We start from the raw sequence: 72,089 nt of genomic DNA, 5'->3' as shown, positions 1-72,089 counted from the left end.
AAAAAACCTCTTTTTTGATTGCTTTATCTCTGATGAGGGTTAAGGGCTGTCTATATGAGATGAAGAATAAACTGATTAAATCATTATCTTATAATCAGGTTCACACAGCTCTTAAAAACTTATCCTAAGATTTCCTGTATCTGCACATAAGTGTTCAGGATGCAAAACATCAGCAGTTATATTAGCGCTGAAGAAATACTGGCAACGCTAGCACAAAAACCAATGCACATGTTTTAGGTTGGGAATCTAGACTTTTAAAGACCAAGAAAATGGTCCATAGCCAATAGGACTTTGGAATTGTGTTTCTGGAAAAGCTTCTCCCAATTATTATTATTATTATTATTATTATTATTATTATTATTATTATATCATATGGCAATCCATTATTGTAACTGAAGGCATTTTGAAAAGCAGGTTGTAATAGTGGGTAGAGGTCTGCTACCCAAGGAAAGATGGATCAATAATTTCACATGCCAAAAGGAGGGTTGGATAGCTTGGGGCCCACTGGGAGATGCATAATGGAAACTGAGGGGACTTAGGATCCTGTGGGTTCATGGCCTCCCCCAACACCCCACTGATGCCCCGCAATTGGCCCCAGCTGACAAAATGTGTAGGGACTCAGTTTTCCACTGGTGTAGCTTCTGGCAGTGTGAGTGTGATTCTCATTGGTAGGCCTCCCTCTCTGATAGCAACCTTATCTCATTTCCAGTGGCTTCTGCCCAATTTGCCAAATGGAACTTCAAGATTTTTAAGGATTTTTAATGTTGCTGGTTGGAATTATAAGCATATCTGAAGACTCCCTGGAAAAGACCCTGATGTTGGGAAAGATGGAGGGCACAAGGAGAAGGGGACGACAGAGGACGAGATGGTTGGACAGTGTTCTCAACATGAGTCTGACCAAACTGTGGGAGGCAGTGGAAGACAGGAGTGCCTGGCATGCTGTGGTCCATGGGGTCACAAAGAGTCGGAAACGACTAAACGACTAAACAACAACAGCAATGTTGCTGGTTAGAACCAAATTATATTCCAACTTGATAACAGCACTGAATCTGAAGGTAGTATTTGTAATTTACTGAAAATATCTAAGTTCATTCCTTTTTGTTTTTTTCCAGAGAGTTTTGACTCTACACTTGGCAAAAGTCCAAAAATATCATATGTCGACTGAACAAAAACAGTTGAAACTTGTAGCAATTCCCTTGATTGCAATGGCACTTTCCTCTACCATCGTGATAAGTGAAAGTGAAGCCAACTGGTATGTCTGAAAAACTTTCTCTTATGTGATATTATCTGCATCAAGGCATACTGTATGGTGGTTGTGAGTGGGAAAATGTACTGTAGCTTTTATTTAAAGCTAAATCTGAAAGCTATAGAAAGTTATACAGACATCAACACTGAGGTGTAAATATATAATAATTTATAGAGCTGTTTATAAACACATGCATTTCCGAAAATAGTAAAAATGAATGTGATAGCAATCACGAGTGCAATTGCACAAATTGAATGTTTACTCTGTCACAAGCCTGTGCTTAAGATCTTTAGGAATGAAAGAGTCAGGTTTTGTTCTGTCAAAAAAAGAGAGAAGATGTTAAATCAATTATGTTTCTTATAAATGCTTAATGCAGTTGTCTACATGAGTCTGATGTGCGTGACCACATTCCTTTCAGTTTTAAATTAGTGGTTGTTTTTATGAACTCATGTGCCTGATAGGAAGCCTTCTTCTCACCCTCCTTTTTCCTAAACCGAAACCAGTTCCATAAAGCCTCTCACACAATCAACTGAAATGGATCTGATCCTTAAAAATAACATTTGAGAAAGCAGGTGTCTTCCGGAGAGACTAGCGTTCCACAGATGGGAGAAACGATTAAGTCTAACAGGAAGTGCTATCTTGCCCTACCACAAAATGTAGTGACAGATTGATAATTGTGCTAGTCTCATGAGAAAAGCGAGGTCATTATTAAATGGATGGAAACTGTTGTTCATAAAAGGCATTTGTACAAGTGCTTTCTCACAGGCATGTTAAATTTATCACAAAGCAAAGAACTGATCGCTCCTCTGACTTTCTTCTCACTATACACACACCCTTGCGCACTTCACTACCCATTAAAAACAGTAGGTATTAACTGTGGCAGAGTTAGCTGAAAGCAATACATTTGGACACAACTCAGAAAAAGCAACTGCCCTCACTTCTGCTAAGCTCCACTCTCCTGGTTCCATCGGATTCTCCGCACAAGATTCTTGAAGCCGTAAAAGAGAAAATTGCAGGCATGGAAATGAAAAAGATCACCTTCTTTCACTTTGTTTTTTGTGTATGTCTGTGGTGTCTAGCTATTGCAAATGTGTATTATAGAACATTAAAGAAGGAATGGGGAACCTGTGGGCCTGTAGATGGTGTTAGACTCCAACTCCCATCAGCCTCAGCCAGCATGGCCAGCAGTCAGGTATGACGCGAGTTGCAGTACAACAACATCTGAAGCAACACTGGTTTTCCATTCCTATACTAAAGAGTGCCCTAGGTTGGGCACGGTATGTATTTGTATTGGTAGACTTGAACCTCCTTAAGAAATAGCCCAAAAACACCTCCCCCAAAGCCCCATTAACCTACCTACAGAGAAAGCTGTTTAGTGTCTCATCATGGCCTGCTTTTTAATTATAGGTAAACAATAATAAAGAGCCCAGTTCCTAAGTTCTCTTTGCAGTGAAGTGAGGGCAGTTCCTAAATCCTCTTGGCTGTGACAGCATCTTTGCTGACAAGTGTGGCTGAGGGCCATAGCTCTGTAATGGAGCATGTACTCTGCATGCAAAAGGTCACAGGTTAAACCCCTGGCCTCCCCAATTTATAGGATCAGATAGCAAATGATGAGAAAGACCTCTGCCTCACACCTGGAGAGCAGCTGCCAATCAGAGTAGGCAATATTGCGCAAAGTGGACAAATCGTCTAAACTGGAAGATGGTAGATCTGCCTCACCAGACCAGCTGCCACTGCATGGATTGATGTGGGGCTGGCTAATCCAGGTGGAATCCTAGATGTACCTATCCTTTCTTGGCTTCTATGGTTTTATGATTGATTCAGCGATGTGATGTGCTCACCAGATCGAAGACACACTTAAAGCAGATTCCTCGTCTGAATCTAAATGCATTTCAATATACAGTGCAGCTTTAACAAGTGTGAGAGAACCAAGATATCTAGCATTTATCAACAATGTTTTGCCACCTTGTCTCCTGTCCTGCATGTAATCTCCTTTAAAGAAATCGCTAATTCAGCCCACAGTCATGGGTGACTAAATCCCCTTGACCTGAGTGGTACATAAATATACAAAGGTATGGGTTGGGCTGCTGCCAGTATAGAGAAATTGTATTTAGCGTGTATTTTAAATAAATACTCATTGGCAGACAGCCTTTTGCTGAAAAAAAGATAATATATGATTACTATGGAAATGAGCCTGGCACTAGCTGAATTGTACAAATATTTTTCAGTGCAAACATGGCCACTTTTCCAAAGTTATTCCACCAGCAAAAAAAGATAAACAGAAACAAGCTGATGACCTTGGATTGTTAAAAGATAATATTCCATCAAATTCAGTCAAGAACAAATGATTTCAGAGGCACTTCCCTAATTTTACTGTAGATATAAAATCTTTGCTAATCTTTGAACAGTACCAACCCGGCAGCACTTTCTCCTAAAACGCAGTGCCCTCCTTTCTTCCCTTCAAAGAATTGCAGTTTATGAAAGGTGTTGGGAATTGTAGCACTCTGAGGGGTAAACAACAGTTCCCAGAATTCTTTTGAGGAAGGCGTGTACTTTAAATGTGCTTTAAATGTGTGGTGTGCATGCAACTGACTCAGAAAGGCATGTTTTTAGCATGCATGGCTAGTTCATCCCTCAGTTGCCATCATCCCATATACTTTCCTATGGGTTTGCACACTGCTGTTTTGTTTATTTGCCTTTGTTTACGTCTCCAGATCAGTCACTTGTATGGGCATCTGTAGGAGTCTTTCCAGGCTAGAGCAAAGTAAAACAATAAGAGAGGAGAGCAGACTCTTCTCACACAAAATATGAGAAAAGATGCCTGTTTATTGTTGCCTTATATCAAATGTTAAGTAAGTTGGTCTCCCTTTTTAAATGAAAACTAGGTATCTGGTTTCTCCTGCCAGCTCATTTCTGCTCCTGTTTCTATTTTCATTGGAATTCTCCAGCATCCCTAGGTTTGAGCGAACATCTAATTTTTAAAGAGGTGTTTAAAGGTCATTAATGTCTCTGCCTCACAAATAATGCGAGGGGAATCCAGAAGGGAACTCACAAAGAAGGTCAGCTTCCATCTTGTCACCAAGTGACAATCCAATAGTTTTGCAGTAACTTGCGGGGTCTCTTCAGACGATCTTAGAGAATCTAGAGATCTGTAACCAGGGGAGGCATGCTGTATAAATGCTGATAAAATAACTATTAGCCAAAGCTTATTTATAGCAACAAACAAGTAACATAAAATCTCTCTACATGGGAATAGGGGTGTGAGGAGAAATGGACAAGTTTTTCCTTATACCCTGAAGAACCAAGTTTGATCCTTTTTTTGTTTGAACAGATTGATCTGAGGTGTACAACTCCACATCCATCCATAGGCACATGCCTATATACTTGCATTTTAATAACAGAATGCCCTTTGTTATCCAGCTGCTGAAACACATGATTATCAAAGCCTTTTTTTAAAAAAAATCCAAGTTGCTTCTCATCAGGTGGACCATAGAAGATTGTAAACTACAAGCAAGCCCCTGAACATTCAAAGGCACAAAATGAATGGATGAAAAACACATAAATGTCACAAACTCACATCTTCTCTCCTTAACATACACGCGGGGATCAATGGAAGTTTTGCCCTTGACTGTAATGGGAAGAATGTCCAATCCATCAGTTTGTAGAGTGTCTGTTGTATCATAGCTTATGCTATATACTGCATTCCCTAGGCTGGCATTCTTGCTCTTGGTCCCTTTATAGCCACAATAGAAAGTACTATAGTGGAGTGACACCAATTCAAACTTTTCTCAGCAGGAATGATTTATTTGTATAAGAGAGCACATTCCCTTCTTGTAAATATCCGATAGTTCCTTAGCCAGCATGTGTGATTCTTGCCCATCTGTGTACATTATGGCATTTTCAATTGCATATTAATACTATGGAAGTATGTAAATAGGGCTAAAGATACTTAGCTTCCAAAGGCTCGTTAAATTGTGGCTTCTCAAAAGAGCCACCGATTTGAATGACTTTAAACAAGGATTAGGCAAGTTAATGGAGGATAAGGTATAGAAATGAGAGCTGAACCATAAAGAAGGCTGATCACTGAAGAATTGATGCTTTTGAATTATGGTGCTGGAGGAGACTCTTGGGAGTCCCATGGACTGCAAGAACATCGAACCTATCCATTCTGAAGGAAATCAGCCCTGAGTGGTCACTGGAAGGACAGATCATGAAGCTGAGGCTCCAATACTTTGGCCACCACATGAGAAGAGAAGACTCCCTGGAAAAGACCCTGATGTTGGGAAAGATGGAGGGCACAAGGAGAAGGGGACGACAGAGGACGAGATGGTTGGACAGTGTTCTTGAAGCTACGAACAAGTGTTTGACCAAGCTGTGGGAGGCGGTGGAAGACAGGAGTGCCTGGCGTGCTCTGGTCCATGAGGTCACGAAGAGTCGGACATGACTAAACAACAACAAGGCTATCAATGACTGCTAGCAACAATGGCTATGTTATACCTCCACTGCCAGAGGCCTTTTAGAAGACATTGGAAGGCAGCCATGTATAGGGAAGTTTGTAATATTTGATATTTTATTGTGCTTTTATATTTGTTGGAAGTGGCTGGGGCAACCCAGTCAGATGGGCAGATTATTATTATTATTATTATTATTTCTTTGAATACTACTTGCTATAAATCAGAGGTGGGCAGAGTATTGTGGCACTCATGTCCAGCTTGCAGGCTTCCCACAGGTATCTGGTCAGGATAAGAGCAGGATGCTAGACTAGATGGGATGTTGGCCTGATTTAGCAGGTTTGTCTTGTGTTCTTACATTCTTATGTTCTTGTTGGTAAAAGGTAAAGGTAAAGGTACCCCTGCCCGTACGGGCCAGTCTTGACAGACTCTGGGGTTGTGCGCCCATCTCACTTAAGAGGCCAGGGGCCAGCGCTGTCCGGAGACACTTCCGGGTCACGTGGCCAGCGTGACATCGCTGCTCTGGCCAGAGCCAGAGCCAGAGCCAGAGCCGCACACGGAAACGCCGTTTACCTTCCCGCTGGTAAGCGGTCCCTATTTATCTACTTGCACCCGGAGGTGCTTTTGAACTGCTAGGTTGGCAGGCGCTGGGACCGAGCAGCGGGAGCGCACCCCGCCGCAGGGATTCGAACCGCCGACCTTTCGATCGGCAAGCCCTAGGCGCTGAGGCTTTAACCCACAGCGCCACCTGCGTCCCAGTTCTTGTTGGTAGCCATGCTTTATTCTCATCCCTGTTGTCCCACTCTTAGGATGAATTTCAACTAGCCCAAGTGATCTGAGCCATGGCCTGTTCTCATTTACTCCCAGAAACCCATGAAAAAGGATTAAGAAGGGAGAATCTCACTACTTCGCAGGGATAACATTATCCCCCAATTATGCTCTAATCTTTTACAACCACTTGGCCAGCACCTTTGCCATTCCTTTCCTGATCTGACACTGGGTTTCCTGCCCAGACATAATTCTAAGCGGTTTCCACATATGACCTTGTCTCTGAAATTGTTGACCTTGGTTCACACATTTTTTGGGGAACATATTGCATAACATCATTCTCAGCTGCCCACATTCCAGAGTCTTCTATCTTGTCCTTTTTTTTTCAGATCTGATTTGTGGCTGTTTTTGAGCACCCCTTTGCCTTTAATTAAACACATCCTGTGTGCAGGTGTAACTCATTTTATTGTCTCTTGAGGACCCAGGCCTGCCTGCCATTGGCCACTCTTCAGGCAGAGTTGCAGTCTTCCCCAGCCGGCCTCCAGATGGCTGAGATGGGGCCTTGGCCAGGCCACCAATGCTGCCTGACCATTTAAGGTAAACAGACTTCTTGAATAGCCTCTCTTATTGCCCCAGCATCAGTTTGTGCCTAAAGGAATGGAGAATATCATTAGTGGCTTGCCCTCGTTACTGCTTTTTATCTTTTCATTTTTATAGCTAAATAGTTTTATTCTTCTATTTTAAAAAATGAAAAGAAGCAATAATAACAGTAAGGGGTAATCCATAAGCAATGCTTCTCTTATTCTCATGGGAACAGACATAACTGAAAGAGATGATTCAATGGTCAGTCCACCATCCACTCTCATCAGGAAGCAACAGAATGGACAAACGCTTCAAGCAAGAAACTTTTAATTAATTTTGCTAAGAATGAACATTGAGCTTTATAGGCCTTTGACTGTGGGAAGGGCCATTGCTGAATAATATAGAACCAAAGTAAAAGCTTCTGTGGAACCTCCATTTTAATTCCACATCCTGCTAACTGCAGAAAAGCAATGCCTCAGCTGCACTAAAGAACTGAAGCAACCCTGCTTAGCACCAATTCTGCAAAGATTCTGCATGCTGGTTCCCATGTTTTTGCTAACAACTTGGCCTTGCAGGCTTCATCTCAGTTTGCTTTTTTTGCTATTGCAAGAAAGAAAGAAAGAAAGAAAGAAAGAAAGAAAGAAAGAAAGAAAGAAAGAAAGAAAGGAATTAGCCTGCTGGTTAGTTTGCCCGCCACAGGATCAATAATTTCCTTTGGCACAGACTCCGCAGTTATGTCTCATTTTCTCAAACACAGACAATCATTATCTGCATGTGGGTGCTGAGGGAAATAAGGTGGGTGCTTGGAACTCAAGGTCAAGGAAAGAAGAAAAAACGAACTAATTTTTTGTCCTGTAGAGCAGTCATTTTATTCTGCAATAAGTTGGGGGTAACAAATAATGTAATAAAGATTGGCACGCTGCCAGGGTGGCTGAATTGATTCCTATGCTGCGCGGCACAAATCTCTTGATCTCAACATAAAGAATGGGAAATTATAGCCAGAGAGAATACCTCACAGGAAAAGCAAATAAAAATGAAATGAACATTTCTAGCAGTTTTTGACCTTGCTTTGAGGGATACTGCTTTAAATTTGATTGCCCTGCCCACTTATTATTTCACTAGAAGAACCCATCAAGTCACAAGGCTTCTGGTCTTTTAGTATTCTCTTACATGAGCTAGAAACATTCTGCACTTCTTTCTTGACCGTGTTTGTGTGTGAGCGAGAGTTTGCGTTTGTGTGTGTGCCCCAATACTCAACAGTGTGGATCTCCTCCAGGCTTTAATTTGATTTTCATGATTTCTGGTGAGAAAATCCTTAACAGCAGAACCGTTTGTTTCCAATGGTGCTTACAGAACTTTTTCATCTAATTATTTTTGGCATTTTTGTCCATCAAGTTGTGAGTTTCTTCAAAGAAATGAAAGATGGGAGAGCCTCCTTTCAAGCAAGCAATTGTTGGTGTTTGGATCTTGTTGTCTTGGAAACAAGCTAGTTCTTGTCATTGAATATATTCATAAAAATAATGGCTGGGGAAAACACATAGATAACCACACACTCACTTGTCAAAAAATGTTTGTGTTTGAGGAGCTTTGCATCAAGAAGTGCTATTGAAGTTTCAGCACATGCTGAAGTAAAAGTTTTGGCATTCTGGCTGAGTTGTCTTGCATCAGGAGCACCGGAAACATCCTTTTGAGCCCTCACTCTCATGGCTCACCCGGGTGCCAGGTTTGCAATTATACTACAGAGGAAGGCAACTCTGGGTGGCAATTTGGGGGGTAATCTCTTTTGTATTTTAAGGCTTCTCAAAGCAGAGGAAACACACAGGAAGAGTCCTTCAAAGAAGGAACCACCTTTTCACCTCTTCCAAAAACGGGCACAAACAGTTCTGTAGATCACAGAGGCTAATGCTGATTCTTCTGTCTCGTTGCCTTTTTCGGCAGTACTGCTTTATGGAAGAATGGGTTCTCTGGTTTACATCTAATTATAAGGAGATCTGTACTCAGAGTAGACCCATTTAAATCAGTGACATGCAGTGAATTTTTTTTTGTAGGGGTGCCAGCTTGTGAGGGTGATGGGGGGGAGTTGAACAAATGACATCACAATGTCCCGCCAGCACAAAATAAGAACATAAGAACATTGATAGCACAAAATAAGAATATAAGAGCCTGCAGGGTCATTTTAGAAGCTCACCTAATGCTGGTTATTTACTAGGGCTGGATCTACACTGACCTATTTAACATTATTAGAGTGATATTAGGTATATCGTTTTAAAACGTCACAGGCGTACTTGTAATTTAAAGTGTTTCTTACCTTCCCCCCCGCCCCCCGTCAAAATGCTGTTTCCCTACTGCCTGTTTCTGGTTGCTCTGCAGCACCCTCTGGTGTCACATTTTAATAATGCATTATGAACTTTAAATGTAGGACATCATGTGTCCAAGTACATTATGAAAACCATTCCTTAACTCTTCCTTAACATTAAAAACCATGAGTGTAGATCCATCTTAGGTAAGTAAGACTCATTGCCTTGTTCAAAGCTGACTCACAACTAGTTAACAACGATTTGTCACCTGTACAGGAAATGTAAAGTATTGTTAGTTAGTCCAGGCATGTCCCAAGTCTGTTTGGGGGGGCCTAATCTGGCCTGGGGTAAAATCCTAAAAAAAGCTCAACAACTTAAATCCTAAAAAAAGAAGGTCAACAACTTTGGGCAGCCCTTTGGTCGGCCCTCATGCATGTTCACTTCACCACATCTGGCCCTCTTTGAAAAAAAGATGGGGCACCCCTGGATTAGCCAGTGTTGAGGGCTGTTTTTGAATTCCCATCTGCCTTTGTGTTAATGAATGCTAAGAGAGAATGTCACCTGCTTTACTGCAGCCTCACCCAGTCATGTTGGCTGCGGCCGATGGGAGTTCAAAACATCTTGAGAACACCAGGTTGGCAGAAGACTACTTGACAAAGTATTATGGGGGCCTTGGCATGTGGTTTGGCATAGGCTCACCATGTCCTTGCGATCAGACCCAAACTTGAGCCATCCTTGTATAGACACGGTTATTCCACAGAATTGCCTTTGGAAGAAACCATCAGCCATGTACTAATGATTATTTGTGTACTTGGACCTAGAGAGCCTCAAAAGCCAGCTGCCAACCTCTTTGTAGCTGAGCCTTCAAGGTACGCGTTAGCACTGCTCTCTTTCTCCACATTTCTGCACCAGATGGCCCTGGATCATCAAAATGGCACCCAGCATGGATAATTCTGTTTGAACTGTGCCCATTAAGGGGAGGGTGTGTGTTTTAGTCTATATGCATTCCTAGTTCGTATGTAGGGGGGCATTCATAGTCTTTGCCAAGAGGGTCTCACCCGTTTCACAGCAGGTACCAAGCTTTTACAAGCAGATGGATATTTACTGACAAATGCAAGCCAGAAACTTAAGTACAGTATGAAGTATGACTTTCAGGAAAGCTGCTTGAAAGATCATTTCAGCTCATTTGGAGTTTCTTCTCCATGGGTCAATCCTTGGCCCTCTCTAAGCTGCCTGGTATTGACAGAACGCTGGCCCATCAAGCCTAAGGACCATCTATTCCAAGCCTCCTCAACTTAGTGCCCTCCAGATTTAGGACTACAGTTATTATCCCTGTTAATTGACTATGCTTGGTGGCAGCTGTGGCCTAAAACATCTGGAGGACAGAAGGCTGGGATAGGCTAGTCTATTCTAACATCACCTCTCCTAGGTCTCAGAGAAAGGACCTGAACCTTCTACCTGAAATCCTTTACTTACTGAGTTATTATGTGGCCTCTTCAATCACTACGCTTTAAGGTTCGTTTTCTGAAAATGAAGGCTCTGCTTAGCTTTTATAAATACAAAAGAGTATTGCGCCAAAACCAAGATGTACTTTCTGAATGATGCAAGTTAAATAACCCTGAGAACTGCAAAGATTGCGATCCATTCCTTCTCCTCACCGCTCCTTTCCCTTCCTGGCTCCTGCCAAAAGGCACCTGTGGGATAAGCCATAAAAAGTCTCCGCACTGCCAACTTTTGCAAGAGTCATTTAGCTGAGTATAGGGAGCCTGTGGGACAACTGAGGAAATTAAAACCCTAAATTATTGCTGCTGGGACTAGCCGTAATAGATCTGCTGTGAGTATCCTACCCAGTGGGGTTTAGAGGTTTTGTTCTTTTGCGCACCATTGCATGATGAGTCTCAGAAACCTCACAAGGCCCTTCCGCACAGCATGTGTATGAGGCTTTTTTCCCTGTGCAAGTTCATTCTTTAGCATGAAGGTTCCACAAATTACAAATAACTGTGGCTATATCTGCATGCTTTAATTGGGTTCCCTTGTAGAAGAAACCAGCAGACATTATAACTAAAAGGGCATACAGCTGAGATTCGTATGAATGGGATGACTTGTTCCATGTACTCAGTAGTACACTGGGCATGCTTCTTCTCAAACAGCAAGCCACCCATCCTATGGCAAACTGCTGTTGAAGCTTTCAAAAGTAAGCTGTGTTTTGTCACTGAAATGCGCTGTTCAATGAAGAGGGAGAGGAATAGATTTATTTTTTTTGAAAAATCCTGGTGGATGCAAGAGCTGGTGTGTGTGTACAAAATAGCTCTTTCAATCGAGGACCTTGAGGTGTTTTTGTTTTTGTTTTTGTTTGTTTTTTGGTAGCCCACAACATTTAGCTGCCTGAGGAAAATGATAAGATTCCCCCTCCCTTATCCAATTCCACATAGAGTGGTACCTCGGGTTGCATACGCTTCAGGTTACAGACTCCGCTAACCCAGAAATAGTACCTCGGGTTAAGAACTTTGCTTCAGGATGAGAACAGAAATCGTGCAGTGGCGGTGTGGCAGCAGCAGGAGGCCCCATTAGCTAAAGTGGTGCTTCAGGTTAAGAACAGTTTCAGGTTAAGTATGGACCTCCGGAACGAATTAAGTACTTAACCCGAGGTACCACTGTACAGAACCTTTTCAGGGAGGATGTACAAAGTGCAGGGAGCCAGGCCAGATGAACAGACTCTTGCACTGGGACATTGGTGCGGTTTGCTAAGGGAAGGTTGTTGCTGATATCGATACCAATTTTTGGTATCTTTTTCCCAGAACTTTTTAGATCTTATTACAATTTGTGTGAAATTTGTCAAATTTGGTTGTGTACTTTTTATGTGTTTTATTTATTGTTTATGACTACTTTTGTAATTGTGTTAGGTTTTTTCAAGTTGTAAGCCACCTTGAGCTTAGTTTCAGTTATGGAAATGCGGTATAAAAATAAAATGATCAATGAATCAATAAACGAATGACAGGCCTATAAATGGAAGGATCTGTAAGTCTCAGTTCTCTCAGTTTCTCATTTGTTATAATCTTAAATTCAGTTCCCCTACATTTTGCAGAAATTTGTGAAGTCCTTTTTTAACAAATTATCATGAAAATTATTCATTATTTTTGTGCAAGTTTCTCAAAATAAGCACATTTTTATACGCAGTATTGTCCAATGTATGCATTTCTGCAAGCGATTCCCTCTAATATAATGCATTTTGTCTTTTTCTTGCTCATATCTTCAGTTTTCGCCGCTTTCCCTTAATATATGCAATTTTGTGAACATTGTGAATGGAGTGATTTAACAATCAAAAGAAATTCTGGCAATTGTAGCTCTGTGGGGAGGGGTGTAAAAAGGTAAAGGTAAAGGTACCCCTGCCCGTACGGGCCAGTCTTGACAGACTCTGGGGTTGTGCGCCCATCTCACTTAAGAGGCCAGGGGCCAGCGCTGTCCGGAGACACTTCCGGGTCACGTGGCCAGCGTGACATCGCTGCTTTGGCGAGCCAGAGCCGCACACGGAAACGCCGTTTACCTTCCCGCTGGTAAGCGGTCCCTATTTATCTACTTGCACCCGGAGGTGCTTTCGAACTGCTAGGTTGGCAGGCGCTGGGACCGAGCAGCGGGAGCGCACCCCACCGCAGGGATTCGAACCGCCGATCTTTCGATCGGCAAGTCCTAGGCGCTGAGGCTTTAACCCACAGCGCCACCTGCGTCCCTGGGGAGGGGTGTAGGGGTCTCCTAACCACCCTCATCACACCCCTAACAAACCAGAGCTCCCGAATTCTTTGGGGGAGGCCATAACTGTTTAAAGTGGTAACATAATATATTGTGTGAATGTGCCCTAGATGTACGAGAATGAATTTCCATGTATATGCGTGTAATGTATACAGGGGGATCCCAGTTAGCTGCACCTATCATTGGTGGTACCAACAATTCTTTGATTATGAAATCACAATGAAATGATGAGGGAGTAGAACACTCTTTCCAATCTGTTCTTCATAAGCCAATGATTATGAATCAGTTATGTAATGAAGCAGTAATAGGAATGATAACTAAGTAAAGGAGCGAATAAAGCTGATTTATGCGAAGCGGAATTTTTTTAGCACTGTGCATTAACACAGACTTGATAGCTCAGGGTAGTGGAGATGATGAGGTTAGTCGTGCACACCAAGTGCTTTCAGCCTGAAGAAATGGTAATAGTATTAGGGGTGATGAGTCCACAGAATGCAAGATGGCAGGATCCCCAAGGATGTGATGTGTGGGGAGTTGGCTTCAGGGATGAGGCCTGTTGGCAGACAAACTTGGTGTGTTACAAAGATGTATGCAAACGTGACACGGAGGCTGGCAGCATTAACTCTGCCATATGGGAATCCCTCACAGACAACCATAGTAGACCCTATGTAACTCATATGGGGCGTAGTATAAAAAATTGTTGAAAAGTTATTTTGCGGAAATATCTGTGACAAAATGTGATAAAATACAAATGGTGTGAACCTAATATGAAGAATTCTTCATAACAACCCCTTTTGCAAGGTATATTTAGATAGTATGTGTCAGGGGTTCAGGAGCAGAGGCACAGGGAGGAGAGGAGATGGAGAGCGAGGGGGAGGGAGAGGAATCCGAGGGGAGCGTAGGAAAAGAGGACAGTGGACCGAGGGATTCCATGAGCCTCTCCAGCGAATCGGAAGATTCACAGAAGGGGGCGCCAGTGGCCAGGGGTAGGGGGTTCCCAAGGGGAACGCCCCAGGAGCAAGGGGGGAGCAGGGACTCCCAGAGCAGTAGTTGGAAATCAGGACCAGCTTCCCCACCAGAGCAGAGTGGGGGGGAAGAGTCCCAAGGATCGGGGCCAGTGCATTCCCCACCAGGGAGAGAAGATAAGGCAGGGCTGACCACACCTCCATCGGAGAGTCAGACAACGGAGGGGAGGTCAGATCCGGCCAGTATCCCGGAAGAGGGAAGCAGTGACAGAAGTAGTGTAACGGTCAGGAGGAAGGTCACTGGGTTGGCGCGAGAGGCAAGTTAAAATGTACAGGAGCGCGGGACAGCAGAGAGTGAGGATTGGGAACCGGGTCCTAAAGCCCGCCGGAGGGAGGGAGAGGAGCTAAGCGACTCAGTGTCGGAAGAGTCCAGAAAGGGCAATGCCCCAGCGGGCAGGAGGACCCAGAGGAGGAGAGAGCAGCGTAAAAGGTGGAGCAGGGCTAGGATCTTAAACTGGTGTCATAGGGGAGGAGACTCAGACGGTACTTCGCCGGTCTAGGCTTTAAGACGTAGAGCTGCGCGCTACGGCTTTGAAATGGAAACTAATCCTCAATAAAGACTTTTGTACATAACGACAGCCTAGCGTTGGTCCTCTGTGAGCTGGGACCTAGAGGCAGCTCTGACAGTATGTTTTCAGATTTTGTATATGGTCTTAAAGCCTTTGTTGTGCCTCTGGATCCTATCTAAGTTCTACTTTCCCATGAGACCTGGTTTCATCAGACCAGTCTCCCATCACCTCTCAGAGGCCCAGAGAGGCTGGAACCACTTCCAACTCTCGAGGCCCCTAGCTGTAATAAAAATAAAAAATGACAATACAGGAAAAAGAAATAAGGCACCAAAAAAAGAGAGCGAGACATAATTTGAATATTGTTTTATTATACAAATGCTTTTCTAGCTGAGAGACAGTATATCCATTTTGGTCCAAAGTGCATAAAAACAAACTGATCAAATGTCAATCAATTAACAAGTGTCTAAATGAGAGGCCTCTGTAACCCACCCCTCCTACTCCAGAACCCACCAGTCTGAAGAAGCCCATAATATGTAAAAGACACTGTACAAACCTAATACTAATACACTACAGCCGTTGGGATGTTTAAATTCCTTTTAAACTAGCTGTATTTTTAAACTTAACAGAATCGTATGCCTTTGATTGGGACGCAGGTGGCGCTGTGGGTTAAAGCCTCAGCGCCTAGGACTTGCCGATCGAAAGGTCGGCGGTTCGAATCCCCGCGGCGGGGTGCGCTCCCGCTGCTTGGTCCCAGCGCCTGCCAACCTAGCAGTTCGAAAGCACCTCCGGGTGCAAGTAGATAAATAGGGACCGCTTACCAGCGGGAAGGTAAACGGCGTTTCCGTGTGCAGCTCTGGCTCGCCAGAGCAGCGATGTCACGCTGGCCACGTGACCCGGAAGTGTCTCCGGACAGCGCTGGCCCCTGGCCTCTTAAGTGAGATGGGCGCACAACCCCAGAGTCTGTCAAGACTGGCCCGTACGGGCAGGGGTACCTTTACCTTTACCTTTTATGCCTTTGATATGTCCAATTTAGAATGAAAAAAGAATAATTTTTATATGCTGCTTAATGCAGAAGTAAATTTTGCACATTCAAAAGAGTGTGCTCTGAACCCTGAAGTTGCAGCTAGGCACAGCACAAAACTCTACATGTCTACTCAGAAGTAAGTTCTATTGAGTTCAATGTGACTTACTCCCAAGTGTGTATAGGATTGCACAGCCTGAGTCCCATTGTAGGCATTACTTTCAAATAAACATGCAACAGGATTGGGTTGTTTGGAGTATTGACAGTGCACAATAATTTTGTTCCCATGCAGTTCTTCACCGGTGTCTTTCTCATTCTCAGGAAGCCCAGCTGTGGTATCATATCATTCACACTGTTACTCAAATGATTACAAATCACTTTAATGCAATTTGTTCTCTCTCCCCCCTTCTTCCCGCCCCGCTTCTTTATTTCAGGGATTCGGAAAATTAATAGACACAAACAGGCTTGCCAGAAAGTTTGAAAGCAAAGACAAATTAAGGGCCTTGGAGCCAGAACACATGCTAGCGAGCTACCAACTGATTATGTGCTTCTGAGAGAGGAAATATAGAGTTTGATAGATTTGTTCTGTGTGACCAGCAGGAAGCTCTGCCAAAGTAGTCTTGGGAGTTTGGCCTCAGCTCAAGTTTTTCATCATGCACAAAGTCAAACCAAGCTGAGCGCCCAGCTCAAGCCAACTTCATGCTGTCATTGGCTTGACCACCGTTATATAGACAAGGACACTGTTTTGACAAATCATAAATATCAATTAGGGAGAAACCTACGCAATTCAGATTGGCAGGCAGAGGAGCGGAGTGGAGTTGGCAGGGCGACATCCCACTCCATCACACAAGTCAAACTATTCAGAATTTTTCCGAAAAAGGCAGGAATCCTAAAATAAAGCAGGGATAAGGAACCTCTCTCTGCCCAAGGGCCCCATTCCATTCTGGACAACCTTTCAGAGATGAAAGCGGGTGGAGCAATGAATGTAAATTCTATTGGTTGCATCCAATGCGGGGAAGCAGTCTTACAGAGGGAAGGGTTCATTTGCATCACCTGGTCCCAACCTGCTCTGCTCTCCCAGCCAGCAAGAATGCTTTGCCTAAATTAGTCTAAAAGTTTGTATCAGTGGGATTGCTCACTGGCTGGTTACAGTGTTTGGTATCACAGACCCTCCAAGTGTCCCTGTTTTCCAGGGACAGCCCCAGATTTACAGAAGCCATCATGGTTTCTGATTTGATCCTGGAATGTCCCTCTTTTCCTTAAAGGTAAAGGTACCCCTGACTGTTACGTCCAGTCGCAGATGACTCTGGGGTTGCGCACTCATCTCATTCTATAGACCAAGGGAGCTGGTGTTGTCCACAGACAGCGTCTGGGTCATGTGGCCAGCATGACTAAGCCGCTTCTGGAAAACCAGAGCAGCACACAGAGATGCCGTTTACCTTCCCACCAGAGTGGTACCTATTTATCTACTTGCACTTGATGTACTTTTGAGCTGCTAGGTGGGTAGAAGCTGGGACCGAACAACGGGAGCTCACCCCGTCGCAGGGATTCAAACTGCCAACCTTCCGATCGGCAAGCCCTAGGCTCTGTGTCCCTATTTTCACCGGAGAAATGTTGGAGGGTATGGAGTTATGTGATCCATGAGCCAAGGAGATAAGTAACTATACAATCTTTAGAAGACATCTGAGGGCAGCCCTGTATAGGGAAGTTTTTTTAAAGTTACATGTTTTACTATGTTTTTATATATGTTGGAAGCCACCCAGAGTGCCTGGGGCAACCCAGTCAGATAGGCGGGGTATTATTATTATTATTATTATTATTATTAGAATAGGATGGCCCTATTTTCATAGGAGGGTATGGTATTGTATGTTTGATGGCTAAGTGGATGCATCGGGTGAGGAGGTGTGGTTCAGGACCTACTTGGCTGCAAAAACAGGCTCTGCTATGGGTACATTCCCTCCAACATTTCTCTGATGAAAATAGGGACATCCTAAGGAAAAGTGGGGCATTCTGAGATCAAATCAGAAACCAGGACAGCTTCTCTAAATCAGGGACGCCCCTGAAAAATAGGGACACTTGGAAGGTCTGTGGATGGGGCCTTGGGATCCTTCCCAATTATGGGTTTTCTGAGTTCTCTTGTAGAAAGTCACTGGCTGGTGCTTTTGCAAAGGTGTCCTGACTCACCCTGAATGGAAAAAACAAGAAACATGGTTTAGAAACAGGGGGACAGGTTTGAGAAGCCAAGAGGAGCTGCTAGTTAGAGCTGGAGAAAAAAGGAGAAGCCAACTCCTTTTGGGGTTTGAGCATGTCAAGGAAGGGGAGTATGGAGCCAGCCTTCTGGACATATTCCAAAAAGTGAATGAACTGCAGGTGCACAAAGGGGTCTAGAGAATCAAACTTCACACACATCAGAGCTGGCGTCAAGGAACGGTATTGTTGAGCAACTGCCAGGAGCCCACTGCAGATGAGGGAGCCGACCTGCAACTGCTCTTACCTGCTGTCACTGCTCATCCACCTGACTTCTACAAATGTGTAAGCAGAGGTGAGAGGGAGTGAAGCAGAACCACCCCTTTCCACTGGATGGTGGTGCAACTTGGGACCAGAAAGAAAGGAGAAGCGAAAAGACAGTGGTGACAATGGCAATGAGCTGGTGTTGCATGCCATGACCAACGCAGCAATCTTCATCACAATAGGACTCACTTATATGTGAAAAGAAAGAAAGCCTGATCTATAACCTAATTAAGCCAGAGCTCTTAAATCTGTGTTAACTCACAGTTTTAGGGCTACCAGATCAATAAGACTCTGCTCAGTTAAATCCAAGATCTTTTTTTCACACAAATAACATATGAGGTAGTTAAACCATGCCTCCACTGTACCACTTCAGTCTGTGAGTGAGGATATCACTGGATTATCCATGTATGCATGTAAACCATTAAAAAAAAACCCACACATTTCTGCACATGGTAAAACACAAATGTCAGGAGCAACAATTTTATCCTCTACTTGCCTCTGTGAATATGCTAATTGTAGAGCGGCAGGAAATTTGTTTGTGAGAAAGCAATGAGCTGCAGAAAGGTTGGTCGTACTTGAAAAGGACCAGTGAGCCCTGGCAGCCCAGTACAAAATAAAAGAGGCAAATCTTTGTCCTCTTTTTTGATGATGCATGTCTTCTGATTGCCCAGTACCAGGAACACAAACTCTAGATCCCCACTCGCAACTGGACAGAGAGCCTGGAGAGAGAGATGCCATCTCTATAGATGACAGCAAACTCCCCCTCCCAGATGCTGCACTGAGTGCCCAGGTGGACACAGCTGGGTGAGACCAATTCTACCCTGCTCACCCACCCAGGTCTCAGAGCTACAGACCAGATTGGCCTCCTCGTCCACAATCAGATCAGGAACAAGGGAGGTCTTACTCGGAGCAACAGCAGTGGCAAACCCAAGGGCTGGCTGATAGAACAACCCCAATTCTCCAGGCTAGAGGAGGGGATGGCACACAGCACAGTCACTAACTGCCTGTGCCATGTGCCTCTTCCCCAGTCTGCCCCCACACCATACCTCCCTGTGCCCATAATCACTGCAGTTGGGGTCACCCCTGCTCTCCCCAGCTTTTCTCTTCCCATGCACATCCTACATCCCTTAATTAAAACAAAAAACCCAAACACACAAGTTAAAAGCAGTTAAATAATAATAATAATAATAATAATAATAATAATAATAATAATATTTTATTTATATCCCACCCTCCCCAGCCGAATCTGGGCTCAGAGCGGCTAACAAAAATAAAAGTAACACAGCAGTTTCAGTAAAAACAACTGAAAACATTTTAAACAGTTGGGGCAATAAAAAGAGCAATGGAAACCCCTAAACAAAACCCCCTAAATGATACTCCAGTCCCTGCCTAGCTCCTTTCTCAGAAATAGATGGCACACTTTTATGTCAATGGCTGGGGGCGGTGGGGTGCTTCAGGGCTAAACAGCATGCCTAAAACTTTTTTTTAAAAAAACCTACCAATGTTTAAACCAGGCATAGGCAAACTCGGCCCTCCAGAAGTTTTTTTAGGACTACAATTCCCATCATCCCTGACCACTGGTCCTGTCAGCTAGGGATCATGGGAGTTGCAGTCCCAAAACATCTGGAGGGCCGAGTTTGCCTATGCCTGGTTTAAACGAATAAACAGAGTCAAACAAATGACTTCTCCAACTGCAAAGCCCCCTTGGAGAGTGACAGCCTCCTTATTAGCAAGTAAATTTAATAAATATCTCACCACCCAGAATGATGTCACATTGATTAAGATCTGATCCGGAAGCAGAAATCAGATGCCAGAGGCACTTTGTGGCTAATATTTCTGAACACAGAGAGATGTTTTATCACTTACCATTTCTCCTAAGCCTTTCCCCCTGCTCCTACACACCTCCCCCCCCCCTTTTTTTTTTGTCTCCTGCTCGGTCGCAGAGTTTTCTCTCCATGAAATCGAAAGATATCTAGTAGTAATGCCTTTGTTGTATTGGGATACTATTGGAAATATGGATTACAGTATTCTGTGAAAAACATTTATTACTCTGAACTGTGACTCAGACATTGTTGCATTTCTAAGGTTATAGATTTTCTTTCAGCTAAACTAAGGCTGTAAGTCACTGTGACAGCTGTAATGTGTGTAGAACCATGGTACCAGATTCTATTACATACATATTTTTGCTAGAGGTTTATGATGTTAAAAACGTTTCTTCTCTCCCCTGCCCCCATACCTTTCTCTGCTGTTGTGTAAATATATATAGGAGCTTACAACACTGAAGTCAATTTCCAGATGAAATCTTCCCAGGAACACTAGTTTGTCCTTTTTAGGAGGAGGAGGAGTGGGGGGAAAGGGAACACTGCATACAAACTAATTATATTCAAGCACAATATTGAATTGTAATAAAAGATGAATGACAGAAAGTCTGTGTCATTGTGAGGAATGGGGAAGGTTACAGAAAGCTGAGGCTGAGAAAGGATTTATCATGAGCATTGGCTTCGGGCGTTGTGTCAAAAGATCTGCCGGCTTATTTGCAAGGGTGTTTGACGGAAAATAGAGCAGCCTCCACTAGAAAGAATGGTGATAGATTTTTATCCTTTATACATGGCAAAGATAGAAAGATGAATCGGGTTTTCTTTTTCAAAGAAAATCTATGGGAAATTGCAAGGCAGGGGAGAGAGAGCCTTCAAACTCAGCCCCAAAGCTCCCAGCGAATCCCTAAATTCAGAGAATATAGAGTTGCTAAAATTGCAACTGATCTGTAATTTTTCTACTTGTAAGCATAATAGGTTCTGTTGGGTTTTGCAGAACAGCAAACAGTAACAAAGACGATCCCAACAACCAACAACTGGGGACTACTGGGAAACTGTTGAGTTTCACATTAGAAGCTTCTGCGTCAAGGCAAACAAACCTTTTAGCGAGTCCTTAGAATTCAGATCCAGTACAATCATAATGCAGCTGTGGAAGCCAGGAGAAAATAATAGCTTTCTGGGTGTATTAGAATGCAAAACAGCATGTTGCCAACAGCCCTACTTTGTTTCCAGAATTTCTACAGCCAGCACAGATAGTGTTTCAATCCAAGCAAGCTTTAAGATCTATTAGGTCAAGAGCAGTCAACATGTTTTCTTCCATTATTGCTCCTTTGCGTAATGCAGTCAGTTGGATGCAAACGGATTTGTGGCTGCTTCCATATTAAAATCCCTGCTCTGGCACGAAGCTCACTAGGTGACCTTGGGCCAGACACTTTCAGCTTAGCCTACCTCAGAAGGTTGTTGTGAGGATGAAATAGGACAATCCCCATGTTTGCTCATTGGATATAAATAAGTGTGATAACGGGAGACAGGGATTCAAAATATATCCTACAGGGTAGGGAATGTGTGACTCTCCAAATGTTGTTAGACTACAACTCCTATTGTCTCTGACCACTGACTATGCTGGCTTGGGCCATAGCTGTCAACTTTCAGATTTGAAAATAAGGAATCAGCAGCCTCGAAAATAAGGGATCAGCAGCCTCATAGAATCATAGAATCATAGAGTTGGAAGAGACCACAAGGGCCATCGAGTCCAACCCCCTGCCAAGCAGGAAACACCATCAGAGCACTCCTGACATATGGTTGTCAAGCCTCTGCTTAAAGACCTCCAAAGAAGGAGACTCCACCACACTCCTTGGCAGCAAATTCCACTGTCGAACAGCTCTTACTGTCAGGAAGTTCTTCCTAATGTTTAGGTGGAATCTTCTTTCTTGTAGTTTGGAACCATTGCTCCGTGTCCGCTTCTCTGGAGCAGCAGAAAACAACCTTTTCCCTCCTCTATGTGACATCCTTTTATATATTTGAACATGCCTATCATATCACCCCTTTGTTGATTTGCAGTGTCCCGTGCACAGCGGAATGATGAGGAATACATGCACATACTCTATATTGCTTTATTTACATTTCAAAGCTGGTAGATTACAGAAAAAGATCTTGCCTCTGCCGGAGCAGAAAAAGCATCCTCTCTCCTCTAAAGCACGGAGAGAACACACTGAGAGAACAGTGAAAAACAGGAAACCAGTGTACGTCACATCCAGTCTCCCTTTCCCGTGAGAAAACCCAACAGTACAGACTGTGGAATGTAAACATTGCCTCGTGACAAGCACTTCGCTGCACAGTGAAGAGAGCAGAAACCAACATCCTCCCCCTTTCTGTGAACATCACTGGGCAGCGTGTTCGTACAATATCAGTACAAACCCAACTTCTGCACATAGGTACAGTGTTGATCCCTTGATACAATCTTGGATAATACATCAGCAGGAATTTCATTACCTGGCATATAGGACACCGTTACGAGTCCCTTCTGAATACGTTCCCTAGCATGTTGCAACTTCAATTGCAAGTGCTTCGTGCTTTGCTTACAACCTTCAGAATTCAGCAAAGCCAAACATGCTTTGTTGTCCTGGTAAACCTGGATTGGACATTTGACAGGAATTTTCATGTCTTTGCACAATTGTAACAACCATTCACAATCCTTAAGTGAATAAGACAGTGCATTCAGTTCAGCTTCACAAGTACTTAAGCTAACTGTTGTTTGCTTCTTGCATGACCAATCAAATAGACCCTGATTGTACATATAGCAAACTCCAGACGTGCTTTTCCTGTCTGTAGTGTCACTTCCAAAACTTGCATCTGCAAATATCTCAAGACCACCAGACTTCTGATTGTTAAATCTCAGTCTGTAATGCATAGTGCCTTTCAAATAGCGCACTATGCGTTTCAGAGCTTTCCAATCCTTAACAGTAGGATTGTTGCCTTGTCTGCTTAGCAAATTACAGCTAACAGCAATGTCTGGTCTTGAACATCTGGCAATGAAGTTTAGCTTGCCTAGCACACTTCTGTACAGTGTAGTGTCAGAAAATGCTTCTTCAGTGTCATCTACCTGATAACCTGTTGTCATTGGTGTGTCTACAGGGTTAGCATCCATCAGGTTTAGTTTGCTTAACACATCAGCAATTTTCCGTGACTGGTGTACTAGAATGTTACCATCTTGATCTCTCTCTATTTCCAGAGATAGGTAGTTGTTTACCTCACCAAGATCTTTCATGTCAAAGTGTTCTTTCAGTTGAGCTAGGGCGTTATTGTACATTGTGACATCTTTCCAAAAGAATAATAAATCATCAACATAAAACAAACAATACAGTTTCTTTTGCCCCTCCTCTTTGACAAATACACATGGATCAGCTTTCCCTTGCTTAAAACCTAGAGAAAACAATACCTCAGTGAGTTTTGTGTGCCAACACCGTGCACTTTGTTTGAGACCATAAAGGGACTTTTTCAGAGCACAAACAAATCCCTGTTTTACCTGTACGCCATCAGGTGGAAGCATATAAAGTGATTCATTTAGAGATCCGTACAGAAAAGCTGTATTTACATCATGGTGACTAATGTGTAGATTCTCCTCTGCAGCTAGCTTGAGCATAAGCCTAATGCTCTCATACCTCACTGTGGGTGAGTAGGTCTCGTGATAGTCTTCACCTGGTACCTGTGCAAAACCTCTGGCTACCAATCTGGCTTTGTGTCTGACTACCTTGCCATTTTGATCAGTCTTCGCTTTGAAGACCCATTTGCTTCCAAGCAGTTTCATTCCTGGAACTACTGGAACAAGCTCCCATGTTTTGTTCCTTTCTAAGGAATCAAGCTCAGCCTTCATGGCATTTAACCATGGCTCAGCTTCCTTTGAATCCAAATCCTGGATTTCTTGGAAACTTGAAGGTTCAAATACCTTCTTGGAGCTTTTAACAGCTGTTACTGCTATCTTGGCAAACTCATCAGCAAATCTCTTTGGAGGTCTACCTTTTGTGGCTCTTTGTGACCTGCGAATTAGCCTTAAGTCTTCAACACTCTCCTCTTCCTTCTTGGGAGAAAAGTGACCTATTGTGAACAATGGTTCTTCCAATTCTTGATCAGAGCTTTCAGAGGGTCGCATAGAGGCTTTCGCACTCTTGAAATCCTCTGAATCACCTGATTCAGTTTCAGACTCAGAATCAGTGGGTGTGGGTTGTTGCGGTTGCTTTTGACTATCCTCAGTCTCATCACTGTCATCAGGGTAACATTGGAAAATTCCCACATTCTCCCCCCACTTGGCATTGTACTCAACACTTCTTGTGAGCTTAATGGTCTTAGAGTCAGTCATCCTTATTCTGTAAGAACCTTTCTCATAACCTAGAAAGATACCATGCAAACCACGCTTGTCTAACTTGGAGTTTTGTGGTGAGTGAACCCACATGTCAGAACCAAAAATTCTCATGTGTTTGATGTATGGTTTCTTGCCAAACATCTTCTCATAGGGGGTACAACCAATCGCTGAAGATAACCTGTGATTATAACTGTAAGTGAAACATGAGAGAGCTTCGGCCCAATAACTCTCTGGAAGATTTGCATCATGTAGCAAGGTTTTTAACCCTTGAAGCAATGTCTGATTTGCTCGTTCCGCAAGTCCATTCTGCCATGGCGAGCGAGGACTAGACAAATCGTGTTGAATTCCTTTCTCAGACAGAAAAGCTTCAAACTGCTGAGAAGTGAATTCCCCTCCGCGATCACTGAAAAGAGTCTTTACCTTCTTACCATGCACATTTTCCAACCAAGCACAGAATTCCTTGAACCTAGGAAAAGCCTCTGATTTCTGCTTGAGATTGTACACATAAATATACCTGGAAAATGCATCAATGAGAACCATGAAGTACCTATTTCCACCCAAAGAGGGCGCTAGGGGTCCAACCAAATCAGCATGAATAATTTGGTACGGTTCTGTAGCTTGCCTACTAGACACCTTACCTTTCGCAGCCATTTTCACCTTGTTTGCTGCGCATGCCTTGCACTTCATGTGGTACCTGCAGGGTTTAATAGTCATACCTTCAACCAAGGCAGGCATTTTAGATACTGCCTCAAAATGCAAATGACCAAATTTTCGATGAAAATCATGAATACAATCTGCATGCAAACTTTTGTTAGAACCTGCAATGCAACAAGTGTCATCCTGCACAACATCATCATAATACAAAACATATAAACGATCAACATATTCAGCATACAATACATATCATTTTTCTTTGTGATGATGCACCTTTTGTTCTTAAAGGAAACGTCAATTTTCCGCTCGTTCATCTGTCCAACGCTGAGCAGATTATGTTTGGCATCTGGCACATAAAGTACATTCTGTATCGATAAGTCCAAACTGTGAAGAACAACAGTTCCGTAGCCTTTACTGGGGATTGTGTGGTCATCCGCCTGGTGAATCGCACCTTCCTGCAGTGTAAAAGACACGAACAGTCGCTTATCGTTGCACATGTGGTGCGTAGCCACTGAATCAACAACGAAGAAAGATCTAGACGTCTTCTGGACCTCTGCAACTTTTGGAGTGAAGCGTGAGACCATTGCTTTGTGCTGCGTTGTCCTGGACACCGGACCTTTGCCTTTGCTCTGGCCTTTTCCACGCGATGAGCTTTCGCTGCGCTGCTCTGTTTTGGCCCTGGGATATTTGCATTCCCTCTTCATATGGCCTAGACGTCCACACGAGTAGCATTTCACTGCCTTCAAAGCTTTGGCGCCATCTGGTGGTTCCACTGCACTCTGGGATGACGTCTGTGAAGACTCCCCCTTTCCCATGCAGCCATCACCCTGGCGATCTGCTCCATTCTGAATCATGGCAGTATCACAGGCTACTCTGAGCTGAGCATGTGGCTGATTGGCTTCAGATTCCTGACTTGCCTCAGCCAGCCTTCTGCAGCTAGCCATCATGACTCTGGCATTAGCCTTCTGCATCATCTCTGCTGCTTTAAATCAAGCTGCTTTATACAAGCTGCGTCTCTGCTGCTTCAAGCCTCATTCCAAAGGCAAGTTCAAAACAGCCTCTGCCTGTGAGCCTGTGCCACTCTGCTTTACTGCAGCTGCCTCAAACATCATGCCAAAGGCAAGTTCAAAAGTGCTTTCCCTCTGCTGCCTTAAATAGTGCTGTGTCACTATTCACTGCAGCTGCTTCAGCCCAAAAGCACTTTTAAAAGTTACTTTCGATTTCCCCAGCATAGGAATCCGATCCTTTTATCCTTTGCCTGTGCCCGGCAAACAGACATAAAAGTTCAAAGTCCAGCCATAAAGCCATTAATTAGATGCTGGCAGGCTGCCCGGAGCAGTAGCACATACCTCATCAATCATCTTGACGCGCAGAGATAGCGTCCGATCCGTCCTTCTGCATTCCGATCCTTTTGCCGGCATTCAGATGACTGCGTCTTTCTGGGCCCGATAACCAATAATGTTGATTTGCAGTGTCCCGTGCACAGCGGAATGATGAGGAATACATGCACATACTCTATATTGCTTTATTTACATTTCAAAGCTGGTAGATTACAGAAAAAGATCTTGCCTCTGCCGGAGCAGAAAAAGCATCCTCTCTCCTCTAAAGCACGGAGAGAACACACTGAGAGAACAGTGAAAAACAGGAAACCAGTGTACGTCACATCCAGTCTCCCTTTCCCGTGAGAAAACCCAACAGTACAGACTGTAGAATGTAAACATTGCCTCGTGACAAGCACTTCGCTGCACAATGAAGAGAGCAGAAACCAACACCCTTAACCTCCTCTTCTCCAGGCTAACCTGTCCCGGGGACAGTCTATGGGATATCTAACAATCCGGGATAGCAGCGGGAAGCAGCAGGAAACAGCGCTGGAATAAGGGAATTTCCCACCAAAAAAGGGAAGGTTGACAGCTATGGCTTGGGCTAATGGAAATTGTAGTTCAACAACATCAGGAGGGCCACAGGCTTCCCATCCCAGTTTTAGAGTGTGATATATTTTATAATTTTATAAATGTTAGCTTGTTTTTATTTTTATTGGGCAGGATTCAACCAATGAATCCTATCAGTGGAAACCCTGTACAAGGACTTCTCTTTGTTCAATGGGGTTTTCTCCCTTCTCCTCCCACCATGTGCCCCCTGGAATTGGTTCTGGAGGGGTCAGGAGAACCCCAGAACAGCACGCAGGGGAAAGATAGGAGGGGTCATTCCATCTCGCAAGTCAAAATGCTCGCCCTGACAGAATATTTCCGGGAATTGTAGTTTGTTAGCGTCTCCTAACTACTCCCATTTGCCTTAACAAACTTCAGTTCTTGGGATTCTTGGGGTGTGGGGAGGAGTCATGACTTTAAAGTGGAAGAAGAGTGCTTTAAATATACAGTTGTGACCACTATTATATATTTTATATTGTTGTTGGGAATGTTTATTTTGTTTTAATTTTCTTTGTTGGTTTTTAAAAAAACATTTTATTACTTTTAAAGTATGCTGTTCACCACCCAAAGAATGTTAGTTATTGGGCGCTCTATGAAATTAATGGACAAATTAAAATATATCACTATGATTCAAGTATTTGCCTTTGCAAGCCCCCAAGTGTCTCTTGAGAGGTCAGCCAGTAAATGTCCTGGCAGTTCTCTGAGCCAGCCATAGTCTTTGAAATGATTCCAAATAAGGGCATCTCTCATGTTTCACTTTTATCACTGGAATCAGTTCAGTAAAGTGTGGTTCAACAAGATAGTCCTCTGTGTAAGTGCTTCTTGCAACCAAGACTGCCAGAGCAGTTTCGGAAACTTAGTAGTCTGTATCACCGAGCTGACGTTTGTGAGGACATTAGGCACCAACAATGGAAGAAGTTTCTTCTGCTTTGCTTTATCCTCTTGGAAAGGTTTGTCCTCATTGTTGATTTATGTTGGCTACATACAGAAGCTTTGCCAGCTCTGATCTGAATGCTGCCGCATGCCAAAAAAACTTAGGGATATAGATGGAACGGTGATAACTGCGGGCACAACACACTTTCTCGCCATCTCTTAGAGAATTAACGATCAGATCTAGTTGGTGCCAGTTAACATATTGAGGATATGTCTGTGGCACTTTGTGACTAACAGGGTCATTCAAGCTAGCACTTGTGACGCCCAAAACTGATGTAAAAACCGTTTTCAGCAAATCTTTTGTCCATTTATGTTCATACTTCTGGTATCTTGCTGACCTAGGCTAAATGGCCAAGAGCCACAGTGTGCGCCAACAAATAAATTTCCACGCAAATAAAACAGTCCTCAGCAGGACTACTTGCAACAAGATGGTTAAACCGTAGATAAAAAGTGCCCTTATCCACAAGGGGCACCAGCACCCTTGTGATAGTTAAGCATCCTTTAGTCAAGCTTAGTTGAAGAAATATTGTGTGGCTGGGCCTAGCTGTTGTGTCACCTATATTTACAAAATAAACATGTTCTGTCAACAGCATAACTGGCTGTGCACGTGTCTCTGTGAAAGTCTGCCATGCCACAGCTATGGCTTCAGGCCTAGTCAGCATTATATCACTTTCAGCAGTCATCGTTTCCCCTAAATAATCCTGTGAACTATAGTTTAAGGATGCTGACAGTTGTTAGGAGACCCCTATCCTCCTCACAGAGCTACCATTCCCAGAGTTCCCAGGGAAGAGGGGTTAAGCCGTTTTGGAAACTGTAGCTCTTTGAGTGCAGATGGGGCCACAATAAGAGCTCAAAGGCCTGTCTAGTCAAGCATCCTGTTCTCACAGTGGCAAACTATATGCCTATGAGAATCCCACTAGCAGAACATGAGGGCAATAGCACTCTCCTGCTCCTGAGTAACTGATATTCAGAGGCATGATGCAGCTGATTCTGAAGGTAACATTAAAAACATCATGGCGAGCGGCCATTGGTAGCCTTATTCTCCATTATCTAGATCCCTTTTAAGGCCGTCCAAGCAGGCGACCATCAACACAACTTGTGATAGCAAATTCTATAATTTAGCTATATGCTGTGTAAATGAGAAGTTCACTTACTAGGGACTAAGCACCACTTAGTTTATGCATAAACACAATGATTGTCATACCACACAGAGATTGGGGTGGCATGCAACAATAGAATAATGCTCCAAAGAAAGAATGATATCTACACAGAACAGAAGATTGCCCTGGAAAATTACCAGTTAGGTCTCCACACTAGTGTTTGTGTTTCCAGTGGGTTCCAATGACTAACCAAAAGCAATCGGGATATGGATTTACTCTGACAGTGTGAACTCATCATGACAAAGCAGCAATGTTTTCACACCTTGGACAGTTTCCTGTTTTATCAAGTCCTTGTATGTTTTGTTGACTCCTTGTGGGACATAATCTGGATGCTGCAGCTGAAACCATGGAGGGGTTTGGCTATGTCGTCTCATTTCTTTTACACAACCTTCAGATGCCTTTGAAGCCCAGCAAGTCTATGGAAATGCTTGAAGAAATTCCATAGTATCCGACAAGAGCATGATTGTTAAGAGACCCTGATCTCACGAGGTGTCTGCTATTGCCAGAACTGCTACTGTTCAGTTCCAACTCACTTTCCATGAATAGCGACATTATTCGTTAGAGTTTTCAGCAGGGAGTGATCGCCAGACACCTTATTACAAACTTCTGCAGAGGGAAAATATGCGTTGAAAAGATTTTCCATTTCTACCACCTTCCTGCCTCTCTTGTTCTTACACATCATTTTCTTTTAGCAGAGAGAGGATGGCGATATTGAAATTGAAAGGAAGCAGATGGCATTAAAATAACATACCTGGGAGGTTTTTTTTTTTTTTTTAATGGCTCAGTTGCTTTGATGCTAAAACCGGGACGGAATAATAAGCAACAGTGTGTAGTACAACTAAGCTCATCACAGATGTACACATTTTGCATCGCTTCAGAAAACAGTATTTTCCTTTCAGCAGGAGTGGGGAACCTCAGAACCAGTGGCTGAATGTCCAGAACTTTCCATATGGCTCTTGAGATTCTCCCCAGACACATCCCCTCTTCCCAAGCCACGCTCATCCTGCTCCATGCCCTCTTCAAGTGCTTTTGTCTGACTAGAATGTATTCTTGAACTATGATAATGCCTTTGACTTTCCTGTATTGAAGATGGAGAGGTGTCAGTAGAAACCTCTGATGTTTGCAGGGCTCAGATGCAGCCCCCAGTACAAAGGCAAGCATCCCATCTGTTGTAAAGGTAAAGGTAAAGGGACCCCAACCATTAGATACAGTCGTGACGGACTCTGGGGTTGCAGTGCTCATCTCGCTTTATTGGCCGAGGGAGCCGGCGTACAACTTCCGGGTCATGTGGCCAGCATGACTAAGCCGCTTCTGGCAAACCAGAGAAGCACATGGAAACGCCGTTTACCTTCCCGCCGGAGCGGTACCTATTTATCTACTTGCACTTTGAGGTGCTTTCGAACTGCTAGGTTGGCAGGATCAGGGACCGAGCAACGGGAGCTCACCCCATCACGGGGATTCGAACCGCCGACCTTCTGATCAGCAAGTCCTAGGCTCTGTGTTTTAACCCACAGCGCCACCCACGTCCCTTCCATCCATTGTACCACTTACGTTTTGCCTGCACACCACTAGCAGGTGGCCCCTGGAAGGTTGCCCGAGTGAAAACATGGCCCTTGGGCTGGAAAGGTTCCCCATTCCTGCCTTCCTGGCACTAGAAGTGGGCAGTCTGAAGTTCAAAGGCATCAATATCTCCCAGCAGGCACCTTGAGACTTTGACATTGCAACTGCTTCCTAAGGACTGAAGCTTAAGCTACCTCACTGTGGTCAAAGTAGCCACATGTATGCAGTATAAATCAAGATTTCTTTTAGTTTATATTTCAAAAAGTGGCTGGGTTTTAAAAGTCTCCAGGCATACACAGCACTGCTAATAAATAGATGTCTTGTCTACTTCATTCTATGCCTTGCATTCTGCCCTTGTCAACTTCCAGGCATTCTGCCCATTGCAAAAAAAGAGAGAGCCTTAAATCTTGCAGGAAGCAACTGGTGGGTACATTTATCCTTCCTAGGGTCATTTTACAGCATTCAGCATCTTAGTTCCATAAAGACAGCTGAACGAAAAGAGTGCCAGTGCAATAACAGGGCCCCCCAAATAGCTCTTGTTGTGGACCCTAAATTGGAAATGTAAATAACTTAAGTTCAAGACAATGGAAATAATTATCTAGCTTAGCAAACGTCTGTTAGTGAATCACGTACATACATAAATACCTTTGCATCCCAACTGGGGGCTTTTTAAGGTTAGCAAAAACATTTTTCATATTTTAATAGAAGTGTCATGTAAACAATATATAATGCTTTGAAATTAAACATTACTTAAATTAAATATGACTTAAATTTATCTGGATCAAATCACTAGTGCTCAACTTCAGGGATTTCTCATATGGTGAGGGCTCTGAAACACAAGCAGTTCTCCAGCAAAGGATGCCCCATTTCACTGAGAGGAGCATGTGTAGAAGTCGTCTCTTTCTCCTGACTTGAATGAGGAGCACATGCATTAGCTTCTTGTTATACAGGCAGTCCCCCAGGTACCGCACATATCGGTGAAATCGTGTATAATTGAAAACCATTGAAAAAGCTTGCAAACACCCCACTCCACCCCACTCTCATTCTTCCCTTTTAGTGACATTTCAGTAACATCTTTATGACCTGGTTGCGCACATCTTGAACGCATATAAACAGAGGGCTGCCTGTACATCACAGCTCATGAGGGCTCTGGGCGGAAAGAATGCTTTGCCTTAGACTGAGTCCACACCCTGTTGCATACCTTGTGAAAATCCCTTCAAAGGACTGTGGAGAGGGAACCTGAGATAGATTTTTCTGCATTCACTAGATTCCCCTCATGATATTACTAAATCACAGATACCTAGTGGTTTGGTGGTTGGCTGTCTTGGTGTGGTATATGAATTTATGTGTGTCAAACCAATGCAGAAATGTGGGGAACTAAACTTAAGATTGGATAAATGAGAAAGTGATGAAACTTAAAATTGACAAATTTGCCCATCCCTACTGCTGTTCTGTGTCCCCCTGGTAATGTCACAGAAGTGCGTTCAGCCTTGTCACCCTGCCAGTTCACTGGGCTGCCACTTGCTGGTGATGGATTGCAAGAATATCACATGCTTCTGTTACTAGAGGTTACCAGTACTGTTAGTGAGAGCCGCATATACAAACAAACACACACACACACACACACACACACACACACACACAAAATAAAAATTAGTTAGACCCTCACTTAAGTAACTGGCAGGCTTCCACAACCCTGATGGTTGAGAGAGGATTTTTAGCACAATATTTAACCATGAGACAAAAGAAAACTGCTCCTCACTCTATGGTCTCTGTCCTGAAGAAGAAGATTGAATTGGGGCCTTTGTTGTGAGAGATGTCTGGTTCTAGTCTAAGGCGCTAAGAAATCTGTTCGCATTGTGTTGTACTGCCCTCTAGAGTTAAAACCTGGGATTCTTCTGATTGCTTCCCTGTGGCTTTTATTAAAAAGCAACACACTGACCGACTGATCCTAACAAAGGATGTTGTGATCATATAATGACGCTGTTCTTTCACACAGTAACTAGGGAAAGCCTATTAGTTGGTTTCCAAATCCCACGTTTTGATCGAGCTGTCAGAGTGAATGAAAAATGGTCTGTATTTTCAGAATTTATAGATACAAGCATATATATATATATATATATATAACACACACATTAGTGTTTGTCAGTTACCTAAAATATTTCTCTAGAGATTGTTTCTCTCTTCATGAAAATCAAACTTGGGGGAAAACAGGCCATGAAATATTTGTGCAAATGGAAACAGCATTACAAAGTAGCTGTCGAAAGAATGGCAGTTCCCCGACTCACTTCAAAGATGCTGCCTCACAGTAAGATAACACATGCAGGGTCAGAGGACAGACAAAAAGGTAGAAAGAATGGACACCACACACAGCAGGTTCAGCAAACACAGCTTCCATTTTGTGTAACGGCAGAACGGCTACAAGCTGATCCACGTGAACGTTAAGAATGATGATTTTTCAAATGATTGGAGGAAACTCCAGAAAAATCATTTGAGCGGTAAAGGCGAAGCAAAGATGGGAAAACAAGAAATTTTATGTATAATGTAAAAGGGGGTGGGGGTGTTCCTAATATTTATATGCAGGATGACTTTTAAGAAGGCAGTGTGGAAGGTTCAATTGCATGGATAATGAGTGACGTTTTGAAGTTAGAGGTACTCCTGATACCTGGGTTATGTAGGCAAAGTTCACTTCTGGCAATAGGATGAAATATGTATATATTAGGAGTGTGCATTGGCTTTGGCTGTGTGTGTGAATCAGGTGATTTGGGTCATGGTCTCATTTCCGGGTCAGATTGTGCTGTTAACAAGGCATCTCAAGTCAGATAGGGACCCTCTAAGCTTCCAGTGACTCTATAGTTTCCCCACCCCCACCCCCCAAAAAAGTTAAATGCACTAGCTTCCCTTCCCCCCTTTCTTTCCCAAAAAGTAAAAAAAATGGGCAAGATACATTGGTGGAATTCAGTGGACTGTCCAGAAAGATAAAGGGTGACAGCTGATGTTAGTCATACTCAGAGGAGACTCAATTATTTCTATGGGCCTCATCTGATTTTGGTATCACCCAGTGTCTACGTGAATCAAAGTTCTGCTGGTGATACATAACAAACATGCAGTTGTATTTGCGCTTTCAGTGCAATGCAGATAGGGCTGCAGGAATTTTGTCATGGTATGAGCACATTTGGTACACCTGTTTTATGAGCAATTTATATACGAGGATTTATATACTCACAGTACAACCCATCACACGTCAGTTCATAAACATCACATTATCCCTTGCAATGAAAACACTGATATTGCTTGTGAAGAGATCTGTTGTTTTCAATAAAGACCACAGAAGACTCTTAATAACAGTTGTAGTTACACAGAAATTGAAATATGCCTCACCTCATCCGCTTATTGAAATGTAATAGACAGGTGACAGTATAAATATGAGAGTGTTGCTGAGAGCTCTATCTTTCCATGAACATTGAAGCTTTATATATTAGGAGTCCTCAGGGTTTTTTGTCACAATATTTATCTGTTGTATGTTATAACTTATTAGCAATAGGGTCAGCAGCATGTCTGGCTCAGGCCTCTTGCTATCACCTGCCTTATGCACTAACTTTATCCCTAAAGCAGAACTATGCCCTTCAAAGCTAATTACTATTGCAATTATTATTCGTAAGTGCCATGCATATGTGAATCAGCCTTCCCCAAACTGTTGCCCTCTAAATTTTTGCACTTGCTATCTGGAGCTAGAGGAGCTGTAATCCAAAACACCTGGTATCTGGAAGGTACCAGGTTGAAGAGGGTATATGATGATGATGATGGTGATGGTGATATTGTCTTATATTACTGGCATTATTGTTGTTATCATTGTTTATTGAAATATTTATAGACTGCACTTTCATAGATATATAGCAATACAGTATATGCTGTGTACAGTGTACAAAATTAGGATAGGGTCAATTAAAAAGATCAGCAAAACATAAATAAATAGCGATTGGTAAAAAGAAATTACTAACAACAACAAAAGGAAGAATATGCTTGGCAGGTGCTATGCTAGTTGTTTTGCCAAAGACATTCCATTTTTCAGTGCTTAGAGCAATTGTTCCTCTGATGAAATTTTAAAAAGCTTATATCTCAGTGGGAACATCCTTTCTCCTGTAGCTCAGGGGCTCATTAGCTTTTGTTACTGAAGGCTTTATTTTCAAGAATGAGTTAGGCTGCTGCCTTTAGCCTTTTCCACTCATGGCACTTTTGCAAATATTGCCTGGTTGTTTCCCTTAGGTTTCACCTAGTAGTAGGAGTAGTAGTAATTATTATTATTATTATTATTATTATTATTATTATTATTATTTATACCCCACACATCTGGCTGGGTTTCCAAGTAACAATGTGGCTCCCCTAGAGGAGCATCTTCTTAACTCCTATTTAAAACATACTTCCTCTTTTTTATGTAAAATGACTGGCTGGTTTGAGTAGGAGAGACTCATTTTCCAGCAGCCCATCCTATCACCCCAGCAATGGCTGGAATCCCAAATGCCATGCATGATATTCTGTACATGCATTGGGGCTTTTCTCCTCTCCCCTCTTCCCCATTTCAGCTGTTTCGGTTCCCTGAAGAGCTGTTTATGAAGAATATTGGGACAGTTCCACAGTGAAATACAGGATGCTTCTGGACCATGGCCATAGGCAAAGGTCAGCTGCCCCCCATCAAGTAAAACAATAGAAATACTTAACTAACTGACCTGCCCCCACTAACAAAAATCCTGGCCACGCCCATGTTCTGGACTCCTCGCTATTTTCATGTGGGATTCAATCACATACAAGCAAGTTCAGGGTGCAGGGTTAAAGTCAATTTGGAGTTTTTGCGCAGCAAACCTGTTTTCCCAAAATATCCTTTTGCACTAAACAAAGTGATGGGAGAAATGCAGTGGGAAAGTATGAACACAACTTCGCCTAGGCTCTCCACAAGCAAATCAGCGATTGCTTGTTAAATACCACCTAATCCCTTTGATGATGCCTAAGTGTCTCCGGACAGCGCTGGCCCCTGGCCTCTTAAGTGAGATGGGCGCACAACCCCAGAGTCTGTCAAGACTGGCCCGTATGGGCAGGGGTACCTTTACCTTTACCTTTAAAGGAAACCTTTCTGTATTTCTGAACTGCATTTGGAAGGTTCTAAGGGTGGCGCTGTGGTCTGAACCACAGAGCCTAGGGCTTGCCGATCAGAAGGTCGGTGGTTCGAATCCCCGCGACAGAGTGAGCTCCCGTTGCTTGGTCCCTGCTCCTGCCAACCTAGCACTTCGAAAACACGTCAAAGTGCAAGTAGATAAACAGGAACCGCTCTGGCCGGAAGGTAAATGGCATTTCCATGCGCTGCTCTGGTTTGCCAGAAGCGGCTTAGTCAGGCTGGCCACATGACAATAAAGCGAGATGAGTACCACAAACCCAGAGTCGTCCGCAACTGGACCTAATGGTCAGGGGTCCCTATACGTTTTAAGGAACCAAGAATGGAATCAGGCTTTGGCACAGGGGCTTCCTATGAAGATTTGTCTACCTTTGGTCAACCCATCACAACCTGGGCCTGCTGGGTATACCCTGTTAGAAGGCAATCTCTGCAAGACAGGTGGAAACTCCACCCATTTTTCAAGCTTTTGCCAGTAAGCCCAGACCCAGCTATGACCATGTACCCGCAGACCTCATTCCCAAAAGGAAACACAAATCCTGGGTAAGCACATGGAACCCTTGGAATCTCACACTGCTCAGAGGTTGTGGTGGTGGGCAACAATACGTTTCTGATTCAATTATCTCCCTGTAACTAGCTTTACCTAGAAACAATAGATTTTTTTCCTGCCATATATACACATCTTCTTATGAAGAGGAAATTCCCCCCAAAAGCTGCAGGCATTCTTAAGAAACAGAAATAACCAAATACCTCTGAATATTTAATTATCTATGCTGGAAATGAGAAACAGGTGTAATTAAACTAACACTTTTTAAATTAAGTGACCCCTCTTGACCAGCCATCTGTGAATAATTCAGATCCCCCCTCCATTATTACTGTAAAATTAAAACGAGGGCATATAAATGGCTAGATCCTCTTTAACTATCTTTAAGCACCAGGAATATATATTTTCCACCAGTTAAAATCCTTAATGATACCAAAAAATCTGTCAAGCATAACTCCCCCAATTCATTTGCCTGAAACCATCAATATTTTATCATGCACTTGCAGTTGGCTTTAATTTAACAGTCCAGGTTACTAATCAAACAAAACACCCAAGTCATTAAAAGTTAGCGTGCCATTTAGAAAGTGCATTTCACGTTTATTAAAATATCTTTCATGGAGCCATTAGAAGGCTAAAGTTTTAATTACAATCAGATATTTAGTTCTACTTCAGTTATGCTTTTGGCACTCTCTTGCAACTGCCTTGATTAATCTTCCGGACAGAGCTCATCCATTACCTCATGAAATTATTTTCCCCTTTACTTCTTCATAATTCATCCCTTTTGCCCCCCCCCCTTTTCTCCTACTCATCTCCAAACATGTGAATTGCATTAAAGAGGTGTGTGATGTGTCCCATTGTTACCTGGAAAACAAGTCACTAGTGGGGAAAACCATTTTCACTGCTATTTACTATGCAATCTTATACATGGGACTTACACCCAGGTCACTGGGTAAAGTACCATTCAACTCAGCGGAACTTACTTCTAAGTAGACATGCATAGAATTGTAGTTAGTCCCCAAAATACTAAATATAATTCAGAAAAGACGCAGAAACTGAAATATAGGCTGTGTATGTGGGCATTAGAAGCTTTAAAACACAGCAAGATCTCCCCGCCCCCTCAATTCAGATTGACGCTGGCTTGAGGCGGGAAATACATCGAAACACAGCATTTCATAAGAAACAACAGCGCAGATACAGATTTTGGCTAATGTGTGCACACCGCTTCCCAAACCAGTGGTGGGATCAAACTGGATGCAAAGTCAACAGGAGTATGTACACAGCCGCGTGGCTTCAAGTTCTCTTCTTGTTGTCATTGCAATTTTGCAAACATTTCCCTAGAGGTGAAAAACTAACAGCAGCCTCCTGTTATCTCTTGTTATTTTTCCCTCCTGATTTGTCTGGTTCATTTGGAGAACACATTGGATTCCACCATGCCTCTCAACTCCACTTTCCTCCTGAATATAGCCATAATACCTTTAAGCACTATTTAACTATTTGGGCTATTTTATTCCCAGCAAAACAAATAACCCATCACATATATGATGTAAGCTAATTGGTCTAAGTGGCCTGGGCAAAGCAGGGAAAGGTCCAATTAAATCCAAAGTCATGTTTGAATAAATCCAGTCATATTTATTTTCAGAGAATGGCATTAATTAAGAACAGGAAGATTAGTTAAAAATAAGAGAGGTAATATTGGGAGGGTCAAACTCCTTTAGATGACTATTTTAAACCACTTTAATAGAAGCCCTAATAAAATATATACCATACATTAGAAAGGGACACAAAAGGGTGCCAGAATAGTCAAAACATACTGTCTGTGGCAGGCGTGGGAGGGAATTAAAGTCTTGCCTAAAGACTGTGAATTTTAAAAGTGCACTAACTCTGGCACATCATAAACTCTTTGATTGCAAAATATGTTGGACAGAAACCCGCAGGTGAATATTTGTTTCAAACAATGCTCCTGATGAACCATGCTATACAGAAGTGATCGAGGGCGAGGGTTGTTGGTTTTTTTAAATAAAATATGATGGTGATGATAACTTAAAGGAAAATCAGGTTCTGCCTAAGGGGTTCCCGTGAGCATCTGGTTGGTCGCTGTGAGAACAGAATGATGGACTAGATGGGCTCTTGGCCTGATCCAGCTTCAGGTCCCTTATGTTCTTACATGCAACTGAATGTTAAACGATGCAAAGAGAAAGTATTATGCATAGAGTGTGATTTGCTGATATAACTGACAATATAGTGTCATCTAGTGTTGTCTGCAAGAATAACATCACATATGTAAGCAGCAAGCAGCATCTCTCCATTCTATTAAAGGTTCCAAAATTATACAGCATAGAAGACGTGAAACCATAAGGTTTCCTTTGAGAGCCTATGGTGTTTCAATCAATAAAAGTTGTTATGGAACTTGGAAGAGCTCTCAAGTTCTCCTTGGCACTCAGTTGCCCAGTCTCTGTGGAATTTCAGGGCTGTTAAGTCCATGGCAGCAAGAAATACACATCTGCCTACAAAACCCTACTGCTCTGATATCACAGCAGATAACCCAACGGCAAAACAACAGGCAAAGGGGTCAGAAGCTGATAAAGAGAGGACCGATTGCATCTCAGAGGTTTCATATGTGTCCACATAGGTGTTGTCTTCTACCATTTATCATAGAAATCATGTGTATCTCTGAAATGAACACTAACAAAATTCACAGCCTGTTGGCTTTGAACATGCACTAAGTAATCACATGGGCCGATCCTAGTCTTCATACAATGTCCATAATGCAAGTGCTACCCTGTAGCTGCTATTGGGGACTGTCTAGGAAGAGCCGAGGGGCCAAGGGCCCCCAAATATTCCTGCCCCCCTAAATATTCCTGTGGTGGGCCTCCCTGGGCCTACCCACAGCTGGACCCAAATGATGTTGTACATACAGTGGTACCTCGGGTTAAGTACTTAATTCGTTCTGCAGGTCTGTTCTTAACCTGAAACTGTTCTTAACCTGAAGCACCACTTTAGCTAATGGGGCCTCCTGCTGCCGCCGCGCTGCCACCGCACGATTTCTGTTCTCATCCTGAAGCAAAGTTCTTAACCCGAGGTACTATTTCTGGGTTAGCGGAGTCTGTAACCTGAAGCGTATGTAACCCGAGGTACCACTGTATAAATGATACACATTTACACAGCATATGAAGAACTGTGGGGGTATTTTCTAATGCAAAGTGACCACCCTATCATTAGATTAGGACTCAAGACATCCAGCTTCAAATTCCCATTTAGCCACAGAGCTGCATAGGTGACCTTGGGCCTGTCACTGTCACAGTTTAGCTGCTGAGGTAAAATTAGGGAAGAGAGACCTATGGATACCACCTTGAGCTCCTTGGAGGTGGGATGAGAAATTATAATGTTTTGTGAATAGCTTGGCTAGCCACATCATGGAATAGATTTAACCACTCCTGCCTTTCATAGCCTGGCCTTGTCTTAGCAGTTGTTGTTTTGTTTTTAAAGGTGGGGGAGAGTGCGCAGCCAGGAGCAGCAAGGGAGAAAGTGCCGCTGGGAAAGTCTACAGGGGAGAATGGTTGTCAGATGCTTCTGGCGAAGTCTGAATGAGCCTCAGACCTCAGCAGGTGGTGGTATTTGTTCTTCCAGCACAGCTTCGCTCTGAGAGCCCAAGTTGTGGTGCTAGACCCAGACTAGAAATGTTCCTGTTGATTAATGAGTACCTGCATTCTGCAACAGTTGGTGTTTTGTAAGCAGTTTATTATTCAGCAGGCAGGCATATATTATTACTGTATGTGATATGTTATTATTGTTCCGTCACCTCCGGATTAATAAAGTGATTTGTGTGCAGTGTTCTTGTTTTTAAGGGCTGAAGTGGCAATGCTGTAAAGCACCAAACCCATCTACACAGGGAGGGTAGGTGAGCTATGCCTCCGGTCCTGAAACAGCCTTGTTCTTCTGAAGGCTTCCTCAGATTTCTCTGCCTCCCAGCTATTAGAGCAGCCTGCTGTGGAGGAGGATGTTGTCTGGAAAAGCCTGAGCTGTCGCACAAGGGCAAAAATTCAGGCTTTGATCTAAGAAGAAATGATGTTTAGAAGAAGTGAAGTGAGGAGGAGGAGGAACATCCGTGAAATGTTGTGGGTCAGGACAGATTGTGCTCAAGACAAAGACATATGTTGCATTAGGACAAAATTATTTGGGCATTCAGTGGGAGCAGATACTGATCATAATGTGTGAGCTCCTTTATATCTGTTTAAAAAAAAGTGCACAGCAAACTTTACACACAACGTATAGGTTATACACAATGTAGACCCACTCAGATTAATGGACCTTAAATAGTGTCCACTATTTTATTATGTTTTTATATTCTGCTGGAAGCCGCCCAGAGTGGCTGAGGAAACCTAGCAAGATGAGTGGGGTATAAATAATAAAATTATTATTATTATTATTATTATTATTATTATTATTATTATTATTATTATTTTCACTCGGTTTACTCTGAGGAGGACTAACATTGCAGTCCTGATATTTCAACAGTTGATGCTTTTCATCAATGTCAAAGGTAAAACTCATACCTTAGGCTATGTACATATTAGGGACTTAAAATGCAGCAAGTTCATTTCTGCCCATTGTGTTTCAAGTCCCTGTTGTGATATCCAGTGTGGTGTAGGGGTTAGAGTTGCTGGACTACAATCTAGCGGGCCAGGGTTCAAACCCTGATGTGTACAAGTTGTATAAGTGACAATAAAGTATTTCAATTCCAAAAAAATATAGTCTGGCTCCCCACAAGGTCTGAAGGACAGTGGACTGGCCCCCTGCTGAAAAGGTTTGCTGACCCCTGGTGTACACAGTCCAAAATGGCCACACAGAAAAACCCTAATGGCTAAAAGTACCCTGTGAAAACTTCCTTATGAATGTGATCAAGTTAAGCTCCCTGGAACATGTGGATGGGAAATGAAGGCCTAGATGGCTGATTTGGGGTGGCAATTGATTTATCAATAATGGCAAGAGAGTAACACAGCCCACAACCATCCTCAGCCTTTCATAAGTCAGGCAATGACTGTTCTTGATGTTTTTCTAGTTCCAAATCAAACTGCAGTCCTAATTAAGATTCATATGCTTAGCTGCACCCACATGTTACCTGGCCTTCTTCAGCCACTGTCACTCAACAAGCCCTGGAAGTCAACCAGAACTTAATGAGGAGGTACCGCAGGGAGAAGATACTAATCTTGCCAGCAGGGGTTGAATGAGCATTCCATTTTTCATTCAAAAAAGGTGCAGGGTTAACTATGCTTCACTGTACTAGAGGCAGCTTACCCTTACCTGACCTTACAACAGGGTTTTCCAAATGAGGACTCTGTATAATGGCTCTAATTCAGAGATACATATCTGCAGCAGCAGGCTTTGTGTACAGTGCTGCAGGTGAGATGCTAACTGCCAAACAGATTATTAGTGCTGCTGATCACCTCTTAGGGAAGAAGAGGCGGTGCCTGGAATTAACCTCTCCTTTCATACAGCCTTTTTATACAGCTGATTGGTGCTTTCAAATCAAATAATGCTATTTGTTAGGGCATATGCTGTGCAGGATCATTACTCTTCAATGTGAGAACTTTCTCCCAGGCAACATCCATTTGCATGTCAGTTGTAGGGATGGCAATCTGTCAATTTCACTTTCTCTGTTCCTCCTTTTTCCCATTTTATGTTCAGTTCTCCACATTGCCACATCAGTTTGCATTTTAAAAAGTTCTAAAAAGATAAATCAGCAGCATTTTAGTGCAAATTTATCGTAATAGGCACATTTTTGTATGCAACTTTGACTTACACACACTTTTGCAAATTCCTCATGTTCGGATAAGTGGATTTTCGCATAATGAGCAGATAGTAGAACCTGCATATAATGTGTATGTGCAACTAGATTCTAGGAATGGGGGGAGGGAGATCTGCAACTATTTACAGGTCTCCATTTGTAATGTACAAGCAGCAGATAAAATTCCAAAAGGGAGTATCTAATTCTAAAAGGTGACAGCAAAGCAGTCTTGATTGAACAAACTCTGCGGCCTGTAAATTGGTTTAGCTGCTTGTGTGACATAACACACAATGGAAATGTTGGTGCAAGGACTGTCACAGGTGACTTGTCTTTTGGAGAATGTACACATATCTGATCATTTACCATTTGATTGGACTAGATACCGAAAAGCACGTTTTAGGAATAATTCTAATTACCTGACATGAGGCAGTGGATATAGGACACAATGTTGTTCTCAACTCTAATGAATTAGATTCCAGCAATGACAGAATGATAGAGCTGCCCACTGCTGAATGATTAGAAGAATATGACAGCAGTGCTTCCAGAATTCAGACAACATGTGGGTAAAAGGTATATTTGAAGGAAAGAGGTGATAGGATACCAGCAGGCAGCCCTACAAATTGGATCGTTTAATCCCAGCAAATACTTCCCCCCTGAGGACTCCTATTTTGGGGTTTCTGAGCTGCAGGGGATTTGGCCAAAGTATTTGATTTAAACTAAAGGAAGTCAAAGATTGAGTGCTGAGCATCAAAGGAGATGTTATTTTGAAAGGTCAGAAAGGTTACAGACAACTTGCAGGGGAGCTGGATGAGGCAAGAGGAGGAGATGCAAGAAGAATGTCATCCAGAAGCAAAGGTGAGAGAAGGAACTTGATGCCAGAAAGACACTTGCAATGAAGGAAGTCCTGGCTGCTCTGTCCCAGTTGGGGAAGGCAGGTGTGGGAGCAAAAAGAGAACCTGGTTCAGTGATGGAACACACCCTCACAACAGTAATAGTAATAGTAGTAAAAGTAACAATACCCTGCCCATCTGGCAGGGTCGCCCCAGCCACTCTGAGCGGCTTCCAACACAGAGAAAAACAGAACATGACACCAAATATTAAACGCTTCCTGATACAGGGCTGCCTCCATAATACCGTTGGTTCAGTCCTTAACATTTCCACTTTCAAGGATTCTCAGGAAGCAAGGCTAGAAAACCCCCCTCTGAGAACAGTTGTCATTCACAGTAGGCAATATTGGGCTAGATCAGGCATGGCCAAAATTGTCCCTCCAGCTCTTTTGGGACTACAACTCCCATCATCCCTAGCTAGCAGGACGAGTGGTCAAGGATGATGGGAATTGTAGTCCCAAAACAGCTGGAGGGCCAAGGTTGGCCATGCCAGGGCTAGGTGGACTGAACTTACCAAAGCAGACGCACAACCACCACGTTTTTCTTCAGTTGGAGTTCAACAACATCTGGAGGGCCCACAGGTCCACCATCCCTGTTCCAGGCTTTTTACCAACATGGGATTCCATTAGCCTCAGCAGTACTCTACACATGTGGATGAAGAAAATCTCAGGTCATATATTGTTCTGCTAGTGCAGCACTTATAGAATAGAATCATAGAATCATAGAGTTGGAAGAGACCACAAGGGCCATCGAGTCCAACCCCCTGCCAAGTAGGAAACACCATCAGAGCACTCCTGACATATGGTTGTCAAGCCTCTGCTTAAAGACCTCCAAAGAAGGAGACTCCACCACACTCCTTGGCAGCAAATTCCGCTGTCGAACAGCTCTTACTGTCAGGAAGTTCTTCCTTATGTTTAGGTGGAATCTTCTTTCCATTGCTCCGTGTCCGCTTCTCTGGAGCAGCAGAAAACAACCTTTCTCCCTCCTCTATGTGGCATCCTTTTATATATTTGAACATGTTTATCATATCACCCCTTATCCTCCTCTTCTCCAGGCTAAACATGCCCAGCTCCCTTAGCCGTTCCTCATAAGGCATCGTTTCCAGGCCTTTGACCATTTTGGTTGCCATCCTCTGGACACGTTCCAGTTTGTCAGTGTCCTTCTTGAACTGTGGTGCCCAGAACTGGACACAGTACTCCAGGTGAGGTCTGACCAGAGCAGAATACAGTGGCACTATTACTTCCCTTGATCTAGGTGCTATACTCCTATTGATGCAGCCCAGAATTGCATTGGCTTTTTTAGCTGCCGCGTCACACTGTTGGCTCATGTCAAGTTTGTGGTCAACCAAGACTCCTAGATCCTTTTCACATGTACTGCTCTCAAGCCAGGTGTCACCCATCTTGTATTTGTGCCTCTCATTTTTTTTGCCAAAGTGCAATACTTTACATTTCTCCCTGTTAAAATTCATCTTGTTTGTTTTCGCCCAGTTCTCTAATCTGTCAGGGTCATTTTGAAGTGTGATCCTGTCCTCTGGAGTGTTAGCCATCCCTCCCAGTTTGGTGTCATCAGCAAATTTGATCAGGATGCCCTTGAGTCCATCATCCAAGTCGTTGATAAAGATGTTGAATAAGACCGGGCCCAAGACAGAACCCTGTGGCACCCCACTAGTCACTCTTCTCCAGGATGAAGAGGAACCATTGATGAGCACCCTTTGGGTTCGGTCAGTCAGCCAGTTACAAATCCACTGAGTGGTAGCATAGTCAAGACCGCATTTTACCAGCTTCTTTACAAGAATATCATGGGGCACCTTGTCAAATGCCTTGCTGTAATCAAGGTAGGCTACATCCACTGCGTTCCCTTCATCTACCAGGCTTGTAATTCTGTCAAAAAACGAGATCAGGTTAGTCTGACATGACTTATTTTTCAGAAATCCATGCTGACTACTGGTGATCACAGTATTCCTTTCTAGGTGCTCACAGACTGTTTGCTTAATGATCTGCTCCAGAATCTTCCCTGGTATTGATGTCAGACTGACTGGGCGGTAATTATTTGGGTCCTCTCTTTTCCTCTTTTTTCAAAATAGGGACATTTGCCCTCCTCCAGTCTGCCGGGACTTCGCCTGTTCTCCAGGAATTCTCAAAGATGACTGCCAGTGGTTCTGAGATCACATCTGCCAGTTCTTTTAATACTCTTGGATGCAGTTCATCTGGCCCTGGAGACCTGAATACATCTAAACTAGCCAAGTATTCTTGTACTATCTCCTTAGTTATTCTGGGCTGTGTTTCCTCTGCTGAATCATTTGCTTGCGCCTGCACAAGCACCTCTGCGTCTCCCCTGAGCACCCTCAAAATCTGCTCCAGGGGGTTGGAAGACCCTCTAGAGTAGATGTTGAGGGTGTGCTGCAGGGAGAGAGGAAGGGGAAGCCCTGGTGCAGGAAGGGAAATCTGCACATGCAGAATTGGATGCAGCCCCTTGTCTCTTTCTGCTGTTAGCACTGCACCACAAGCTCTGTATTCTCTCTTGTGCTTCTTAAGTTTTGAATTGCTGTGATCCATCCTGCAATCTCATACAATGAGAGGATAGAAATCTTCAAAACAAGCAAAACTAGTGCCATGGGCAGCAAGTGCTGAAGTAAGGTACTAGGGCCAGCATAAAACCATCAGTTAGACCCTTTTGTTATAAAACTGTGGCTGTCCAGGTATCATTGGACCACTTTGATCAGCCCTGACCGTTTGCTCTGCTGTTTGGACCTGAGAGGGTTGTTGGGAGTTGAAGCACCAAAGCATCTGGAAGACGCCATATTTCTCATCTGAAGGCAGCTCTGTATAGGGAAGCCTTTTAATGTGCAATATTTTATTTTGCTTTTATATGTTGGAAGCCAACCAGTGTGGCTGGGGCAACCCAGTCGGGTGGGGTACTAATATACTAATACGAATATTTATTAGATTTATATACCACCCTTCATCTGAAGATCTCAGGGTTGTTCAGAGCTATCGCTGAGATAAGAGCGCTAAATGGGTTGCTTGTTACATTCTTTTTTTAGTTTTTTAATCCATTGTCTTTAGTCTTTTAACCCACTCAGCTGTTTTGATTATATTATTTTTTCATTGCATGCAATTGTGTTTACGTCTGATTTTAAGTCTCTTTTGATGTTTTCTTTTTGTCAGGTTATACATGTTTAAAATGCATTAAAATGAGAGCTTCACATTTGTACATTGTGCTTACCCAAACCAACCTGTCTGAGCACCATAAAGTTTTTGTGTGGGAAGAAAGCAGATACACCTTGGCTACTTGACCACCTCTTTCAATCACCGGAACTAGTTTGAGAGCATTCCTCTTCCCTCAGTCCCCAAGTGTTCTAACATAGCTTCCTCAACAGAGGTTACTTTTGAGCTGGAGGCAAAAGGGGGTTATCTTGTGTGCCTTGTCATTTCCTATTAGCAATTTTCCAATAGCCCTGAGACACTTCTATCCACCTCATTTCAATTGCTCAATAGGGGTAAGAAAGATTAAAAATTAGTGGTAGTGCTGTTTTAAGTGTGGTGCTTTCCTGACCTTTCCTCAAATCTGCATGTCTGAGACTTTCTACATAGTAAATACTCTTTGTCCCCCACACCTAGCATTATATATGCCCATGCTTGAGATCTCTTATCGCACCCCCACACACAACTCAATATGGACATGCTGTGGACCAACTTCATGGTCCCCAAGATTTCCAGTTGGTTGCAGCTCTCATACAGAAATCCATCTTTAAGATATAAAACCATAGAGCCTTGAAGTGGTGATGTATCTCTGAACTCCCTGCTCAGTTGCAGATCTGCAATGCAGGACGCCTCCAGCCTCTACTAAAATACCTCCAGTGAACGAGAACCCACCAATTCATGACACGGTTGTTTATTCCACTGTAAAACCAGTCTGATATTTAGGAGGTTTTGCCATTTCCACATATTTTTCTAGACCTTCCTTCTGGAGACTAGAGCAACAGAGCACAAGACTTCACAATGGAAATTTTAAGCCCACTATCATGTCTCCCCTTAATCATCTCTTCAGCCTAAAACAGTGACTGCTGCACATACAGGCTTCAGGCAGGAAATCAGATAGTTTCAATGATAAGAGTCACTTCCAATGATAAGATTCACTTCTAAACTTGGAAGTAAGCCTCCCTAGGTTCAATAGGATTTAGTCCCACGTAGGTTGAGCATAGGACTTTGGTCTTAAAATAGCATGAGCCTTCATTTCACAAATAATTCAAGACTTTACACCTATAGCAGCTAAAGTGGAGGACAGACTTTCCTATTTTTGTATTTCACAAAGGATACCATTTCCTCATCCAGCAGCTAGGAGGGGGGCTTTGGAAATTGTCCGTTTGATGTCTTAACTTAATCAAGATGTTTAAAACATGACTGGTACAGCAGGGGAAAGATGGGCTACAAAACCAGTTTTGATTAGAATAGTGAACATTCAGAGGACACTTTGAAGCTTCATTATGAGAGAAATTGAAGACTGTGTTGAAGGGCGATAGGGTCTTGTAGGATGTAAAGCTCTTTGAAGTTACTCTTCATGGGAAACTCTGCATTCTCCAGTCACTGCACTGAATTCCTCAAGATTGCAATGTAGGGCCAATAGACTTTGCTTAAACTTCTGAAAGCTCCCTTGCTTAATATTATATGAATTCACTTCAACACTTCCACCCCCCACCTTGAGTTTAATGGTAGGCAGAGCCGGCCCACCTATGAAATGGGCCTCAGGTAGTGGAAATGCAGAGGCGACACCCCCGGACACCCCACCACTTCTGCTACCACTGGAGAAGCAACCCAGGCAAGGGAGACTTTGGCAGCAGCTCAGCATTCCCCTGCACAGCTGCTGGTCTTTCTCCTTTCTAGAACATTGTTGAAGGAGCATTATCCAGTACAGCAATACAGCGCAGATGGGGAGCCTCTGTCCCCCCAGACGTTACTGGATTAAAACTCTCACCATCACCACCACCCCCGACCATGCTGGCTAAGGCTGGTAGAAGCTGGAGATCAGCCACATGTAAACACCCAAAGGTTCTGCATCCTGCAATACAGCCCCCTAAAATTAAAGTACCACCACATTAGGCATCAACTCTGCTTTCAGCTTTTATTTTGGAAAAAAAAAGAACCCACACCTTAAAAACTGCCATCTTACATTTCAGAATAGAAATCTGAAAAAAGCTATAAAAACTAAGACAAGACTTCAGCCTAGTAGACAGCTCCTTATTGCTGTGGTTTTTAACTCAAGTCTACATCAAACATTATATTTTGGTCATTTGGTCTAAGTATTCAAGGGTGTTTGAACAACAGTTACAATACAGGGTTCACAATACAGACATGATTATATTATAGCCAACTGCCATAGACATAGTCTTTGAACTCAGAATATATTAAAATATGCTCCTTGGGAAATAAACAAACAAAAGTATAGTACAGTTAGAAGCTATAATAGCAGCTTTAAGATGTTATCACAAAACTCCAGATGACATGCATAAAATGAAATTAAGGTTTTATGTTCAGACAGGAGTTGGGTCCCGCACTTTCCCCTTACAAAGTAGTGTTCCATACATGCAGTGCCAAGTGGTCTTATTCTTCTCCAAATGGAACAAAACATTTCCATTTATTCCTAAAGCAAAATAGAATGATACCTAAGTATTCTGTTGAACAGTCCAGATAGCAGTTAAAGCACCTGAGTTAGGTCTTACAAACAAGGTTTTGTAGGATTCCATGAATATATCCACATCTCCATATGAATCTAAACATTTTTTTCTTACAAAATGTTAGCTAGAAATATACCCAGTTGCACATATAACCCATACAATAGCAAAAGCTCTAAGCCCCATTTAATAAGATGATTTTTGATTAAAAATAGAAGGCAAAATGCACTCAAAGTTACAGTAAGAAAAGCTTTCACAGTGTAATACTGGGACTGTCACAAAGTTAAGAAAATACTGATATCAAAGGTACAAACAATCACAATGTTAATAGACAAATTGCTATACAAGGAATTTTTTGTTACGAAGAAAACGCCACCAAAACTTAGGGCATACTGCATCCCTTGGTGGTGACTATCAGCTGTGTACACAATCACGTCTTGCTTGTCTCGTCATCTGTAGAACTCCTTAATTGTAGATGGTCAGTTCTTCAGCTTCTGACTGGTCACTGCTTGATACATTCTTCATCATTGCACAATTTCAAAATAGTGCAATATTGCCATAATATGCTGAGGCATGAAAACATAGCCAGTGTAAAGTGCCATTCCAAGGATTGATACTAACATGGAATCTGAATGGCAGTAAAGGAAAACCACATATTGACAATGTATTAAAACCACACTGCAAGAATGCTATAAAGCCAGGTCTCAAGCCATACGAACATTTAAGTCTTGTACATAGACAACTGAACTAATGCAGAATATTAACTGGCAGCAACTCAGCGCAACAGCGTAGTAATGAAGACTATACTAATTAAGAGTGCTGCTCTGGACTTCTTCAGAAGGTCACACTGAAAGTTGAATAAACAGTAATAACTACCTTTGGAAACTCAACCTAAGCACTGAACCCATTAAGTTGAAGTATTTAGACTTAATTATACCTCACTAACAAATCTAGCTTTTTAGTTAGGCCAAAAATATACAAAACCTGATTTGCTTGCTACTAGCAATAGAGGAAATTACACAATATATATTTCTATTTCTCATCAGTTGCTTTTCCTTTTGCACCACTGAAGAAGCTGAACAAACCAACTCTCAGGGAGAACTCAAGTTGGTACAAGGCCTAAGTTCAAAATCCCCAGGGGCCAATGTAACAAAAGTTACATTTATCTTGTGAACTGTCCTAGGAGCTTAAGGGCAGTATACAAATTTAATACAGCCTCCCACCCCCGCCACAATTGACTCAAACGCAACTGCATATATGTGTGGTGTGGGAAGTAAATAAATAATTCAATTCAAACCCAGAAATGGTGAGAGATAGGTGGAGAGTCCTTGTGGCTCGCGAAGAGATGCTCTCCGGAGCCCAAAGAGGACATCAGTGAGAGCAGAGGAAGCCCCAAAGAGACCACCTAACAGCTGGTGTGGGGCCTAGTGCCACAGCAGAAGCTGCTTTCCCATGTGTCCTCCAGCCTCCTGCTGCCCCCAGAGCTTCAGTTCTAGCTGTGGATATTTTTGGATACAGTATTTTTTGTATTGATTGAAGAGAGTGTGGCAGAGAGGGAGTTCAAAGGGTCTTTAGAGGGTGTTCCCCACTTTACGCAATTTCACTTACGCATGCGAGGGCCCAGAACGTAACCCATGTAAATAGGGGAAATGCCTGAAAATAATAATATTAATAGTGCGGAGAGTTTGGAATCCAGTACATAATAGCTTAGTCAGTATGCAAGTTCCTTCATGAAAGGAACTGAATGAAACATAACATAACGCATAGGTGAGTTCTGCAAGTAGATAGGAGTTACCGGTATGTCACATTGGCAGTTAAAACGTATTTCACAAAGTACAGAAGATGATCAAGGTGTGCACACAAACACAATGGAAGGAACTGCTTTTCCTATCCCCACCCATGCTGACTTCAGGAAAGAGGGGGAAATATGAACAAGCAGGACAGCTCTTCACTACAGGGCCCTCCAAGCCACTTGGGAAAGAAAAGGAGATTTAGCATTTGGAATGGGAAGCAGGTGTCACTTATCAAGACACCAAATTTGATCTGGGACAACCACCAGTTGCTGATCAATACACTAATTCCAAAGAGTAAACATTGACAATATAGTGAGTCTCCTCATTTGCCAATTACCAGAAGCAAGCTGTAACTTTTCTTTGTGACCAAAAATGGCTAGTCCAGCAATGCATCATGTGGTCATATGAGTTGCACACAACCATTTCACTTTTGTCTGGGTAACTTATGCACCAACAGCAGCATAGTATGTATATATCATATCATGATTATTTTTGCAGATATATTATCAATCAGTAAGACAAAGTAAGCCAGTAATATAACAGAAGAATACTACCATTAGCAAAATAATGACCGTAAGGGTCAACAGGTTTGAGGGAGCTCTGAGGTTAAAGAGCCAAAATCATGTGGTATTCACCTTCCGGCAAAGCCAGCTGATGAAAGCAAAAGAGTCTTTTAAAAATGAAAACTATGCTATGTTGATGCCAATGGCAAATTAGTCTGTAGACCAAAACTAGTGAAGCTATTTCACATAGGAAATTGGCTAGTGAGCCTAGACTGTATATCTAACATTTTATACAGAATACTGTATACTTTCATAACTGAAATTAGTGATAAACTATCATCTCTTATTTGAACTAATGGACCATTTGAAAATTTGTTAGTAAAAAAAGTAAAGCAACAAACGATAAGCACAAATATGTAGCTGGAATGGTGTGATGTTGGAAAGCGCCATCACTCCTTCACCTTTTGCCTTCCAGTCCTATTCACCCTCAACACACCAGAGAACAACTAGAAAGTTATTTTCCCTCCCACTAGAGTTAATCAGAGGGAAATTAGGAAACACTTGTTCATAGGAGAATCTGCTCCTCCCACTTTACTTCATTAGTGGCAAATGGATAGAATGTATAAAGACTCTAGTAGTACTGTGAAATAGATACTACTTCACATCTTAGAATCATAACATTGTGGAGTTGGAAGGGAGCCTGAGGGTCATCTAGTCCAATCCCTGCAATACAAGAATCTAATCAGGCAGTTCCCCATCCAATTTGAAACTATACCAGACCCTACTTAGCTTTGTAAATGAGCTTGCACAATACAGTGGTACCTTGGTTCTCAAACGCCTTGGTACTCAAACAACTTGGAATCCAAACACTGCAAACCCAGAAGCGTTCTGGTTTGCAAACTTTTTCAGAAGCCAAACATGCTCCATTTTGAGTGTTACGCTTCCAATTTAAGTGCCACACTTCTGTTTTGAATGCCACGCTTCTGTTTTGAGTGTCTGAGGTCTGTCTGTTTTTGCAATTTATTTTGCGTTTTTGCGGGGGGGGGGGGTTGTTTTTGCGGCTTTTCTGTTTTGTTTTTGAGACTGTGTAGAACCCAGTTCAGCTACTGATTGATTGATTGTGTGACTGCAGTATATTGTTTATTACTTGAATTTTATGGATCAATGGTCTCGTAAGATAGTAAAATTCATGTTAAATTGCTGTTTTAGGGGTTGTTTTTAAAAGTCTGGAACAGATTAATCCATTTTGTATTACTTTCTATGGGAAAGCACACCTTGGTTTTGATTTTGGAACGGGCTTCCAGAACAGATTAAGTTTGAGAAACAAGGTACCACTGTATTGTTACTCTGACTGGCAACATAGCTCAGTGTGTCCTTATCATTCACAATCATAGCACATAGCGAGCAAGGGAGGACTCTTGACCTTGTTTCTGGCACATAAACAGTAACATATAAGAAATATATACCCTTCATCTATTTGCCTTGATCTCTCATGAATCACACAAAAGTTATAATGAAAGATAACAGCTTTTCTTCACAACAAATTCTCAACTTCACTTTGAAATGAAATCCATACAGGAAACCATGATCCTACAGCCCCAACTGCCCACCACACTTATGTGATAAACCACCCTCAAATCCATTCACAAGCAGCTACAACAAGCAGTGTGTCTTGTTTTTCATTTTCCCCTAGCTCTGAAACACAATTGCCCAGACCCAAATGCTTTATACTCCCAGGCCACAGTTACATAAACAGCCATCCACCCAGTGACCTAACACCACCTTCTCAACAGCTCCCCAGAGGCTTAACACAGCACCCCAAGCTACATGAAGCCTCTTACCTTCCAAAAAAAACCAACCAACAACCCAACCCACTCTGTTTAAATCCCTTCACTCAAGTCACTGGCAAACTTAAGGGGTCGTGCAGAACCACTTCAGTTACTTAAGTCCTCATTTCTTCAGAGCACACCTGGCTAAGGTGGATCCCAAGGATCCGTTGACCAGAACTGCCTTTTCTCCATCATTTTAGGTGAAACTCGCACAACTCCTTTAAAACAGCCGCAAAGCCGCAAGTACACAATGCAAAACGCCGAGCCTTAGATGAATCCATCCTAAACAGAGCTTGGCACGTCAGCAGTCACTTGTTGGCTGCGGCAGCAGCAGCTCCTGCAAAAAACCCAAAACAAAACCCCAGAGCAACGGCGAAGTAGAAAGTGCACCGAAAGGGGGCAAATGGGGAGCTGCGAGGGTAGGGCGGAGAGAAAGAGGAGCGAGAGAGGGAGACGGAATGATTGATACACGCGCCTTCAGGTTTGCCACGACCTTCCACCCAGGAAGGAACAGGCCTGGCCGACATTCCCAGAAACAGACATACATTTATTCCCGCCAACCTGAATTGTGCAGGACGACTCCGACCACTATGCCCTCAGGCCCAAGTCCCTCCCGGCTAACTGCGCACCTCGGGAGCCCAGCGGCCTTCCCTCTCGGCCGAAGCCAGGAGGCCGTTCCCTCCCCCGGGCCGTCCTTTACCTTCCCCTCCCGCCGGCGCCCTGCCCAGCCCGCGCCGCGCCGCGCCCAGTTCACCGCGAACTTTCCCGGCGGCGGCGGCGGCGCCCTTTCCCCTCACGGCTCCCCCTTCAACCGCCCCAGAAAGGATACTGAACACCGTCCGTTCCCAAGGCTCCAGCATGTAGAGCGCGGTGACCAGCAGGTACTGGTAATAGAGCCACGACATCTGCTTCCAGGCCGAGCTCAGCGCCATCTCGCCGGCAGCAGCGCCTCCGCGCGTCAGAGTGCGCCGCCCGGAGAGAGAGAGACGCACCCGCTCGGAAGGCGAGGCGGAAAGGCGGCCGAGGGGAGGCGGCCAAGAGGCAGGGAAGCCCAGCTTCCTCCGCCGATTGGCTCAGCCCGCTCCCCGCCCCGCCCCGCCAGGCCCGGCCTAACCCCCCTGCCAGCCGCTCTGGCGCCCGGGGCGACCTACGCAAAGTTCCGCCTCCGCCGATTCGGCGCCCTTGAGGCCGCCGCTTGCAGCTGCCTTTTGCAATATCGCCTTACCTAAGAATGAGGCCTGCTTCTGAGGAGGTTGCGTCGGAGCGCGGGGAAAGAAAGCGCCTGTTGCGCTTGAGGCTTCGGCTCTGCAAACTTGCGCAACTTTCATGGAGCTGCGAGGCTCGAAACTTCTCCAAGAGCCTCCTGGATTAGGCCAATAGCCCACCTGTGTCACGGAATCTTAAAAGACTTGGAAGGGACTCCAAGGGTCACAGTGGCGTAGCGTGGGTTGTCAGCACCCGGGGCAAGTAATTTGCGCCCCCAAACCCGTGGATTTGCGCCCCCTAACCCTACCCCTAACCCTAACCCCCAGATGTTGCGCCCGGTGCGGCCGGCCCCCCCTGCACCCCCCACGCTAAGCAACTGAAGGGTCATCTGGTCCCAACCTCTCGCAAGGCAGGAATCTCAACCAGATCATACATGGCAGGTGGCCCCCCAACCTCTGCTTAAAAATCTCCAAGGAAGGAAGGTCCACCACCTCTCTTGGGAGTCTTTTCCACTGTCAAACAGCTCTTACTGTCAGAGTTCTTCCGGATGTTTAGTCAGAATTGCCTTTCTTCTCACTTGAATCCCTTGGTTTTGGTCCAATGGAGTAGGAGGAAATAAGCTTGTTCCACGTTCCAAACGATGGATAACGCAATTCCAAAATCTATTAAAACCTTCAATTACTAATTTCCAAGGCAGTTCACAAAAGATCATAAAGGAAACTACTCAATAAACAGATAGATCCTTAAAAAGCTGAGGTGAATTTTAATATTTTAGTAGTTTGGCTCCAATACTTTGGCCACCTCATGAGAAGACTCCCTGGAAAAGACTCTGATGTTGGGAAAGATAGAGGGCACAAGGAGAAGGGGACGACAGAGGACGAGATGGTTGGATAGTGTCTTCGAAGCTACAAACATGAGTCTGACCAAACTGCAGGAGGCAGTGGAAGACAGAAGTGCCTGGCGTGCTCTTGTCCATGGGGTCACGAAGAGTCGGACACGACTAAACAACTACAAGTTTCACTTTTTGTTATGTTTTAAAGTATTGTAATTTTTTTCTTGATTCTGTCGTTTTTATCTTTTTGTAAACTACTTTGAGGGCTTGTTACAATCAAACAGTGTATAAATTTTATGAAATAAATAAAAGAGGCTGCACTAACTCAATCACAGCCGAAATAAACATACAGCTGAAGTATACAGTCAAGAATAAAAGTTTTCACCTGGAACCTAAAAGACGATAATACTTCTATCGCTTCTACATATTCCAGGGAAAGCTGCAATTATTTTTTTTTTTACAATAGCATTTCAGCAATAAATTCTACCAACTAGTCTGCATTTTGTAATACATTCAAAGGTGTTTAAATTATAGTTTTTACACAGCTTATAGAAAAGGACTTAAATGACAAGAGTTTGATAGGTAAGAAACCAAGAACACATCTGTGATTGTTTTTACTTGATATACGGATGCCGCTTTTAGGAAGGTGTTCAGCTTTTTGATGTTAGACAAGGCAGTCTTGCTATGAGAACAAGATGGCAAACCTTAAATTATAGCAAGAAATTGTAGCAAGTACACAGGGTTTCCAAAATATTGGGGTGAATAAAGAATGGAAAACAAAAAACAAGTCTTGAACAGAGTTTAGTGCTACCAATATCTAATTTACACAAACTAAAGCTCAACTCTTACAGTAATGCTTATAGCAACATTATCAGGCAGCCACGTCACAGACTATGGTCTAAATTCCCCCAAGATCAGAACATTTTAATTCTAAATAGCAGGATAAAAATATTTATATACATAAGAAACTGTTCTAAAAACATGAACTATATACATAACTAAAGTTCACTTGCTTTACCAATACAGGGTGTGTGGCAAGGATACAATTTTTACATCAGATTAATAGACGATACAAATGAAACAGAACAGTCCTTGGCTTTTGAATTTTTATGCAAACTTAACCCAATGCAAAATGCTGCATCTTAGCAGTGGCTTGCTAGAACATTGAAAAAATGAAAGACTTCATCCTTATCTAAGACAGCCACTTCTGTTGAACATTCAGTACATTTTACTGGATGATATATCTCCTCCTCTTCCTGTTTTTCCTGACTAGCAATGGATTCACTACTCTGTTTAATTTTCTTGTGCCCTCTCTTTGTCTTTTTGTTCAATGGACCTTTGTATTTCAGAATCTCTTCTTTGATAACGGTGCAATTCATGACAAACATTGCTCTGTACTGAGTTCTGTATGATTCGTGCCTGAAAAAAAGAAGAAAAGAAATGGGAAGGCAATAATCTGTTGCTGATAAAAATATTACAAAATTGGTAACCCTACATGTCCTGAATCCAGGAGATCTGCAAATTTAAGAAGCAAAGATGAAATAGATATGTCTGAATTCCAGTAGAATAACCATGATAGCATAGCCAGAAAAAGATAAGAGTATGAAGCTTGTTAAAAAACTATCTGGCTTATTTGACAAGGCCTTTAGTAGTCAACAAACTGTTCTATCTGATGAAGCGGACTGTTACCACTGAAAGTTTGTGTCATAATAATAACCATTTTGTCACTGTCTCCCTATAGTTTTCTAGTGGTTTTCCAGAATAACCTCTGTGACATTTAACAATGGATGGACCTATTCTACCTCACCCCCCCCTAAAAAAAATCCCAACTAAAGTGCCTCAAATTAATCTGGTCCCAATGAGCAACAACAAGCCAAAATTAAAGCTCTTAGCTTTACTTATTGCAGGAGTGGATAACCTGTGGGCATCCAAACATTGTTGGACTTCAACTCCCATCATCCCTCATCCCTGATCAGGCTGGCTGAGGCCAATGGGCACTGGAGTCCCAACAACATCTGGTTATAGCTACAATAGAATGAAGTTGCTTTTTCAAATTCAGAAATCTGTTTAAAGCTGGCTTTTATTATTAAATTTAAAAAGAGAAGCACAAAAAAGGAAGCACTTCATGCTGGAAGTCAATTTTTCGCCGAGACAAGGTAAATCTACTGAACAAAAACTGTACATGTATTTCCAAGGGGGGGGGGAATCCTTTCCCTCTTCCCCAATGTTTGACAACCAATGCCAGATTTACATATAAGCTAAACAGCTATAACTTAGGGCCCCACTCTCTTGGGGCCCCCAAAGAAATTTAAAGGAAAAAAACCCTGGACATACATTTCCAAAATAGAAGATAAAAAACAAATAAAATAAAACCTACATACAGCAACAGTGTTTTGTGTCGTGTAGGCTCCTATTTGTTATGTGCAAATGGTTTTAGATACCTATTAGATCCATAAACTACCATATAGCATATATTCAACACAAAAAACAGCAACAAAAGACAGATGGACATATAAAGGGCCCCATTACCTTCAGTAGCTTAGGGCCTTATCAAACCTAAATCCAGCCCTGAGTTTACCTCTCTTTAAACATGGAGGCAATATTATGACCAACATCCTAGTTAATGAAAGGCAAGTTCATGAAAACCGGACAGAGACGGTTGAAATTACAGGGTTGCTGTATGAACAAACACTAGCTTATCTCATCTGTGATTGCTGTACCTAAATCACAAGTTTCTTAAGGCTGAAATATTACCTCTGGCAGTCAAGGCACAGTGTGGTCATGCATGCAGGACAATTCAAAACAGCGTCACTGCTGGGAATGGCAGGAAGTTTGGCTTGTGGCTGTTGTGAGTGAAGACTTCTTAACCTATGATACCTACAAGACAGCATATTATAGGTCAGGAGAAGCATTCTTACTGGTTAAGCATCTTTACTGAAACTGGTGTATATCAAAACTGCATGCCAAGAGCATGACAGTTGCAAGCACTGCATGTTCTCAGTCCCAACACATTAAAAAAATTTTTTTCCTCTTTTTGATTTTTTTTTTTTAAACCACCACAAAAGGGGAAGAAAACAAAACAAAGTTGCTAGTTCAGATTCACTGTGGTAAACATCAATACATCCATCTTAATTCAGACAAACAGATCAGTATACGCCCTCCAATTGTCAGAATAGGTATCCAAATGAAGTTGATGTTTACAGAAAGTGTGTTCAAATGTAGTCAGAACATTAAGGTCTTCAAACTACCACGTAATAGCTGATAGTCCATTTTTGTTGTCAATCCTACTCATGATTACAAGACCCTGCTCCAAAATGACAACCCCCAAATTAAAAGCTTGCATGCATTACAGTGGTGTCCCGCAAGACGAACGCCTCGCAAGACGGAAAACCCGCTAGACGAAAGGGTTTTCCGTTTTGGAGGCGCTTCGCAAAACAAATTTCCCTATGGGCTTGCTTCGCAAGACGAAATGTCTTGCGAGTTCCTGCGGGTTTTTTCCCCTTTTTTCCCCCTTTTCCTAAGCCGCTAAGCCGCTTATCAGCTGATCTGCTGATAAGCCGCTTAACAGCTGATCCGCTAAAAGCCGCTAAAAGCGCTAATCCGCTAAGCTGTCAATGGGCTTGCTTTGCAAGACGAAAAAACCGCTATACGAAGAGCCTCACGGAACGGATTAATTTCGTCTTGCGAGGCACCACTGTATCCCTATAGATCTGTATCTCTCCCTATTTTAACAACATTGCTTATACAATGGATGCTTGGGTTGCAAATGTGATCCGTGTGGGATGCACGTTTACAACCTGCAGCGTTCGCAACCCGCAGCGGCGCATCTGCGCACGCACAGGTTGCAATTCAGCACTTCTGCACATGCGCGACCGCCGAAACCCAGAAGTAATCTGTTCCGGTACTTCTGGGTTTCAGCAGGTTCGTCACCCGAAAAAACACAACCTGAAGCATCTGTAACCCGAGGTATGACTGTATTTCAAATTATTTTACGCACACAGGGACAAACTGGTATGTGAATGCCAAATACAGGGCAACTCCACATCACTCCAGGAACATATATAGACACCACCATGAGAAAAGTGCTGACATGGGTGGTGCCCACACAGACAGAGCCAATGACCAAGTTCCTTGCTTGTTCAAAAGGAAAGCCAATACTTACACACTTGAAGGGACCCAGAAGAAAAAGCTCCCACCAAGCTGCAGGTAAATGCTAATCAGACTTACGTCCCCCATACATGTCTGGCAGATTGATAAGTAGCTATATAATATGATGTAGCTAATGTTATTCTGTAGTGTATGCTTTGAATAATTTGAATAATATATATATATTTGACAGATAAGAGAATTGGAAGCCCCTCTAGGTGGCGCTGTGGGTTAAAGCCTCAGCGCCTAGGGCTTGCCGATCGAAAGGTCGGCGGTTCGAATCCCTGCGGCGGGGTGCGCTCCCGCTGCTCGGTCCCAGCGCCTGCCAACCTAGCAGTTCGAAAGCACCTCCGGGTGCAAGTAGATAAATAGGGACCGCTTACCAGCGGGAAGGTAAACGGCGTTTCCGTGTGCGGCTCTGGCTCTGGCTCTGGCTCTGGCCAGAGCAGCGATGTCATGCTGGCCACGTGACCCGGAAGTGTCTCCGGACAGCGCTGGCCCCTGGCCTCTTAAGTGAGATGGGCGCACAACCCCAGAGTCTGTCAAGACTGGCCCGTACGGGCAGGGGTACCTTTACCTTTACCTTTTTACCTTTCTTCTCTTCTCTTTTTTAAATTTAGTTGTTTTTATTTTTAACTTTTAGAAGTTGAGGGGCCCTGGGAGGCGGGTAGAAAGGGTCTCCCAGAGCAGGAGGCTGGGAGAAGAAATAGAAGTTCCCGGGAGAGAGCTGGGAGCGTCTACTTTTCTCTGTATGGATGCAGGGATATGATGTAATTGTGATAGAGGACTTTGTATTCATCCCCCCTTGCCTTTCTATCTCTTGATCTTTCTTTTTATTTTGCTTTCTTGTTATTTTATGTTATTTTCCTTTAGATTAGTTTGACTTTTATTGTATTCTACGTTGAAATTTTTCAATAAAAATATTTATTTTTTAAAAAGTCTTAAGTTCCTCATGATCCCATCCCATCAAATGTTTGAGTGGAATTTTATCATAGAGTGCCTTGCAGGAGTACCATTTGTTCAATTACTAAACAATCTAACAACAGTCAATAAATGATTTTTATTTCCAACATAGTATCAGAATGTGATAATTCCCACTCACTTTAGAGAAATGTGCAGGTGGGAAACTGAGCATTAAGGCTCATTTGATATCCGTATACAGTGGTACCTCGGGTTACATACACTTCAGGTTACAGACTCCGCTAGCCAAGAAATAGTGCTTCAGGTTAAGAACTTTGCTTCAGGATGAGAACAGAAATCAGGCTCCGACGGCGTGGCAGCAGCGGGAGGCCCCATTAGCTAAAGTGGTGCTTCAGGTTAAGAACAGTTTCAGGTTAAGAATGGACCTCCGGAACGAATTAAGTACTTAACCCGAGGTACCACTGCAATAAGAAACAAAGCTGCAACAATGTCAGAAAATCAGGAATGTGTAGAGTTAACGTTAAAGGCAGCCTGCTGGATCAGACCAAAGGCCTATCTGAGGACACTGAGGTCCAGCTCCGAGGGCCTTCTGGTGGTTCCCTCGCTGCGAGAAGCCAAGTTACAGGGAACCAGGCAGAGGGCCTTCTCGGTAGTGGCACCCGCCCTGTGGAACACCCTCCCACCAGATGTCAAAGAGAAAAACTACTAGCAGACTTTTAGAAGACATCTGAAGGCAGCCCTGTTTAGGGAAGCTTTTGATGTTTAATAGGTTGTTGTATTTTAGTGTTCTGTTGGAAGCCGCCCAGAGTGGCTGGGGAAACCCAGCCAGATGGGTGGGGTATAAATAATAAATTATTATTATTACTATCTAGTCCAACATCCTGTTGCCACAGTAGCCAACCAGACGCCTATGGGAAGCCCAGAAGCAGAACTTGAGTGCAAGACCACAAACACGAGTATTCTCATGACTCAAATTAAATGTTCAATTTCTTACCCCCGTCTCTTCCTGTCCACCCACGCCTGGTCTCTGTTGTCTTCTTCTGGGTCATAGAACAACTCATCATTAGTTGGAATTCGGCGCTGCTGATGTTTCCTTTTTTTTCTGGTTTCTGGAGCAACTGTTCAAGTTCACACAAATACAGTTAGAACACACACCCCAAAGAACGTGACTCAGAAGCCTATTTGGTAATGAGCCTCCCTTGCAAAAGTTGCATGCTAATAAGGTGAATGGTATTGCCATGAGTTGGGAGAATGAAGCCCGAAGCTGTTACAAGATGTGCATCTGAACCCACATGTGTGTATCTTCCTATGCACACTCCCAATATTAAGCTGAGAGGTTTTAGGTTTTTTCGACAGAGTTATAACGTTTGTTTGTTACGAACATGCGTTTACCCTTAACCTTGTGCCCAGAAGAAATTCAGATACAAGAGGAATAAAGAATGATTGGTTTATTACTTGAAATGAAAGTGGCAGAACGTATGGTTGCTGCTTCAGACAGCAAAAGTGCAATATAAACAGGCAGCAAATCTCACTGCTCTAAAGAGTAAAAGGATCCGTAAATTTTCCAAAAGCCTGAAGAAAGTAAGCATGACAATTTGGTCACAATACCCACACTAAAAGGAAAGGGAGGCAGGGAAAGTATACCTGTCTGGAAGCAAAATGTGATGTACAGTGAAATTGAGTTCCTTGAGTTCCCTTTAGTGCTAACAAAGCTATGAAGTCAGGAGTTTTTGTACTACTTTGAGCCAATGCGTTCTAATGAAGTGGGGTGTATTTTAGATGAGTGAACTGTCACAATACCTTTATTTCTTAGTTCCATTTTTTATTTTATATAAGTTCGTGTTTGCCGGTTAAAAGTTTTACTTCACTTATTTGTAACTGAAATGATGTGTCCTTGATAAACACAACTAAACTGGTTATGCTTTTTGGCAATAACTGTTAATTAAGTTTGCTGTGCAACACAAGACTACTGTGTTGATCTTTAGATAAACTATTCAGAGAACAGGGTTGTAATGGTTCTAGGGGGTTGCTCGTGCGTAAGTTGGCGCCACACCTGGCTGGGTTACCTGGGTGAACCCTTTCTGTCCGGACAGCCACCCATCTGTGGTTGTCTCAATTGCTGGCAGAATCCGTCAGTGGGCGTTTCTTGAACTTCTTCCAGCAAAGAAGTTCTTTGACGCCCAGTCGCCTCCTACTCTCCCTGCATGGAAGTCTTCTGCGCAGGGAGGGTGTGGGCAGCGGAGGACCCGTGCTCTCCCCGCTGGTCTCCGGCGAGGAGTCCTGGAGCCTTCTCTCCGATTCCCCCATCTGCCCCCCTTCTCCACTGGTGCTACGCTGATTTCCTCCCCCAGCGGATGGGCTGCCTCTCTCCCTACTGGGACCCTCACCGGCATCCCTCTGGAGCCTTCCCTCCGCCTCTGGCTCCAATGGCAGTTCCCTGACAAGGGTGTTTCAGGATTGCCTTCCAGGACACGTTTAACATAAAAACTGGTGCAATGGAAAATTATTGTTATTACCTCATTTATATGCCACCAATCTGACTGGGTTGCTCCAGCCACTCTGGGCAGCTTCCAACAAAATTAAAAACACAAAATAGGCCATACTGGGCATCTCTTTTTATTATCACATTTATTACCACAGGAGTTAGTTCAGCCCATAGAACATGAGATTCAATCTCAAGGTCATGGGTTTGAGCCCCACTCCGGGTAAAAGATTCCTGTATTGCAGGTGGTTGGGCTAGATGATCCCCTCATGGTCCCTTCCAAGACTACAATTCTATGAAATGTGGAATACTTCTGAAATTATGCCATTTATGCAGAATGTAAAGATTTGGTAGAGGCATTTGTCAAGAATCTAAAAATAATAATAATCCTGCCACAACAATGAATGCAATATTGCAGATAAATATTTTATTACAACCCATTCTACATTTCTAAATATACTATCTTATCCAGCTGTAGTCAGATAATCATATACTGGCCTTAAAAGACAAAGTATGAAAAAGCCTTTTGTCTTGAGATATAAACCCAAGAAGCCTCTAATTAACTAGATTCCCTTTTTATTTTAACTGGGAAATGTTAATTAGAAGTGCCTTGGGTTCATTGCTTGTACGACGAGAGAAAGAACAAAGTAGTCATGTGTCAGGACAAAAAGCTCATCTTTATCTCTGCTGAGGTGATTATGTGACTTGGGATAAAGTACAATTGATTTCCAGAGACCAATGACTAAGCGAACTCAAGGAGGACATTTACCATGGTGTGTGAGGATGCAGGAAATTCATTTATCTTTCTAGAAGAATGAAGGCATTTAGTAGTCTCAATCACAAGGTCAGCTGCCTTGACACCAAATAGCATCCGTGATGCGAGGCATTAGCTTATTTAGCAGCTTCATGTACAGTTAGTTTACTACAGCAGGAGGAATTCCTTCATTTGCCCAAAGATCTCTTTAAGGCAGTGGTTCTCAACCTTCCTAATGCTGCGACCCTTTAATACAGTTCCTCATATTGTGGTGACCCCCAACCATAAAATTATTTTCATTGCTACTTCATAACTATAATTTTGCTACTATTATGAATCATAATGCAAATATCTGATATGCAGGATATATTTTCATTGTTACAAATTGAGCATAATTAAAGCATAGTGTTTAATCACAAAAACAAGATGTAATTATATATTGTGAAATATTTCTTTCTAATTACAAATAAATGAAATTTTGTCTTGAAGGATGATGTAGCATGGGTAACAGTCTTAATATAACAACAGTAAACTACATTGCTACATTTTGCGACAGTATGCATAAAAAGCCAAGGTTGAGGCTGAAGGTTGAGATAAATAATAATAATAATAATAATAATAATAATAATAATAATAATAATTTATTATTTATATCCCGCCCATCTGGCTGGGCCTTCCCAGCCACTCTGGGCGGCTTCCATAAAAACCAAAAATACAGTAAAATCACACGTTAAAAACTTCCCTGAACAGGGCTGCCTTAAGATGTCTTCTGAATGTCAGGTAGTTGTTTATCGCTTTGACATCTGCTGGAAGGGCGTTCCACAGGGTGGGCGCCACTACCGAGAAGGCCCTCTGCCTGGTTCCCTGTAGCTTTGCTTCTCGCAATGAGGGAACCGCCAGAAGGCCCTCGGCGCTGGACCTCAGCGTCCGGGCAGAATGATGGGGGTGGAGACGCTCCTTCAGGTATACTGGACCGAGGCCGTTTAGGGCTTTAAAGGTCAGCACCAACACTTTGAATTGTGCTCGGAAACATACTGGGAGCCAATGTAGGTCTTTCAAGACCGGTGTTATATGGTCTCGGCGGCCGCTCCCAGTCACCAGTCTAGCTGCCGCATTCTGGATTAGTTGTAGTTTCCGAGTCACCTTCAAAGGTAGCCCCACGTAGAGTGCATTGCAGTAGTCCAAGCGGGAGATAACCAGAGCATGCACCACTCTGGGGAGACAGTCCGCAGGCAGATAGGGTCTCAGCCTACGTACCAGATGGAGCTGGTAAACAGCTGCCCTGGACACAGATTTGACCTGTGCCTCCATGGACAGCTGTGAGTCCAAAATGACTCCCAGGCTGCGCACCTGGTCCTTCAGGGGCACTGTTACCCCATTCAGGACCAGGGAGTCCTCCACACCTGCCCGCCTCCTGCCCCCCAGAAACAGTACTTCTGTCTTGTCAGGATTCAACCTCAATCTGTTAGCCGCCATCCATCCTCCAACCGCCTCCAGACACTCACACAGGACCTTCACTGCCCTCACTGGTTCTGATTTAAAAGAGAGGTAGATTGCTTCTTTCTCTGTGGTAGCAACTTCAGAGAATGAATGTGGAATATTCCCTGTGCAGATAAGACAGGCACTGACAGTTAAATGCTTCTGCCAGCAATTAAAAATATATCATATTTTTCTGTCTATAGGACACCCCCGTGTCCTACAAGACAACCCCTATTTTGGGGGACTCAGATTTAAGAAAATGGGGGGAGATGGCCCCATGTATAAGATGCCCCCTAATTTTTGACATTATTTTTAGGGGGGAAACCTAGTCTTATACACAGAAAAATATGGTAAGTTACAAACAAGTCAAAGCTTCAGCATATTATTACCTTTTGAGAGCTCATTCATTGGAAGTCTTGTGGATAAAGGAAATACACCAAAAACAGAAGTGAATTTTGACGCAGGAAGCAATAGTAATTGCAGTAAATAACCAGTTATTTACCTACTTTGTCTTCATCCTCTGAATCAGAATCAAAATAAATAGCATCGTAGTACTTTGCAGGGGAACCTGTTCCAGACTGTCCAGCATTAGATGTACTGCCTGAGTCACAAAACATAAAACAAAATACGTGGTCAACATGGGATCACTATACAAAAAGAGATCTATGTTTTCTCTTAGGGTGCAGGCCTGCACACACTTACCTGGGAGTAAATTCCTTGCATACAAGAGCCCTGCAGTTCTGCTTCAGAGATGAGTAGAAATTTATAGCTCGCATTCTGATATTAGCCACTGCACTCCAATGAGACTCTGACTACACAGGTTAAACTTCTTTATAAAGGTAAAGGTAAAGGGACCCCTGACCATTAGGTCCAGTCGTGACCGACTCTGGGGTTGCGGCGCTCATCTCGCTTTATTGGCTGAGGTAGCCGGCGTACAGCTCCTGGGTCATGTGGTCAGCATGACTAAGCTGCTTCTGGCGAACCAGAGCAGTGCACGGAAACGCCGTTTACCTTCCCGAAGGAGTGGTACCTATTTATGTACTTGCACTTTGACGTGCTTTCGAACTGCTAGGTTGGCAGGAGCTGGGACTGAGCAACGGGAGCTCACCCCGTCGCGGGGATTCGAACCGCCAGCCTTCTGATCAGCAAGTCCTAGGCTCTGTGGTCTAACCCACAGCACCACCCGCGTGCCTCACTCAAAATGAGAAAACCCTCCTCTTTGAAACTAGGCATGAGGTGCTTTATCTCTCATCAGAAGCACCTCACCTTACATCCTGAATTAAGTGCTGTAAGGCAACCTTCTCCAACCTGTTGCCCACCTCCAGGTCTTTGGACCACAACTCCCATCAGCCCTTAGCCAGCATGGTCAATGGTAAGAGATAATGGGAATTGTAGTGCAAAACATCTGGAGGGCACCAGGCTGGAGAAGGTAGCCTGAAGGGGACGGATTTGTCTGCAAAGCCTCTAAAGGGGGAGGGGAGTGAACTGAAGCAGCAGCACAAAATTGACAACAGTCCAACATAAGATGTGCAGGAAGATAGCTGTCAGCAAGTTCATATTGTCCCACAGTTTAGAGATTTACCTGTTAGCTGCGATTTCCACTTGCCCTCTATATTTTTCATGGTGGAGTCCAGTTCTGCTTCCATTTCCTTTTGGAATTCATCTTCACTTGAAGATTCACTTTCTCCGGTCAGACATTCCCTTATTAGTTTGCGCTTCTGATCAGGGGTGCCATGCAAGAGCACATCTACTTCATCCTCAGAGCTAAAAGATGATAAAACATTGAAGACTCATTTCAAGATAAATGTGGCAAGTCTATTACAGACACAACAAAAGCAGGGTTCTTTTTAAATACTGAGAAATTTTTTTTTTTTTAAACTTAGAACTGAAGCAATTTACTGATATTAACTCTACAGCAAAAAAGTTAGGTGTGTGTACTATACACTGTACACAGTGACAACTGGGGTGTATAGAGTGCTGGGGGGGTATATCTGGTGGGGGACACCTTTGGTCCTCCACCCTGCACTCAGCTCTCACCTGAGCCTCCTAGAAGCTGTCAGCATGCAACAGCAGCCACACTTCAAGAATGGCTTCAATTGGCTGGCTAAACCAAGTGCGGGTAAGCAATCTAAAACTCTCAGTAAGTTAGGGCCTTCCCCTGCACGTGAAGACAGGCTCCAGCAGATTGATGAAGGTAAACAGGGAGTGTGATACAGGTAAATTGCTTTGTATATTAACAACAAACCACAATCCAGCACAGAGTTGTTTTTAAGCTCATTAATATCAGTGGCCAAATCTGGCATCTGGTTTATTATTAGGAAAGTAAAGAAGGCTAAGGCCAGGCATAGGCAAACTCGGCCCTCCAGATGTTTTGGGACTACAACTTCCATGATCCCTAGCTAACAGGAACAGTGGCCAGGGATGATGGGAATTGTAGTCCCAAAACATCTGGAGGGCCGAGTCTGCCTATGTCTGTACTAGACCTTGCCAATTAAAGTCTTCAAAGTTGTTGTTCCTGTTTGTCTGCAATAATCTCATCACCTCCACCTCTGAGTTTGTTCAGTTGCCTTCCTCCCAACACACACAAAATAATCTTTTAGGACCTAAGACAAAGTGCTCCTGAGCACACAGTAGATCTCCTTTACACTTTCCTATCTATCTGTCTAGATGTGGTCTAGAATCTGGTGTCTGGCACCTCAGCCTGCCTACCCATCTAGGTTAGCTGCATCCCCAGATACATTTTACAGCACTGTAAAGGTTGCTTGTATGTCAGGTACCCAGCTGATTCCATAGTCTCAGCTCTATTTTCAGTTGCTTCACCTAGCAGCTGGGAAGCACACACCCCTCCTCTTATTAAGGGATGAAAGCTCCACACAGTGCATTCGCTCACAGTCTAGGTTAAATGGCTACTAAATGGAAAAATAATAGTTATGGAGCCATGGAAACACCCATGTTTCGCTATTTCTACAGAGGGAAACAGAACATGGAAGTCATTGTAGAAATGTGTGTGTGTGTGTACATGTAAATTTGATAATACCCAGACTCTACCTACTCATTTTTGTAAATTTAATAAACAGTAATCTTTATTTAAGTGAATACAAAGCTGAATCTGAGAACTGTTACAACCAGTGCTTTTTTTCTAGGGGGATGCAGGGGTACGCATACGGCCTAAACATTTTGTGACTCTAAGTTTGGCCTCATTGAGGGGCAGTATTTCAATATGAGTAAGAAAATGAGAGTACCCCTTAACATTTTTTTTTAGAAAAAAAGCGCTGGTTACAACAGAAGGAAAGAATAGCGTGCCGATTTCCCCAAAATAACACCGAGGGGTGATTCCTGAAACTTGAAGCCCCTGTTTCAATTTTTTAAAAAATAGAACCATAAAGAAATATTTGGAGATCTCAAGCAGAGGGGAGTTTTACCAAACCAAAATGCAGGTGAAGATAGAACATCCCGACCATTTCTTTCTGAGCGATTTCAGAGATATTATCCATGTTAACGTACCGAGAGAGCAGGAGGAAACTCCACCCCCCCCTTAACACGTCTATTTACGTCCACACTAATCCCCACCCCCGCAAACACAGAGTGGAAAAGGAGAAGCCGCCTCCCCTTCCCTATATATATATATCTAGACCTGCTCTGCGCCGGCTCCTCATCGCTCGGCTCCTCGATCACGTAAGGATCATCCTCCTCCCGCAGTCGGCTCATGGCGGCCCCTTCCTAACAAGCGATCCCTACCCGCTTCCTCCCACCTCGGTCCATCAGGAAATGCTTTCCCCGTCTCTTCCGGTTCCGGCAAGCTAGGCGCTGGTTCTTCGTCCGACCTCCTACAACGGTTACAGCGAGCGTTCCAGGGGGACCCCGCCAGCGCCACTGGGCGTTCCGGCGTCCCGTTTTGTGCCACCCGATCTGCTCAAAGGGTGATCGTCGCATGACACGTGCTGTCGGCAGGATTCATGTATCCACGACAAGTTCCAAACGCTGGAATCGGCTTTCCCCGCTCCTGTGATTACCAATGTAAAAGAGGACGGGACTTCTGCGAACTTCCATCGTTTGATAGAAGAGAGGATTGCAGCAAGCTCAGATTTTCCTCTCCAAGCGCAGTATCTTCTCCGGTGCTTTATGGGATAGGATGCCAACGTTCATATCTTGACAGATGCATCGTTTGGAGATAAACATTGATATGCAACTTAAGCATTTTACTTTTATTGCAGTGTGCTGCTCCTAGCCCACTAGAAAGGTTCACTTTCCACACACCATACATGTAAACGGTTTCTCACTTGTGCAGATTCTTTCATGTTGAGTAAGCGTTCCTCGATGAGTGAAACACTTTCCACGCTCCCTGTGTGGATATCGTGATGTATATTTGTGACTGATACCTATATGCTTCACCGTGCACTAGTCATGTTTTCTTGCTGTTACTTTGCGATCTTTCTGTGAATTCCGAGGTACATAGACATCAATGTTCTGAGTAATGGAGAATTTCATTTTCCCATTTTTCAACACATTTCCTACATGCTTTTGGGATTTACAAACGTCTCTTTGTGTGCTCCATGCTGCACATTTTCTGAATGCACCACAGATGGGTCCTCCCATAGTTCCTTACTGTTCCGCCTGCTACCTGCTTTGTGGACTGGTGAAAAAGAAATGTCCTTCAAATTGAAAGGCAGAAGCTGAGAATCTCATTATGGATCAAGTCCAGTTCTCTGCTATTCCCATTTTACCATTTCAAGCATATCCTTGAGGTTAACTTCTGAATATGCTAGTCTTGACAAAAACGAGCCCTTTCCTGCTGCATTTCTCTCTTCCAGTCACTAAGCACTGATGTTTCTTTGCACTCATGGAGGATGTGAAGCAAGTGCTGATCATGGTTCATGGACTGGGGAGAGGAGGTGGCTGGGGAGCAGGTGTGTAATGTGCAGGGAGTCCCAGGGGCCAGCTGGAGAGGCTTCAAAGGCCACATTTGACCCCCATGTCTATTTAGTCTAAGAGCCCTACAGGGGACAACTAGATGCTGATAGGAAGCCCAGAAGCAAGACATAAAGGCAACAGTCCTCTGCTCCCTCTCCTCCCAGAGCAAAAGGACCCTACAACACAGCTAAGCATTTACTTGCTGATGTCTCCCCATCTACAAGATCCTGGAGAAAGAGGTTGTCCTTCCTAACAGGAACCGAAGACTGATTTGAGGAAAGATACATTAGTTACTTTTAGGCACACAAAAACCAGCCTTTTCAAATCAATCCTTGACCTCAAGGCCAATAAAAGGGATTATCCAGATCCTATAAATATGCACCACATGACTAGTAGAGCAGTGTTTCCCAATCTTTGGTCTCCAGCTGTTTTCAGACTACAATTCCCATCATCCCTGACCATTGATCTTGCTAGCTAGGGATCATGGGAGTTGTAGTCCAAAAACAGCTGGAGATCCAAGGTTGGGAAACACTGTAGTAGAGGACCATGTGGTCCCCACTGTTACAAGGTGTGTGTTGGAATCCACACATGTCCAGCCCTCACATGTACATCCACTGCCAAGAGGTTTAGGACCTTTTGCTGGAATTTAAAATGTGTGTTTGTTATGTGTTTACCCTTAACCTCATGCCCACAAGAAGTTCACACACAAGAAGAATAAAGAAAGATTGGTTCATTACTTGAAATGAAACTGACAGAATATTTGGATGCTGGATGGTGTCCTGATCAAGGAAAGCAATATCTCTATCCTGCCTTGATCAAACCAAATCTGGAGTACTGTGTCCAGTTCTGGGCACAGCTATTTAAGGAGGATATTGACAAGCTGGAATTGTGTGCAGAGGGTGGCCAAGATAACCAAGGGTCTGGAAACGAAGCCTTTTTGAGGAATGGTTGGAGGAACTGGGTGTCAGCAACAGTGGGAAGTGCATTTTAAGAGGCTGAGGCAGGCAACACAACTCACTAGTTGATCAGGTGAAGATCATCGGGCTTGTTTGGTCTGGGAGGAGGGGTGGGACCACTCTGCTTGATTAAGCTCAGGACAGGTGAGGATCACATGCTTTGTTAAGTGGAGAGAAACAGCTGCTCAGCTGGAGCAAGCTCAGGTGCATCAAGTAAGATTGGGAGAAATCAAACAGAAACAAGGTTTGAAATGCTGGTTTGAAGCACTGTTGATGGGACTTCAAACCTTTCTCACTGCATTGGTCCCGAGCCTGTATTTGACCATTGGACTGTCCAACTTCTCTCTAGCATTGCCTTTGGGACTGTGTGCACTTTCAGCACTTACCTCAGACTATGCTGGGGGTTCAGGACACTCTACAGTTCAATGATTTTGAACAGAAATCTATTAAGTTGCCCGGCTGTATGCACATTAACCCAGAAATAAATCTCATTAAAATAAAGGTTAGCACCAAAGTAATGTGAATAAGCTTCTGCCAACCTAGCAGTTAGAAAGCATGCCAAAAGTGCAAGAAGATTAATAGGTACCGCTCCGGTGAGAAGGTAAATGGTGTTTCCATGCGCTGCTCTGGTTTCGGTGTTCCGTTGCCCCAGAAGCCACTTAGTCATGCTAGCCACATGACCCGGAAAAACTGTCTGCGGACAAACACCGGCTCCCTCGGCCTGTAAAGCGAGATGAGCATCACAACCCCAGAGTCGTCTGCAACTGGACTTAACTGTCAGGGGTCCTTTACCTTTACCTTTTTAATGTTAAACACACTTGTGTCTTCCTGGCCCTCATGATACCTTTCCTGATCTACAATGTACACTCCAGTTGAGTTTCTAATACTCCAATATTGTGTTTTTAAACAACGTCCAAGCATTTTGGAGTGATTTGACCCTCTGGACTTTGCCTTTCAACTTCCTTTTTACCAACCTCATTTGGGGGACGTTTCCTCTTTTTAAATAAATGTGACCGTGTTGAATCTCCATGGGAATTGGTAATTTACATGTATCTTTAATTTGTTGTTGTTGTTTAGTCATTTAGTCGTGTCCGACTCTTCGTGACTCCATGGACCAGAGCATGCCAGGCACTCCTATCTTCCACTGCCTCCCGCAGTTTGGTCAAACTCATGTTTGTAGCTTCGAGAACGCTGTCTAACCATCTCGTCCTCTGACATCCTCTTCTCCTTGTGCCCTCCATCTTTCCCAGCATCAGGGTCTTTTCCAGGGAGTCTTCTCTTCTCATGAGGTGGCCAAAGTATTGGAGCCTCAGCTTCACAATCTGTCCTTCCAGTCAGCACTCAGGGCTGATTTCCTTAAGATACGTTTGATCTTCTTGCAGTCCATGGGACTCTTAAGAGACTCCTCCAGCACCACAGTTCAAAAGCATCAATTCTTCGGCGATCAGCCTTCTTTATGGTCCAGCTCTCACTTCCATACATCACTACTGGGAAAACCATGGCTTTTACTATACGGACCTTTGTTGGCAAGGTGATGTCTCTGCCTTTTAAGATGTTGTCTAGGTTTGCCATCACCTTTCTCCCAAGGAGCAGGCGTCTTTTAATTTCGTGACTGCTGTCACCATCTGCAGTGATCATGGAGCCCAAGAAAGTAAAATCTCTC

General features: G+C 43.4%; 2 protein-coding genes across 2 annotated transcripts; both read right to left on the bottom strand.

The window, feature by feature from the left end:
• Positions 1 to 48,050: 48,050 nt before the first annotated feature.
• Positions 48,051 to 53,758, bottom strand: SPTSSA (serine palmitoyltransferase small subunit A). The gene is made up of 2 exons (XM_079988470.1): positions 53,569 to 53,758; positions 48,051 to 49,242 (listed from the first exon to the last, which is right to left on the bottom strand). The coding sequence occupies exons 1-2, from the start codon at positions 53,669 to 53,671 to the stop codon at positions 49,139 to 49,141; spliced, it is 207 nt and encodes a 68-aa protein (XP_079844596.1). The 5' UTR covers positions 53,672 to 53,758; the 3' UTR covers positions 48,051 to 49,138.
• Positions 53,759 to 54,688: 930 nt separating this feature from the next.
• Positions 54,689 to 68,350, bottom strand: EAPP (E2F associated phosphoprotein). Its single transcript, XM_079955312.1, has 6 exons — positions 68,194 to 68,350; positions 66,142 to 66,323; positions 65,062 to 65,160; positions 60,839 to 60,962; positions 57,532 to 57,654; positions 54,689 to 56,196 (listed from the first exon to the last, which is right to left on the bottom strand). The coding sequence occupies exons 1-6, from the start codon at positions 68,265 to 68,267 to the stop codon at positions 55,920 to 55,922; spliced, it is 879 nt and encodes a 292-aa protein (XP_079811438.1). The 5' UTR covers positions 68,268 to 68,350; the 3' UTR covers positions 54,689 to 55,919.
• Between the last annotated feature and the right edge of the window lie 3,739 nt (positions 68,351 to 72,089).

This window comes from Podarcis cretensis (assembly GCF_951804945.1).
Source record: "Podarcis cretensis genome assembly, chromosome: 1".
Lineage (NCBI taxonomy): Eukaryota > Metazoa > Chordata > Lepidosauria > Squamata > Lacertidae > Podarcis > Podarcis cretensis.
The sequence above is the reverse complement of the archived record's forward strand: the minus strand, read 5'-3'. Positions and strand labels throughout refer to the sequence as shown.

Excerpts from the sequence above, each read along its gene's own strand:
- SPTSSA (XM_079988470.1), bottom strand. The coding sequence starts at position 53,671 with ATGGCGCTGAGCTCGGCCTGGAAGCAGATGTCGTGGCTCTATTACCAG. Across the intron at positions 49,243-53,568 it reads TTGGGAACGGACGGTGTTCA|ATTCCATGTTAGTATCAATC; the intron begins GTATCCTTTCTG and ends ACTGCCATTCAG.
- EAPP (XM_079955312.1), bottom strand. The coding sequence starts at position 68,267 with ATGAGCCGACTGCGGGAGGAGGATGATCCTTACGTGATCGAGGAGCCG. Across the intron at positions 65,161-66,141 it reads GTGGAAATCGCAGCTAACAG|GCAGTACATCTAATGCTGGA; the intron begins GTAAATCTCTAA and ends TTTGTGACTCAG. Across the intron at positions 56,197-57,531 it reads CTGTGCCTTGACTGCCAGAG|GCACGAATCATACAGAACTC; the intron begins GTAATATTTCAG and ends TCTTTTTTTCAG.